General features: G+C 34.3%; 2 protein-coding genes across 4 annotated transcripts; one reads left to right on the forward strand and one right to left on the reverse strand.

Moving 5' to 3' along the window:
* The first annotated feature begins 5,414 nt into the window (after positions 1–5,414).
* On the forward strand, positions 5,415–30,439 carry ZUP1 (zinc finger containing ubiquitin peptidase 1). The gene is made up of 10 exons (XM_031964374.1): positions 5,415–5,509; positions 8,352–8,907; positions 12,213–12,320; positions 16,705–16,820; positions 18,555–18,723; positions 19,353–19,541; positions 20,733–20,898; positions 23,699–23,850; positions 24,214–24,434; positions 30,189–30,439. The coding sequence occupies exons 2-10, from the start codon at positions 8,367–8,369 to the stop codon at positions 30,234–30,236; spliced, it is 1,710 nt and encodes a 569-aa protein (XP_031820234.1). The 5' UTR covers positions 5,415–5,509; positions 8,352–8,366; the 3' UTR covers positions 30,237–30,439.
* On the reverse strand, positions 5,504–53,086 carry RSPH4A (radial spoke head component 4A). Of its 3 annotated transcripts, XM_031964372.1 has the most exons (7): positions 52,231–53,086; positions 46,780–47,011; positions 40,690–41,406; positions 38,461–38,620; positions 36,573–36,690; positions 5,841–5,896; positions 5,504–5,742 (listed from the first exon to the last, which is right to left on the reverse strand). In XM_031964372.1, the coding sequence occupies exons 1-6, from the start codon at positions 52,938–52,940 to the stop codon at positions 5,842–5,844; spliced, it is 1,992 nt and encodes a 663-aa protein (XP_031820232.1). In that variant the 5' UTR covers positions 52,941–53,086; the 3' UTR covers positions 5,504–5,742; position 5,841. The 3 variants fall into 3 exon arrangements, with proteins under 3 accessions (XP_031820232.1, XP_031820233.1, XP_003769438.1); XM_031964373.1 differs by lacking the exons at positions 5,504–5,742; positions 5,841–5,896 and adding an exon at positions 16,812–17,008; XM_003769390.4 differs by lacking the exons at positions 5,504–5,742; positions 5,841–5,896 and adding an exon at positions 31,758–35,665 and having other exon boundaries at positions 52,231–53,085.
* Positions 53,087–72,089: the final 19,003 nt, after the last annotated feature.

Here is a 72,089-nt window from a genome sequence, read left to right on the forward strand (position 1 = left end):
TCACACTGTTAATCACCTGGATCCTCTCATTTTTGTGATAGTCCTTTCTTCTGATTTTTCTACCAATCATATTGTTCTTTTTCAGTTTCCTGTGCTGGGTCTTCATTCATGCAATCCTCACTAATAGTAGTATCCCTGGGCTTTTTTATGTGATCTCACTTGGTGATCAAGTCAGCAACTATAGATTCATATCTCATCTCTGGGCACCTTTCTGAGGGAGACTGATAACTTCTTTAAGGAGTTGGTTCTTGAAGAAGACCAAATGACACCACTATATTAGTGTTATAGGTCAGAACTCTGTACTTGAAACAAGGATTCTTACAAGGTGCTAAGTCAGTGAATTAATAATACAATGGTTATCTAGTTAAGCATGGTGATTAATAGTTCTCTAGTTCAGTACATGCCCTTAGTACTTAATATAGGTTCTACAAAATTCATACCTATGATAATGTAATTATAATAGAGCATATAAACTGGGACAAAGCCAGATTCATTCATTCCATCTCACACTCCTTCTCTTCTCCACTGATACCAATACTCCAGAAGGCTTCCAAGAAAGCTGGCTAGGGCCCCAGGCAAGGAAATTAGATTGTGAAGGAGATAATAAAGGATTCAGACTTTAACACTTGGCTATTATCATGGTGATTACTGAAACCAAGGCTGGTCCCAAGACCTCTAGAAAACCAACCAGAACATTACATGTTAGAATCAAGGTTAGTGTATCAAGCTGTGGCTAATTGTAGACTAACACAAGCTCAGAATTCTCTACTACAGGTTGGATACAAATAGTCCCTATGGACACTTGGAGTGGATTCTTTGACTTTGCACATCAAGCATTTCTTCTGAACCAATTCAATTCTACTTTGCTCATATGTTAGTGTCTCTTTTTTCAAAACACAGACAGGTGATAAAAGAGTTCAGATCATTTATTGTGTCCTTCAATATAGCTTGGTTAGCTCAGGCCTATCTCTCTGCTTGGTTCCAAGACTCTTGCAGCTTTGTCCTTGGCTTCTACCTCTGCTTTCTTCAGCCTGCAGCCAGCACCAAGTTGGAAGATGCAATGAGTCTCTTTTGCCTCAAAGATAGGGCTTGTGGGCTTTCTCCCAGAGTGCTCCTCTCCCAAGAAAAACTCTCTCAAGTTCTAAGAGCTTCCCATGTGTATATGATCTCCCAAAGGTTAACTCCGCCTTCTGGAGGGAGAGAGATTCTGGGTTATCTCCCAGAGTACTCTCTTGCCCTAAGGGAGGTGTGAATTCAGATATCTCATACTAAGCCTGAAATCTCCCAAACGTGTGAACTCCATTGAGTACTTAGATACTTATGAGCTCTCTAAAGGTATGAACACAAGCATTATTTCCATCAGTTGTACTTAGTACCTTGTTTCAAATTCTGGCCCAAAATATCTCCAAGATCAAATCAATCATATTGAACCATGCCAAATTAGATAATTATTGTCTCTATCAACTCTAATGAAGTAACACTTTGTAAAGATTCCAACACTCATAGAGCATAGTACCTTCTTTAATGAGGGCACACTATGCTGGGTGGTCCTGTGCCAGTATCTCTCATATCATATCTAAAGTTCTTCAGAGAAACCTTGAGAGTGTCCTTGTATTGCTTTTCCTAACCATCTTGTAAGTGTTTGCCCTGTATGAGTTCTTCATAAAAAAGTCTTTTTGGGAAGTGTACATTTTTTTTTATTATTATAGCTTTTTATTTACAAATTATATGCATGGGTAATTTTACAGCATTGACAATTACCAAACATTTTGTTCCAATTTTTCTCCTCTTTCCCCACACCACCTTCCCCAGATGGCAGGTTTACCATTACATGTTAAATATGTTAAAGTATAAATTAAATACAATATTAGTATACATGTCCAAACAGTTATTTTGCTGTACAAAAAAATCGGACTTTGAAATAGTGTACAATTAGCCTGCGAAGGAAATAAAAAATGCAGGTGGATAAAAATAGAGGGATTGGGAATTCTATGTAATGGTTCATAGTCATCTCCCAGAGTTCTTTCCCTGGGTGTAGCTGGTTCAGTTCATTACTGCTCTATTAGAACTGATTTGGTTTATCTCATTGTTGAAGTATATAATGATCTCCTGGTCCTGCTCATTTCACTCAGCATCAGTTCATGTAAGTCTCTCCAGGTCTTTCTGAAATCATCCTGCTGGTCATTTCTTACCGAACAATAATATTCCATAATTTTCATATACCACAATTTATTCAGCCATTCTCCAATTGATGGGCATCCACTCTGTTTCCAGTTTCTGGCCACTACAAAGAGACCTGCCACAAACATTCATGCACATACAGGTCCCTTTCCCTTCTTTAAAATCTCTTTGGGCTATAAGCCCAGTAGTAACACTGTTGGATCAAAGGGTATGCACAGTTTGATAACTTTTTGAGCATAGTTCCAAATTGCTCTCCAGAATGGCTGGATGTATTCACAATTCCACCAACAATGTACCAGTGTCCCAGTTTTCCCATATCCCCTCCAACCTTCCGCATCATCTTTCCGTATCAGTATCAGTCATTCTAGCCAATCTGACAGAATGTGTAGTGGTATCTCAGAGTTGTCTTAATTTGCATTTCTCTGATTAATAATGGGCAAGTGTACATTTAGCATTCAAACAGTGTGACCAGCCCAACTAAATTGTGCTCTTTGCAATAGAGTTTGAATGCTTGGCAGTTTAGTTCAAGAAAGATCCTCAGTGTCTGGTATTTTATCCTGGCAGTAGTTTTAAGAATCTTCCTACAACAGTTGCAAAAATCATCTGTTCCCTTAATAAACCTGGCCTCTTTCTACCATTCTGACACTTGTATACTATTTACTACTCCCCTCCAGTGATACTAGTCTCTTTCTATAATAAGACAGACCTTCTTCTAAATATGTACACTTTCATTTGATGTCTAGCCTGCTTAGAATTCTCTCTTTGTTCATCTCTGCCTCAAACCTTCCTTGGCTTCTGTGATTTATCAGCTAAAGTTCCAGCTTTTCCAATGCTCCTTTTGTAGTAATGTATGTAGGTAGATAGTCCAGTGAATAGAGTATTGGGCCTGGAGTCAGGAAGATCTAAGTAAAAGGATCTGGGCCTCAGAAATTTACTAGATGTATGACTCAAAAAAACACTTGATCTCTACTTGCTTCAGTTTCCTCAACTGTAAAATGGAGATATTAATAAATAGCACCTACCGGCTAAGGAAATTGTGAGGATCAAATGAGGTAACATTTGTAAAGCACTTAGCACAATGTCTGGCACATAGTAGATGCTATATAAATTCTGATTTCCTTCCCTTAGACAAGTATTTTGGAAATACCCTGTTTCCCAGAACTAAGGCTCAGAAAACATGCTGTGCCCTGATCTTGGCATAACAACAATCCTCTGCTCTCTGGATAATCTCACCCTCTGGCAAAGTACATTGCTTTGACCAGCAATAGGTGTTTATGATTTTTAGCTCTATTTCCCAGGGACCTAAGAGCCAACATCTATCGCATGTCTTGGCAAACTCATAATCCCTGTTCCTTGTAACTGCCAAGTGAATAGAACCAGGTACTATTATTCATGATGGTTCTGTACCCAATTGTGAGACAATCAAATTAGAGATCTTTCCCACAGAACCTAGGTATCTCTTCATTGTCCACACAGAAACTCAGATTGGGAAATAGAATTTTTATGTTTATAAATTCTTCCTTTCCTCCATAAAGATAACCTCTCCTCAGGAGATGGAGTTTCCATTTTGTAGGCATCATTTTCCTCACTCTGAAACTTATTAAACTTCAGATTGTGTCCTAACTCTCCTGCCTTTAACATGCTTTGTGCTACACCAGCCACCCACAGGTTCTAGAGACCAGTTGCTGGCTGATTGACAGACATTACTCCCAAGATAGAGACAGAGATAGATTATGTCTGTTTGTGGTATGTAATATTTTATATAGCTGTATCTATATATCTACAAAATTTGTTAATTTCCTCATTTGTAAAGTAGGGAAAATAAAAGTCACTTGATAGATTCTCATGGAGGAAGTGAATCTTATTTCGAGTCTCTACAAAAACAATGGTTCACAACTTTAGAGTTGAAAACTACATTAGAAGCTATTTAATTCAATTTTACTCATTTTATGGATGAAGAAACTGACACTCAGAGAAGTTAAACAACTTCCTCAGAATAAGTGTAAGAAGTAGAATATGAACCCAGGTTTACCTGGCTCTAAGTACAGCATTTATTCTGCATCCCATGTATGCCAGTTATAACTGTTAACTTATTTTTTAGGGTTGTTGTGGTAATCAATAAGGGTAATGTATACAAATGCTACATGGTTGATACTATTATTAGAGAAATAATACCACCTACCTTGTTTGTGAGATAACATGTAAAAGTGCTTTGCAAACATTACACTGTAATGCCGGGAAACTGAGCAAGACAGAGATTAGAGACCAATTCAATAATTTATTAAATGGAGAGAAATACTGGGATCCATGTTAATCCCAGGGCTAGAGGAGACTATCATCTCAAAGAGTCTAGCCCAGAGTATTGGGACAGGGAGCCTTTTATGGAATAAGAAGAACAATGACATAATGCAGAGACCTAGGTGGGGATAACCCCATAGAAGGAGGTTATTTACTGATATTCTAATGATATTAAGGAATGTCTATAAAACCTTTATCTCAACCATTAAGAGGGGATGGTCATAACCTAAGGCAGAATTACGAAATAGGACAAATGGAGGAACTGGTCACCCCATTAAAAGGGAACTTTGGCATAACAACACCTCTGTGTTGGATTGAGTAGTTGTGTGAGCTGGATATGTTTTTTTTTTATATTTCAACGAAAAATAAACAACAGGTTTTTGTATTCTAAAAATAACTTTTCTTCATTTACTGTTAATAAAAATATGCTAACAGACCTAGGGAAACACTTTATTAACAGGAAGAGGTGGTTGCGAAAACCTTGTGGTTGCTTATTTGTGCTGGAGCGTATCTCGCCGAGTCACCCAACACAGAGTCTTAGATGGTTATTTCCCGCTCCTTACAGGCGGAAAACCAATTCATCCAGCTCTGGCTGGGAATCCATCCAATTTCAGTCATCCCCATCTTTAGTCAATTTCAGAACAAGTCCCAGAGAAGACTACAAATCCCAGCATGCAATGCGACGAAGGGGATAAATGGTTAGGGAACAGGAAATGAGGGAGAATCCAGTCTCCGTAGTGATGGAAGGAGGGTGATTTAAAAAGCGAGAAGCCAAGGCTTTCCAAAAGCGTTGTACGGTGCTATCGGCTGATTCACTCCAACTGCTCCGGACGGCCCAAGGCCGATTTGGATTCCCCGAGCCCGGCAGTCGAAGACCTCGGAGGAACGGAAGTCTGGCGGTTGAGGCTGCGTCGCCCTTTAGGACAACGCGCTTGCGCAGCGTACCGTGCCCTCCCCGCGGGAGGAGTCAGTGAGAAGAAAGAAGCTGCAGCTGCTGCTACTGTTGCTGCTGCAGTTGGTGACGGCCTAGGTACCTGTCTCCATGGGGTGAGGGTGGGGCACTTCCGGCGTGCTAGGTGGCTCCGGGGGCGGGGGCAGGGGCAGGATGGGACCGGGGGACTGGGCTCAAGTAATGTCTTTTGAGGCTTCCCTCTCCCTTTCTTGGCCTCGGCTTAGGTTTCGTTTTCCTGCAGCTGACACGGACCCGGCGTATAGCCTGCGATTTAGCCCCGAAGCTGGAGTGAGGGAGGCCTGGCTCCTTTCCTAAGAATGGGAGGAAGGGGAGGGAATAAAAAATGGTCTGCTAATTGAAGGCCCCTCCCCTTACTCCTTCCCCCATTGGGGATTTCTCCCAGGTTCACCTCAGTAGCCAGCTGTGTAACTAGCGAGTCGTCTCGAATTCCTGAGCCTCGATGACCTGATTGGTAAATGGGTATATATTTAATCGCGAGACACCGTGCTAGGTGCCGGAGATGCAAAAAAAAAAAAAAAAAAAAAGTGAGTCCTGCAGGCAAAATAAGGCCGGAGATTTTGAACCAAAAAAAAAAAAAAGGACTTTGGAAGCTAGCGGACCCCAAATTCACAGTTTGGCATGAAGGAAACCAGCGCTTAGAAACTTGTGTTTTGCTAGAGGTCAGACATGGAAGTGGCAGGTTCAGCGCTTGATCCTAGGCTCTCACCTTCCAGATACCGGGATAATCATTCAAAGAAGAAAAGTAACAATGCGGGGTGGGGAAGAGATAGCATGAAAGACCCAAAGCCGGAGGTGGCCTCTGTAGTAAATGTGACAACAGATATTGTATCACTTATATACCGTGGTCTATCTTCCACCTTTGCAAGCAAAATTTTGCCTTAGGATATCCTGATACAGGACAGTCCTTCCCCATCTCAGTTTTTCCAGGTTCATTCCAGGTGCTCAGGATTCTTGGGTCCTCTCTCTTCCTGTCTCACTCCCCAATTATTTTGTCTTTTTAAAATTTTTTAAATTTTTGTGATTTCTTAATAGAGTGTTAGTTGCTTGACGATTTATTTTTTGCTTTTATATCTCAATGTCTGGCATATAGTGTTTACTATATTGTATTGTTGAATGTATTTACTCACGTGGTCCCTATGGAACTTAATTAAGATAATTTATAAAAGGAGTTTGCAAACTTTAATACTTGAATAAATGTCCCAACCATCTTCTTTGCCTTTAAATGTAGAGAAATACAATGAACATGGTTACTCTGGTCATGGAAGACTTTTCTCTCTCTCTCTTTTTTTTTTTTATTATAATAACTTTTTATTACAGAACCCATGCCAGGGTAATTTTTTACAACATTATTCCGCGCACTCACTTCTGTTCCGATTTTTTCCCCTCTCTCCCTCCACCCCTAGATGGGAAGCAGTCCTATATATGTTGAAGATGGAAGAATTATCTCTTAAAAAAAAAAAAAATAGATAGGTACAGACAGGTACCTAAGTCTCATGAAAAATCAGGAAATTTTGGGGGCATGTTTATTTTCTCTTTCTTACTAATATTTAAGGATCCTGCTAGCAATTTAATGTTAAATGTAGAGTTCAATTACACAGTGCCCCTTCTAGATGTGTGAATTGGGACTTTTTTTTTTTTTTTTGGCCTTATTTATTGCTCTGAAGAAACTTTTCTTCACCTAAAATCACAGATCAACAGGAATTTGGGAATAAGTTGTTTTATAAATTGTTGATATCAAATCATACTAATTTTAGCTTTAATTTTGCCAAATCCATATGCTATTTTAAAAACATGTCAGTAGCAAACTTTTTAGGTTCATGACCATATCTGCTGAAACTCCCATTACCACATGATAGTGTAGAAATATTGAAGGATACATTATCTTTTATATGACTTGATCATCTTAACTAAATTTAGAGATTCCCTTTACTGGGTTGACCACAGGGTGATAGATGTTTTGGACATAACAGCACTAATTGACCATCTTTTAATTTGGAAAGAAGCTGAAATGGTATAAAACAACATATAAACACTGAAGAGATATGTAAAATTGATGAAAATAAAAACAAACAAAATAAAGTGAACAAAAGGACTGGAACATCTGAAAAAAATCAATGTATCAGAGGCTACAGAGGTAGAAAAAGTTTTCAAATCTTAACCTTTTAGATATCATTTGTATTGATTAAGCAAGAATCAATACTACTTAGACATGCATAAGATGCGCCCCCCCCAAAAAAAAAACCACATGAATAAAGTGCTCCATGAAATCAAGATGTATTAGATTCTAACAAAATATTAAAATCAGCATGTTATTTTTTGAACTAAATCTCTAAAAGGTTAACAATGTTTAATAGAAATACAAAATCAGTAAGAGAATTGTAGGCAAAATAACCTTAAAGTGAAACTCCTATTTATAAAATAGGAAGCGCAAGTCAAACATATTTAAATGTAGAAAAAAATTTTAAATGATTTTGAATTAATAACAAGAATAGAAAGATGAATATTTGCTTCTGATAGAATGATTTTTTTGTTGTTGTTTTGGTTTTTTGCAAGGCAATTGGGGTTAAGTGACTTGCCCAGGGTCATGTACCTAGTAAGTGTTAAATGTCTGAAGCTGAATTTGAACTCAGATCCTCTGGACTCCAGAGCCAGTGCTTTGTCTACAGGGCCATCTAGTTTGCTTTCCTCCCTTCCCTCTCACCACAATGATTTCAAGAAAAAAAAGGAAACCTAAACTTAACAAAGATTGGCATATGATTATTTGTTCATAATTTTTAAGTGTTCATTTTTTCTCTATGTTTGTTAAAAGTTCTAGAACCACTGGGATTTCCCATCAGTGCATCTATAAAATTAAAAGTCTATTTTCTAATTAGAGATTTTGGTGTGCTTTCTCTTCCAGGCCCTTGTAATAACTATGTTTACCTGTGATATTTGTGGAGAACTAGTAGCCTCTGAACAAGAGATGAAGACTCATCTTCTTTTGATTCATATGGAGAATGAAGTGGTCTGCCCATTTTGCAAATTATCTGGTATAAATTATGATGAAATGTGTTTCCACATTGAAACAGCTCATTTTGAACAAAATGAAAATGAAAAAGACTTGAAGAAGGTTAACCCACTACAGCATAGAACTCTTGATAGAAAAACTGAAAAAGAAAACTCTCATCATTATAGAATGGAAGTTAATGAAGATGTTTATTCTGCTTGTGCATCAAATGATCACAGTCATTCTAAGGCTGTTTCTTTAAAGTGTAAAACCTTTCATTCAGAAGATTTGACTGAACTGAGAGAGTTTCAAGAAAATAGACTGAATCAATCTGACTTAACGGAAATAAATGAATCACTGTCCAGTATCCCAGAATGTCCATTCTGTGGGAAACTAGAAGCATGTAATGAAAATTTGGAAACACATGTGAAAAAAAAGCATGCCAATCTTTTAGACACTCCAGCAGAAGGTATGGTATACATTTTGTAGTAAGAGAAAGGAGCAAATATTTCCTGCTCGAAAACTAGTTTTATTTAAAAGGTTTGGTCATTAGAATAGGAATTGGACCTGCTGTTTCACTAGCATGGGAAACTCCCTCTGCCAATGAAGTTTGATATTTACTTTGCAATTGATAGTTTGGGATATTTGCCCTCTAGGGTCCAGAGAGATTAAGGTCACTTGCTAAGGATCACATCACCCATATCTTATCAGAGGCACTATTTGAATCCAGGCTTTACTGGTCCCAAGGTTTATTCTCCACTATGCTACTCTACCTTACGTAATAACATGTGCTTACAAATAACTCAAATTTTGCTTATATATTAATTACTTTAGCTTATATATACTTTCCTATGAACAGCTCTGTGAGGGAGGTAGGATAATTATTATCCACGTTTTATAGAGGAGAAACTTCTTTGGGATAAATTGTGGCTTAGCCGGTCACACAATTCAATTAAAATCAATATATATTTAGTATCTCCTGTATTTTAGGCATTATGGTAAATTGTTTGATAAAACAAAGACAAAAGTACTTGTTTCCCCCAAAGTACTTTACTAGATCTTTTCATTCAAAGATGTCCAGTATTTTTTTCACTGTCATGAAATGTTGTTTGGAACTTGGGGGGGAAAGCTCAAAAAGGTCTGTTCAAACTGGAATAAGTTGGACAAGTCACTTTTGGTACAATATTTGGTCATCTGTCAGATGATGGGATAATATCTCTAAATTAATGTCTAATGCTAATATTCTACAGTGTGTAGTATATTGATTTTTTTTTTTTTTTTTTTTTTTTGCTTTGTCCTTCATTCTCGAAGAGGATTGTGATATCACAACTTGCAAGTGAATTGGATTTAAATGAGGAAGGGCTATGCAAAGTCCTCAGCCTCGTTCTTTGGAGTTATCTACTCCAGTAGCAAAATATAAATCAGGACTAACGGAAGTGGCCCCAGATGCAGTGGGACACCTTGCCTTTTTTAAAGCTAAGGTCATTCCCAGGTTTGTTTATTTGATTCAGTGCCCGTTCAGTGATTAAAGCTAGTTAAAAATGAGGCAAAGAATGGCCTTTTTTACTTAGTCCAAAAAATAAAAATAAAATATGTCTGCTAGGGAGGATCAAGATATAAACTTAGAAGAGCACAATAATATCAAAATGACTACATGTGAGGCCTCAAAGAAAAATATAATTTGGTCTCGGGCCCAAAAAAATTCTTAGAAAAACTTAAACAGGATTTTTTTAAAGCAGTGAAAAATCAAGTATTAGGAAATAATATTTTTACAGTTTCCAGTGTTGTATAAACATCATAAGAAACAATGGAATATAGCCACTGTAATATTATTCCCGTGGAAAATACTTACAGTAAGTTTAAAATAGTAAAACAGCAATCCTCTCATAATAGCACAGCAAAGAGATAATTTACTTACTCCCTTTTCCCCTCCTTTTTCCTTTGTTAATTTTATTGGAAAGGAATGACAAAAAAGTTATTCCTGCATAAAAGAATAACTGCTAAATGTAGTTATCTAAATAAATGTTTGGAAAAATTAAGAAAAACTTATTTGAGCTTATTTCATTTTAATAAATGACATTCCACAAACATTAACTACCTGCTTACATCTAAGTCATTGTGCTTGATGCTGGAAAAGGTACAAAATTTAGTTAATACATAGAGGGAAAAAACATGAAATGACTGGAAAGCTATGGGAGGACCCAGATTGTGAAGAGCCTTGAATACAGAGGAAAGAATTTTAATTTTACCTGGTAGGATCCCTGATGATTTTTGAACAAAGTAGTTAATTTATCAGATCTCTGTAAGAGATAATTATAACCTTGGTAGCAAGATCAGTTGGAAAAGGTATCAAACAGGTTATAAGAGCTATTAGAAGGCTATTTCAGCTATTCAGGCTGTAATGAAAATTAGAAATATAGCAAGAAGAACTGGAAGGAGGCATCAATGTGAATTATGGTGTTGTTTGAGGGTAGAATAGACAGGATTTTGTAACTAGAGATCAAGGTGCCAGGGCAGTAGATAAAATGCCACACAAAAAGGAGCAAGTTTAGGAGAAAAAATAAGCTATTTCACATATTTTTATTATATATATATATTATATATATTTTATTATATATATATTATATATATTATATAAATATAAATTTTAGCCATTATAATTATTATTCCATCATTATTATTAAATAAATCAAGAGAAGAGGGACAAGGGTGGACTCTTAGATTTACCATTATTTTAAGGAATCAGGAAGAATATAGTATTTAGCAAAAGAGAGGTAAAAGGTAAATTTTGTGAGTTTAGTGTCTGAAGCCAAGAAATTTGAGGGCACATCTAACAATGGAGGGAGTATCAAATGTCTCAAATGTCAAACCTCAAGAAGGATGAAGATTGAAAAATAGATCATTGAGGGGCAGCTAGGTAGTGCAGTGGATAGAGCACTAGCCCTGAAGTCAGGAGAACCTGAGTTCAAATCTGGCCTCAGACACTAAACATTTCCTAGCTGTGTGACCCTGGGCAAGTCACTTAACCCCAATTGCTTCAGCAAAAATTTAAAAAAAAAAATAGGACATTGATTTTGGCAACTGGGTAGTCATTGACCTTTTTAGGAAATAGTTTTAATAGAACTGCAGAGGAGGTAGAACCTATGTTTTAAGGACTAGTGAAAGGGAAGGTAGTGAAGAAGTGGAAATGTGTTTAGATAACACTATTTTAAAGCACTATTAACAATTACAAGGTCAGGGAATTATTTATGTGTAGTTGATTACACTAGCATCAATTATACAATTGAAGAACTTAGAGGGTTATTGAGATATTTGACCAAGGTTACAGCTGCATATTTTTTAATGTTTGGGGAAATGATAATTGGTATTTGTACATTTTTCAGTTATGTGGACATAGATTTAAAGTTTGGGTTTTAAATTTGGGGGGCAATAGTCATGGAGAGAAAAACTAGGACTTGTTTTTCATTGCCATTTATTTTCTATAACTTTTCTCTGACTGGCAAATTCTTTTAATGTGCTATTTATTTCCTCAAAGCACTTCTGATGCTGTATTCTCTGTGTTATTTTTAGGCCATGGAATAATCTGCATAGATACCCGGTAAATAGGTAGAAGTATGCTTATTTAAAGAGACTATCATCTGCCTAAGGAGAGAAAATAGCAATATGACTTGCATATGAAGAGCACAGACAATGAACTATTCTAGGGAATAGATCTAAAGAGAAGTTGTGGGGGAACAAAACAAAACAGAGCTAACTTGATTTATGTTTATACAGGTCAAGATCAGCCATTCTTTGAATGTCCAATATGTGGTCTTATCTGCACAAATTATCAGATCCTACATGAACATATCGATTTGCATTTAGAGGAAGGCCATTTTGAAGGTGAGTTGAAAAATGAAAGTGTTGATAATTGCTAGGAAATACTCATAATCTGGTAAATCTGTAATGCCAAAGAAACTGAGCAAGACAGAGATTAGCGACCAATTCAATAGTTTATTAAATGGAGAGAAATACTGGGACCAATGGATCCACGTTGATTCCAGGGCTAGACGAGACTATCATCTGAAAGAGTCTAGCCCAGAGTATCGGGGCAGTGAGCTTTTTATGGAATAACAAGAACAGTGACATAATGGAGGGCCCTAGGTGGGGATAACCTAATAGAGAAAAGTTACTGATATTCTAATGACATTTAAAATGGATAAACTTTTATCTTGTCAAACATTAAGAAGGAATGTCTATAAAACCTTTGTCTCAAACATTAAGAGGGAAAGGTATAACCTAAGGCAGAATAACTAAATAGGAACATTAGAGAAACTGGGTCACAACATTAAAAGGGAACTTTGGCATAACAAATCCATTATTTGATTTGAATTTCATAAGACAAAATCAATTTTAGAGAAATAACCCAAAATTAATAATGAATTGTGCCAATAAGAATAAAGATAAGAAAGATTTTTGCTGTTTCTTTCTTCCTCATTTTCCCTTTTCCAATAACTTAACAAAGTTTTGTCAATTTTACTTTCACGCTCCATTTTAAATCTGTGCCCTTTAGTCTAATTATATTGCCACCATTCAGTTACTTGACACTACTCTTTCTATCTTATATTTCTGTGCTTTTGTATAGGTTATCTCCCATGCTTAAAATGTATTTCTTCTTCATCCTCCTTCTCAAAATCCCTAGTTTTATTCAAATCTCAGCATTATATGTCAGAATCCCTTCCTGAAGTCTGTGGTTATTAATATATTTTCTCTTCTCAAAATATTATGTGTATTCCTATTTATATGTTTTGTTCCCCTTGATAATACAACCATCTCTCAACATTTGCAGATTTTACATTTGAGGTTTTGGTTATTTACAGAAATTTTTGGAGATTTGTAGCACATTGCAGAAATCGTAGATGACATGTATATGTAAAGAAAAAAATAAAAAATTTTAGTAAACCATAAATACTACATATTATTAATCTATTTTATCATTTAATACCATGGGTATACATGAATAAATTTATTATAAACAATTAGATTTTGTTAAAAGTTTCAGTGAGCTTTTATCACTTATATGACATGCATTTATCTTTGGGAATGCCTCATCTTTGTCTCCATATTTGTGAAACAGTTGTTGTCACTACAGTTTCAGTTGCAAAAACACTGCATAGCATGCAAGATACTTATCCCTTATGTAGAAACTAAAGCTTTTTCCAATGTTTTATTGTTTACATATTAAGTAAATTCAATCAGAATTATTAAAAATTTGAGCTATTCATCATTTTTCACATTCTCAGGGGTACTGTGCCTCTAACCCTCACGAATATTAAGGGACAACCATATTATCTTCTTGAAAACAGACAGTTTTTTGGTTTGTCTTTTCTACTCCAATGCCTTGCACACAGTAAACAATTAATAAATGTTGGAGATTTTTTAATAGATTGTACAAAGTATAGTTTCTACTCCTTCAGAAACTAGGGGTCTAAAATACTGGGTAGAAATGGTTGGGTTAAGAGTTCTCAGAGCCCCTTTATACTTCCAATAATTATTAAGCACCGCCAAAGAGCTTTTCTTTTTTCGGGTTATATCTATTGATATGTTAGAAATTAAAAATGAATAAAGTTTTAAAAATATTCATTTACAAAAATCCACTAATGTTAACATAAATACATTTTTCTGAAAAGAACAATTTCAAAAAAATAATAGTGAGACGAGTAGCGTGTGTGTGTGTTTGCAAATTTTTTTGATGTCTTGCTTAAAAAACTAGAGTCTTCACTAATTTTTCATTTAAGCTGTTGTGATATATTATTTTGGATGAAGAAAGTCTACCCTCACGCAGGTTAGTTGGAAAAAGGAGGAGTTGAATAGGCAAAGAATATCCTAAAGTTTAATAGTTATGAAAATAATTTTGAGCTCATAGATCCTCTGAAAGGGTTTTCAAAGAGGGTCTCTGAACCATACTTTTAAAACTGCTAAGTTGGAGTGACTGGTTTTGATTCTTTCTCTACTGGCTCTTTCTTTTCAATACTAGTACTAATTCAGAGACTCCATTGAACTTTCTTGAAAATTGAAGATTTAATTATTTCAGATAAAGAGAGAAATTACGTTCTTGGGGAAAACCTATTTTGATACCATCTTTATTGTCTTTTTGATACAATTATTGGTCTTATTGATAACAAATATTATCAGTTAAATATATATTGGATTAGGCTTGGAAAGAAGATTATCTTCTAGTATTACCTATTAGAACTACAATAAAGAAGAATATGCAAGGAAAGTGTTTCCATAGTTTTCTAGATGAGTAAATATTTATCTATTGCCCCTTAAAATAATTTTCAAAGCTTTTATTTGATTTCTTCCTTTTAAAAACAAAGTCTAAGATTGTTATTCTATTAAATAATCTCAATTTAATTAAATAAATCTGCTTCCTTATTTTTTTCTCAGGACCCACTGTAGGTAAGATGTGGGACTTCTGAAGTATTAAGAAACTGTTCCTGCTTTTGAGTTTACAATTTAGTTTGGGAATGTACACAAATAACCACAAGGTGGAACAATGGATGAGTTCCATATCAGTTGTATACATTGTAGCCATTCATATGCAAATATTGGAAAGAGCTTAGATATGGATTGACAGTCACCTAACATTTTACTAGTTTAGCTGATAATTTTACCAAGGATCTTGTTTGCTTAGTGCTTTGGTGTGTTTTTGTTATTTAGTTTTTTATTTTGTAAAACTTCACTCAGCTTAGATCTTAAAGTAGTTCTAACTGTAATGAGAAACCAAGTTTTGGTCTTGAACTTTGCATTCAATTTTGCTGTATTCTCACTCTATTATCTTGGATAGCTCTCTGGATCTGTTTCTTCATTTGTAAAGAAAGGGGTTAAACTTAGATTTTCTTGAAATTCCTTTTCTCTCCTATGAACCTTGTGAAATTTCTTGTTTTATACAGTAGAATGGAAAGTGAAATCATAGATTTTGTAATTAACTCCCTTTGGAAGTCATGATTACCTAGAGTCTTATGGCAAAGGTGCTATAAGCAATGTGGGGGCAAAGTATAGGAAAAAGATATGAAAGGAAGGTAAAGGACTTGTGACAGTGACTTGGAAAAGATAGTAAGAGCCTTGGATTTGGAGTTAAATCTGGATTCAAATCCCAATTCAGATATTTAATAATTCTTTGGTCTTATTGACTTCTGTATTCCTGTGAAATGAAAACTTCTTTAAAAAGGATATCTCAAAATAATTTGTTTAAACTACAAGATTGGGAAACAGAATTCTTTTGACTAATATTTTTATTTAGATTGGAAAAGGGAAAAGTCAAACAATAATGGAAAGAGAAACCCTACAATGTAAGTAAATTCAAGGAAATACAGATAAGGTAAGCTATTGTGGGTTAAAGAAGTGGAGAAGCCTGTTGAAATACACTAGCATCAGAGTCATGTAAGCAAAACGAATGGCAGGGACAAAGAGCAGAATTAAAGGAGGAAATTGCATTCCATGCAAGGGGAACAGTCAATAAAAATGCTGGAGTCAGGAGACAGAGAATCACATTTGCAGAAGAGCAAAGGTGACCAGCCTCAAGGTATCAAAGCATAGGGCAGGGACGGGAAGTAGTGGAGAGAGGATAGGGGATAGATGATATAAAGTATACAAAGACTAGAAAGATGGGGGTGGTAGGGCTAAATTATGAAGAATTTTGAATGTCAATCAGGGTTTTGTATTTTATCTTGGGGGTGATACTTTGCGACTAGAATTTACTAAGTAGGAGGTGTAACGCATTCAGACCTTGCTTTAGGAAAATCACTTTGATGGTTGAGTGGAGGATGGACTAGAGAACTGAGGAAAGCAAACTAAGTGGCAATTTATTTGAATAGTCTAAGAATGAGGAGATAATGGCTTGCACATCCAGAGAAGGAACTATGGAGACTGAATGAGAATTGAAGCACACTATTTTCATCTTTTTCTTTTGTATGCTTTTTCTTTTTCACGGTTTTCTCCTTTTGTTCTGATTTTTCTTTCACAACACAATTAATATAGAAATTTAAGATGACTGTAACATGTATATAAGCTATATCAGATTGCTTATTGTCTTAGGGAGGGGAGAGGTGAGGGAGGGAGAAAAAAAATCTAACTCAAAATACAAAAATGAATGTTGAAAAACATCTTTACATGTAATTGGAAAAATAAAATATCAAATTTCTTTAAAAATAATTAACTGTCAAAGATGAATTTTTGTTATGTGTTATACTAATAAATTTATTCAGCTCTTTTGAAAACATAGGAATAAATAAAGGCTCTAATGACCTGGAATTGGCTCATCAGCTCCAGAAAGAAGAAGACAGACAGGGGATGTCTGAAAGATCAAGACAAGAAAAAGAAGAATTCCAAAAATTACAGGTATGGAGAAAATGCACGTAATAGTTGAATTTGTCTTTTTTTCTTAATTTGGATAATTTTAATTTCTTCAAAATACTTTAACCTGTAGTGTTCCTTTAAGTTCACAGTCACTTTGGATGTAGAGCAATTGTAGAAAAAGATGCAAATATATTGTATGTCTTGCTCAAGATTTTAATTGGTGGCAGAATCTATAAAAAAACACAGATTTTCTGATAACTAGTTGTTGGGAGATTTTTGTCCATATATTACTAGCACTGAATACAGTGCCCATCAGTTCAACTTAAAGTCAGGAAACCCAGGTTTTAAGCCCATTTCCCACAATAGCTTTATGACCCTGGGAAACCTTAATTGTCCTGAGTTTTAGTTTTCTCATCCCAAGAAGGGAAAGAAAGGTGATCAAGCACTCCTGTTCACTTTCTTCTCCATTTAGCAGCAAATATTTTCTAAATGAATGATTTTTGTGGTCAGAGACCACATTCTCATCTCATCTCATCTCATCTTTAGTTTCTCTCTTAGTAAGATGGGATCATAGGATCACAGATTTAGAGCTTAAAGGGACCCAAAAGGTCATTCATTCAATTTAGTCTCCTCATTTTATATGAGGCCCAAATTTACAAATTGAGGCTTTTATATCTATTTTGTATCCATTTGAAACTTACCTTGAGATACAACGTATATAATGTTGGTCTGAATCTGTAGCAGTTCTTAACCTGGGTTCTATGAGCTTGTTTTTAAAAATAATTCTTTTGATAAATACATTTCAGTCAGTTTTTACTGAAAGTTAAGTGACTTGGCCAAAGTCATATAGTTATTACATGATAGAAGTAGAGTTCTGATCATACTACTTGCAATAACTAATTGACAGCAGTATTGTTGGCAAAGTATTCTTTAAATTTTCAAATGTTATATAAATTTACATTGTTAGTATTATTATTTTTACCTTTTTCCTTCAACCTATGATTTTATTACTTTAGAGAATACCTGGTGAGGAAACTTATTTTATTTTATTTTATTTTTTTTATACATGACCAAACTGTTATTTTGCTGTACAAATAGAATCAGACTCTGAAATACTGTACAATTAGCCCGCAAAGGAAATCAAAAATGCAGGTGGGCAAAAATACAGGGATTGGGAATTCAATGTAATGGTTCTTAGTCATCTCCCAGAGTTCTTTCGCTGGGTGTAGCTGGTCCAGTTCATTACTGCTCCATTGGAAATGATTTGGTTGATCTCATTGCTGAGGATGGCCAGGTCCATCAGAACTGGTCATCATCTAGTATTGTTGTTGAAGTATACAATGATCTCTTGGCCCTGCTCGGGAAACTTATTTTATAAAGTCATGTTGGCAGCTGCTCTGAAACTTAGTCTTAGAAAGTTGCTAGAGGGCACTGAGAGGTATAACTGACATATCCACAGTCACAAAGAAAATAAGGCTAAGTCAGGACTTGAGCCCAAGTTTTCAGGAGGTCCATTCCTGCCTTTTATTATACTTTGTAAATAGTACATTTCCAAATCGATTAAGCAGTACTGCATTACCATTCATGGGATCATAGATTTTGAGCTGGAAGGGACCTTAGATATAATGTAGTTTGTCCCTCTAGTTTTATAAGGCTACTCACTATAGTCCAGAGAGGCTAAATGATTTTTCAATGGTATGTCTGGTCCAACTATTTTCCATCTCCGTTGAACTAGATGGATCAAATAATTAAACCACACATTTTTATTCCCAATAGAGACAATATGGTTTAGACAATTCTGGAGGCTATAAACAGCAGCAACTGAGAAATATGGAAATTGAAGTACACAGAGGAAGGATGCAGCCAATTGAGTTTCATAAAAGAAAAGCTGATCTGCTGGAATCATTAGCTTTTGGCATAGATGATGGCAAAACAAGAACTTCTGGTGGGTATTTAGATTCTATTTCAAGGAATCGGTAGGGGGGTTGATGTTTTACCACCATGAAAATGTTACTCATAATTATCCTTATTTGATTGACTTTAAAACATTGTAGGTAGGTATGCTTAAATCAGTACTTATACTTAGACAATTGTATTAAGTAATAAGATTGTGTGAAGTATATTTGCTTTCTGAAATTATCCTGGTGGCATTTGTATAAATAATTCATTTGTATTGCTTATGTATAGCACAAAGTAGAATAACCTATTATGCTGTTGTGAAAATGGCTTTTATAATAAAGACTCTTTTAATAAAATAATTATGTGAAGAGTAATTGGATTATCCAATATTTTAAATTTCTTCACTTATACATTTGGAACCTTGAAAATGTTATTTATTTTGAAGCAGAATTCTAATTTATCTCCTCTGTATGTCACTTCTCTAACCTTATTCATTTTTTGTAGTATTCTAAAATATGAGTTAATGTCTTTTACTTGTATCTCACTTAGTATTGTGCCTTTGATAGGCATTCAACCAGTACTTGTTCTTGGTTTGATATATTATTTTTTAAAAAAAATCACTATGCTTTAGAGAGCTATTATGTAGTCTTTTCTTCTTTCTTTCTCCTATTTCAGGAATAATTGAAGCCCTCTATAGGCATTATCAGAATGAAGCAAGAGAGATGAGGCGAGTGTGGCTTTCCACAGGAGTAGACCATTTTTATTCATCTTTAGGAGATAAAGGCTGGGGTTGTGGCTACAGAAATTTCCAAATGTTACTTTCATCTCTATTGCAAAATGATTCTTATAAGGACTGCTTAAAAGGTATGTAAAATATTTGCCTTTCTGAACCCATAATCTTTTTAAGTACATATGAAGTATATGCTATTTAGGAGGCAGTTAGTGATGTAGCCTAGAAAGATCTGCACAAATATTTATAATAACTGTTCTTTGGAGTTTTTAGGTAGATTATGGAATAAAGAAGGGAAAGAAAGGTGATGAAGCACTCCTGTTCACTTTCTTCTCCATTTAGCAGCAAATATTTTCTAAATGAATGATTTTTGTGGTCAGAGACCACACAATAGAAATGAAAGATAGGTAATGGATAAACTTGATATATCCTACTTAGATTTGTTGGTGGATACTTTTGTAGTCAGCCAAGGTCTCTGATAAAAGCTAAAAAGCTGAAGACAAACATGGGTACAATAGATTCCAAGCATTTTTTTCTAGGAAGACCATAAGTTTAAGAAGCATGTAAGTGCTAACATCTTTAAATTGGTTTGTGAGAAAAAGCACACAACTTCCCAACTTCTTATTTGTATGCATAATAAGGGTCATTTGTGATATGTGTCAGTGATTTTTTCACCAAGTTTTTGTCACATCCAAGGGGTTCTAATGCAGTGGTTAGTAGAGACGTATGTTTTCTTATTGTTTATGATCAAAAATCTATGGTTTGAGTTATTTGAAAGTTATAATTGGAAGAATGCAGTGTAGGAGAAAAAGGCATTGGAGAGACTATATCTAATATATGTAACTGGATTATGCTTCTACTAGAAAATTTAAATGTTAATGTATAGAAAAGAAGTGACTTGAAGCTGTTAGAATTGGAATAGATTTTGTGTTTCTGTATTTATAATTGTATTTATCTTTTTTTTTTTTTTTTGGCTGAGACAATGGGGTTAAGTGACTTGCCTAGGGTCACACAGCAAGGAAGTGTTAAGTGTGCTATACATAAGTGTTAAGTGTAAAGACCAGATTTGAACTCAGGTCCTCCTAACTTCAGGGCTAGTGCTCTATCCACTGTACCACCTAGCTGCCCCCAATTTATAATTGTACAAAAGAACAATTATGCTTTTGAAATTTTAACTGTGGTTCTCCAGATACTTACCATTTAGTGCATCCTAAGTAAATTGTTAACTATTTTGTTTGTGATTTAAAAGCCACAAAATATATTTTAATAACTAAGCCATTCATAATGTGTTTATAATATGTAGTACATTATTGACATAATTTCAGATATGTCAATTCCTTGCATTCCAAAAATTCAGTCCATGATTGAAGATGCATGGAAAGAAGGGTTTGATCCACAGGGAGCCTCTCAACTCAACAATAGATTACAGGGAACAAGAGCCTGGATTGGAGCATGTGAAATATATTCACTACTAACGTCTCTCAGGCTAAAGTATGTATCTTTTAAAAAGAACTGTTGGTAATTGCTTATTTTTCTTTTGCTATTTCTTTGTTTTTATGTTTTACTTTTTTAGTCAATGAATTTTTAAAATGATTTTTGTCATCGAAATTACACATGAAAATAATTCTTAAGTTATAAATTGAAAAAGGTGCACACTTTTGTAACTCATAATTTAGATCATACTTTTAACATCTAACTAATATAAATGACTGTCAGATTCTATTTTTGTTAGTTTTTTCCTTAGCTCTCTATTTATACATTAAGTATATACTATGCTCATACAACTAAACTTACAAATAATTTTGGAGAAAGGAATATTTTCATTTGAATATTTTTTAGATAATTTCTCTTTCAGTGCTGTTTGTCATTGGTTTTGTACTAATATTTCAACTTGAGATTATAAATGTAAGTTTATTTTCAGTCATTCAAATGGCAACTCTTCTGGAAATATATTATTTTGAGCAATACTAAAAATTTGAATTAGTCTAAAATGACAACTATTTTCCCAGCAATTAAATTTCCAGACCCAAAAGAAAAAAACTTTGCTTTGACTTTCTCACTTCTAAACAATGTGTGGAAGATCATTCACTGAAAAAACCATTTAATGAGTACTTGATAATCAATTAATAGATTGTCAGTATTAAATTTATTTATGCCTACCCACTATTAACGATTTTAGGTATGTCTTTAGATTTTATTTTCTTTAAGGATTTGGTTATATATATTTTGTTTAAATTTATGATAATGATTTTGTGATTGATGGGTTTGCATGTAGGCACTGAATAAAGTTTTATTTTAAACTTGATAATTTGACCTCTCTATGAAGAGAGAATATTAATTCAGACATGGCTTAATTTCACAACTCTTTAATTATTATTTGAATCCTTTTTTTAGTAATTTGTCATTCAAATATTATTTTTGTTTGATATTAATAACCAAATTGAGAGAATAAAAATTGTCATTGCTTTTTGACCCTCACACTCAAAGAACTTGTAAGTTAAGCCATATTTCAAACTTTGTATATTTTATTTGTAAAGTTGTTTAGGGTTTAGATGAAATGTATTTTTTTTATATTCTTCTTACAGATTATATATGCATTATTTTAATTTATTACTATTTTGAAAAGTGTTTTATTTTAAAACATAAAAAAGAAAAAAAACATTGTCTTGTTCATAGCAGAATATAAAGAATTCAGAATATGTAACAATAAATTTCCATTTCAAGAAAACATATATAATAATAGAAGATATTGCATTCAAAACTGTCCATCTTTTCTTTGCTTCCTTGTAGGTTTTCTTTTGTTCTCTGCTGTGCACTTTTTACTTTATTCTTTTCCCCCCTTTTTTCTATTCCACTTCCCCTATGTAGGCTATATATAAGCGTGGATATATATACACATGCAGACACATATATGTACACTTACAAATATATCTTAATAATATAACTGACATATAGATTTTTCTCTTGACTGAATCTTTTTTTTAATTTAACTCGAGATCAGTAATTACTATCTCTACTTTTTTTTTCTTAATGAATTCTACTCCAGGTCATTATTATTGTTTTATGTATACCTCGTATTTCCTATCTCTGCCAATTCTTTTACTTTACTCCTGCTTGTTATTGCCTTGCTATTACTTAATTTTCCCCTATCCCACTTCAGGGATCTTTCCTTAATGCTCTCCTCCAACTCCTGCCTCCAACCACACTTCCTTTTCTTCCCTCTTTATCCCATTCCCATTAATCTGTACACTTTATCCCACTCCCATTAGTTGACACAACCTTCTATACCCTGCCTTATCCTATTTCCTCCCCCTCTTCTATGTAGATTTTGAAGTCTATGTATTATTTCCATTTAACCCATTTCAGAACTACCAGCCCTTCTCTTCCATCTGATATCTTGGGTTGGTTCTTGTTCTTGCACCTCATTCATGTAGCATAAGTACTGTTTTTGCCTTTTGCTATAGTTTTATTTTTTAAGAGTCACATCACATTCAGTTGTGCCCAATCTTTCTTTTGGACTACCCAATTACTAATGACAGTTTTAGATATGTGATTTACATTTCCACATATAAAACACAGTTTGTCCTTACTGAGTTCCTTGAAATTAGTCTTCGATGTTTGTCCTTACATGATAAATTTTCTAGTGAGTTTGCTTGAGACAAAATCCTGAAAATCTGACAATTCATTGAATGTATTACTAATTTTTTTTTTTTTTTTTTGGCTGAGGCAATTGGAGTTAACTCGCTCACCGTCACACAGCTAGGAAGTATTAAGAGTCTAAGGCCGGATTTGAAGTCAGGTTCTCTTGACTTAAAGATCAGTGCTTTATTCACTGTGCCATCTAGCTGTTCCTATTACTATTCTTAAATGAGTGTAATTGAGTCTAAGGTGAAGTAATGTAAATGTGCTAGATTTCTTTATGAAACATAGGTTCAAAAACTGCCATATATACTTTTTAGACATGTGACCATGGAAGTCACCTTTTCAGAACCTCACTTTTCTCATACGCAAAATGGGGATAAAAATAATAATAATCACACCATCAGTAACAGAGTCTTTAGAAACCTTAAAGAACTATTTAAATGTGAATTGTTATGGATAGCAAATAGCCACTTGTTCAACATAAATAACTTCTATTCTGACAAATTAAAATACTCTCATTTTATTCTTGGAAAAACACAGGTGGATAAAAGTAAATTTATGGACTTTCTATTTCTATTTACTAATTGTGACTATAAAAATTTTAATATATACTTTTCTGAGATTTTTTTTTCCACTGAATTTTTTATAGGTGTAGGATTATTGATTTTCACAAGCCTACTGGTCCTTTGGGCACACACCCTCGATTATTTGACTGGATATTGAACTACTATTCTTCAGGCAGAGAAGGAGGTCCAAAGGTAGTCTGTTCTTCCAAACCTCCCATCTATTTACAGCATCAAGGTTAGCACTGAGTTCACATTTTTTGTGTGGTATTTCTAGGATGACCTGTCATTTTCATTACAGTGCAAAATATTTGGTGACAGGACTAGTTCATAGTTCCATCTCTTTTTAGTAGGTCTTCTAGACCTCCATTGTCAAGGTGGAAAATATAAGATAATTGACTAACAGAAACAAGGAAAAGCATATTAGTAGTAAAAGAATCCCATTGTCCTTTAAAGAAAATGCTTATTGTTACTTTGTAAGTTGTATATCATATATTGTTTATTTATTGTCTAATTTTTCTAGAGCAAGTAATGTAAACTATAAAACATGTGCATAAAATATTCAATACCTTTGTTAATAGTTACTTTATTTTCATGTTAGGACACAGCCGAACTATTATTGGAATAGAAGAGAGAAAGAACAGAACCCTCTGTTTACTAATATTTGATCCAGGCTGTCCTTCTTGGGAAATGCAAAAACTATTAAAACAAGACATTGAAGGAACCAGTCTCAAACAGCTCTGGAGATTTGTGGGAAATTTAAAACATAAGCAGTACCAGATAGTAGCTGTAGAGGGTGTACTTTCTCCAGAAGAGAAAATTGTAAGTATCTTTAAAGGAAAAAGTTATCATAAGAAGAATTGCGCTTATTGGCAATTTAAAATTTCTGAGAAAAAAAAATAGAGATCTCAACATGAAGTTGTTTATATTAACTGAATAATCGGAGCGCTTTTGCTTGTATTTTCATTCAGTTGCTGGAAAAGAAATACTTTCTAATATTTACTTTTATTTTTGATTTTCATGGCACTCATTCAGAAGTTCAGAGTTTCTTGAGATTTTTAACTTTAATCTCATAACAAATACTTGGTAACTACAAATTTTTTATATATAAGGAAGTATAAATTAATAATGAGAAAGAACAAAATGATCCATCATTGATGTTTTCCAAAAGGTTATCTCTGATTTCTGGATTCAGTCACATGGAAGCTGTCAGAAGTATCTCAATATCCAGTACCTTTCTACATTTAACCCCTGAGTTGTATAAATAACCTTCACATGATAAATTATTAAAGTGATAGTTTTCATATTGGGTGATCCTAAATGGAGATTTTGTCCATTTTAAATGAATAGATGTCATCTGCATGTCATTTTGTAGGAGGAAAAAGCAAAGACCATTCTTAAGGAAAAACTTATCTTTTTTTTAGGGACATAATATAAAAATACACATACATACATTTGTGATATAAAACATGATAGTTTCATGTTTGTTCTTTGTTTGGAAAAGTAGTAGAAATTTAAAGGAGTTTCTTAAATATTTTGAAAGCATGTTTAAATTTACATTCATGATTTACCCGCCTTCCTATTTTTCTCCATTACCTAGCCAGAATTTAACACTTAGGATTTAATTAATTAGTTTTAACACTTAGAATTTTATAGGAAAAGAACTGATGCTGACAATTATGAGTACAGATAAATAGACGAATTTAATAAGAGGATGGTAGCTAGATATCTTGGCTCTTCTTCACAATATAAAGAAAGCAGAAATTAATATAAGATGTTTAGAAGTTTAGTGGTTCTTGACAATAAGCTAAAGAATTTTCTCATTTGTGAACATAAGTGACAAACCTTTCTGTTGATTTTAGTTAAATGAAATCCAAGATTAATCTAGTAATGGAATTTATAAGTTGCACAATGGTCCTAGTAGAATTCTTGAGTTATTTCCTCATATATGAGATCAGTGTTTTGGAAGCATAGCATCAAACACGGGTACTTCTCAGGTTCTGTTTTTGCTGCTGACAGTATTTTTTGAATTAGAGATTATAGTATTGACCTTGAACCATGAGACATATCTTAAGGAACATTAAAGTAGACTATTAATGACAGAAGGAAGTGTTTTGGTTGTTAGGGATAGGAATATATTCTAGACTTTTATTTCCATAGTTGAGTCAGTTGCTTGCACTATGTCTTAATTTCTTACATACATAGTCACCATACTTCCTACCATAAATAAAACATCTTTCATTAAAATGTTGAATATCAAACTTCTCAGAATTCCTGTAATCTTGAAGTTGCCCATAAGTGAATTTTTCATTTCTCATAAATAGTTATATTATACAGGGATAAGGACTCAATTTCATTAATATAAGGAATTTCAGAGTTAGAAAATTCTCTGTATCCCTGCAGCTCAGCACTTTCTCTGCCACTTACACTCTTAAAAGTTACAGAGGGCACTGAATCATGATTTACTCAGGGTCATATTGCTAGTCAGTGTCAAAAGTGAGCTTGAGCCCAGGTCCTCATGGGATTGAAGTTGGCTGTCTATGTACTACATCATGCTTGCTACTTTTCATGTATTACATAAACTCATCATTATCTGAAAATGTGACATTAAATAGCTTCTTCAGTATAAAGTAGGCAATATTTTGTTTGTTTATAAAATTAAATATACTGGAGATGTGTTTAAATGTATTCATCTATGCCCTATGCTTTGTATTTTCCAAAACCACTTGTCTTACCTTATACACATAGGTAATACTTAATCATTAATTGATCTATAGATTTCCCAAATTCTCAAAATGAAGATATTTTCTCTTAAAATATTTCTAAATCTATAAAACATATGAAAACTTTTACAAATCCAATCCTTTTTGAAGTACTCAGTGTTATTTTCTCCAGAGATTATTTCAGTATAAGGAATAGGCAATAAAGTACAGCTATTTTAGAATAATTTTAGGCTAATATTTCCAAATATCTTTTCTGCTATAGGGCACTTGAAATTAGTTATGTCATCAATGTTTTTCAACTTCTACTATATACCACATCTGGAATACACTCCATTCTTATCATCTCTATCTAATAAAATCTCTCTTTTCTTTCAAAGTCCTAATCAAGTGCTACTCTTGCCTTTTAAGACTTTTTATTCCCACTTTTCACCTTCACCCTACTCCTCCTAAGCTAAAAGCGACCTTTTCACTTCTTCGGGATTTTCACCAAACATTGTCTAACAGTGAATTCATTTTTATAACATTGTTTTCTTTGGACTGATCACAGCTTTGTATGTGTGTGGTTTTTTTTCCTTATTTGATTGTAATCTCCTCAAGAACAGTTATCCCCATTCCATACATTATATTAAACAATGTGTGTTTATGCTGGGGCAGGTGCTTAGATTTGTAGTGCTTGAGGCTAGTCTCTTGAGTGGATAAAGTGTAATGTATAATGAATCTAGAGAGGTTGGAGCCTACTGTAAATTTAAGACAATTAGCATATATTGTTAGTATGATATAGTACTTCTGTTTTCTTTGTCCATCATTTAGGTACCATTAGGCCCAATCTTGAACTTAATTTGATGTATTCCCCAAAGTGAATATCAAAAAGTCAGATAATCATTTGTGACTGAAATTATTTCCAAAGAAAAATACCCAGAACAAAAACACCTTTGGGGCAAAGACCTGAAAGGATACAAGATTTGGAATGTTCTCAGTCATAGTCTCTTTGTGCTTGTTTGTATGCTTATGAATATGTCTCAGTGTCACTTTCCTTTCTTTGTATATTCATATCCTTGACTTGTTCTATACTTTTCAAAACTGTGTTGTTTATCTCTCTCTCTTCCATAACTAATTACAATGCAGAATACAATTCAATAGTTTATTGTTTGTTGCTTATTAAATGGCATTCCAGTATTATTTTTCCATGTTATTTTTCAATTAATATTTATTTCCTCCTCCAATTCAAAAGAAAAAAGACTTTTGTAACAAATATGCAGAGTTGTAAATTAGAGAAATGCAAGTTATAATTATTGTTAAATTTAACCTCCCACATATCAGATTGGCAAAGGAACAAAAAAGGAAAATGATAAATCTTGGCAGGACTGTAAGAGAGCACACAGAATGATATGCTTATGGTGGACCTGTGAATGGATACAACCATTGCAGAATGGTAGTCACTCAACATTTGACAGGATAACATTCCTAGAAAATGGCTTGAAAGTCAAAAATTCAAATGTTGATAATTGTACCTATGGGAAATAGGGAGTTAGGTTCTTACAACCATCGAAAAACATAGTCTTTGACTAGAAATTGCTGAAAATACATACAATTCCTTATAACAAAACATCAATTCTGATAAAATGTACTTTACCTAATATAGTAGCCATGAAATAATTCATGAAATTCAATGCAAAAAATAAAATTGGTATGCAAAACATTTTTCCTCACTAGTAATTCCCTAGAATTCTGTGATCTTTTGTGCTAATATCTCAATTTAAAAAAAAAAACAAAAAAAACAACTTATTTCAGACAATATTCACTTTTCATGTGAAATCTACAGTATCATAAATACAGCAAATAAAATTCTTAAAACTAAAACAATTTTAATCTAAATATTATTTTCTTCTCTGTTATATGGTAGTATGAAGGCAATGTATAGTACACTTTCCTCCACTTTGCCGACATGATGAATTGTCAGTTCATTAACACCAACCCATAGCCAATAGTGGCTGGAGACATGCCAGCACAAAGTTAATCTAACACCTTTATTTCAACAAGTCACATCATTGATTTTGTACACCTGTGCTTTGGGGACATAATTGTGTCATAAAAATTGAGTTTTAAAAGCAAACAATGAAAATATGCAACAGATGCATAGGGAACTCTTTATAAGGTGAAGTGAACAAGACCAGTGAAGTGCCTAGTTTGGATACCAACTGCTCTAAAACTTTGTATGTGTCATATCTCTTTTTTCTCCCTCTATTGAACATAGTTACAAATTTGCAAGGTTTCCAATGCCAAAGTTAAAATGAGATTACTAATAAAGTCATAAGAATGCTTGAAGTCACAAAAGTTAAACATGCAAATGTTGAGGATTAACCATATGCAAAAAGCAACTAAACATTTCAAGCCCAGTTTATCAGTCTAGGCTTATACCTCTAGAAGATCAAAGAAATGAGAAAAAGTCTTCTTTATTTATTGCTTTTCTGGAAATCTGAAAACTAAAGGGATGCCTCTGAATTGATGAGTGGTTGAATAAGTTATGGTATATGAATGTGAGGAAAGAAATGAGGAAATAGATAATTTTAAAAACTGCATAAAAACTTAGGATGACCTGATCATCTTAAGATGAGCAGAATCAGAAGAACAATTTATACTATAACATCAGTATTAAAAAATAGACTTTTTGAAGGTTTTAATAAATGATGAAAAGTGAAATTGAAATTTCCCCAGGTTTTTCTAAAGTTATCCTTGTAATAATTTCTCAGTGGTATTCCTTTTAAAGTAAATAAGCAAAAAAATCATTTAAAAATATATTTTTTCTTATATATGACAATTTTGCTTTTTTTTTCCCCCACTCCATTTTGTTCAATTCCTTCCCCACCCAGTCTGTTTTCCTGTATTCTCTAGAGTCCTTTCATTTCTAAAATAGGGATAAGTACATCACCCTCAAAGGTATATACGAGCATTCATAGATGATACCTTGCAAGAACCAGTTTTAGGACTGATAAAACAGCCAACTCATCCTCTAGTCCTTCCCTACCTACTTCTGCAAACTTCTAAGCTTGTTAAGGGCCCTCCAGGGCATTTATAACTTAAACTGATGAATACTTATAGCAGGTACATCAAGGGCCATTGGGAAAATTCTATTTCTGTCTCTTGTGCTTATAACTTTTGCTGTGTCAGGCATCATTTGAAGAATGAATCTTCTGAACTTGATGGGGTTACCAATGAGGAAGAACTCGGCCTTCCCCCTTTCATTTTAGGTAGCGTGAAACACATAGGATAAGAAGAAAAAGATAGTTGTGATCTGGATCACAGATGTCCAGATATCATTAAATGATCTCTGCTCCACCTCTGACCTCATTCTACCTCCCTATTATATACTTCCTTATTTATTTGTCTAATGCACCACCATTGTTTGGAGTCACTTAGGTTGTCACAATTCCAGGCTCTTTATCTGCACTATTATAACAATTTTTTTTTGTCTCAGAAATCTCATGTCTTTCTAAATTCCACTCCATCCTCTGCAGAGATATTAAAGTGATTTTCTTAAAATACATCTGACTAAATCATTCCCTTACTCAAAAAATTCCAGTGGTTCTCTGTTGCTTCTAAAATCAAATATTACTTATCTTATTTTAATTTCTATATTTACAAGTTTTATCATGTTCATAATTATCAGTAAAGGGGAACATGTACAAGGAGAGACAGCTGAGGAGAAGTTTGTGGCAACTCTTAAGAATTTAAGATTTGCTATTTCTTTTAGGAGTGCAGCTTTATGAACTAGGTAGCCTCACATTTTATTTTGAATTATATATGTTCTAATAAATTTCTCCCTTTTAACTGATGTGTTTAATTCTCTCTCAAGGCTCGGATGAAAGCTTCTCAAATCTTTACTGCTGAAAGGATTCCTTGAAGAACTACAATTCCTAGATGATCTGTACCATTTCCTGAATTAAGAACTAACTCATACAAGCAGCTTGCAAATCTGTATGTTTATTATGCATTCAGCTGTTCGGAGTACTTTTACAGATTTTCTAAAATGTCTGAATTATGATGTCACTTGTTCTTCATTACTTAATAATTGGCTTAATAAATTATTTTTATTACATTGAAAGAGGTTTTGTTTTCCTGCCTCACATTAAAAAAAAATTATAAGAATGGCTTAATTATACCTACAAATTAGAAGCTACTTATTTTAAAATATAACAGTAAATATCTGAAGATATCTTTGAACTCTTATCTCCCTGACTGCAGTTCTCTGTCCACTGTTTTCTTTCAGTTGCGTCTAATCCCCATTTGGGGTTTTCTTGGCAAAGATAGGGGAGTGGTTTGCCATTTCCTTCTCTAGCTCATTTTTACAGATGAGGAAACTAAGGCAAATAGGTTTAAGTGGCTTGCCCATGCTGATACAGCTGGCAAGTGTCTTGGGCCAGATTTGAATTCATGAAGATTGAGTCTTCCCGACTCCAGACCTGGCATTCCCTAGCTATTATAATGTAGAATTCATCAAAACTATTTGGTGCTGGTAAAATAGAAAAGTAGATCAACAGATTACACTAGAAAAAAATAAAAATAAAATAATGCCAATGTCAGGAAATCTGAATCATAAATTATCTAGAAAAGAACTACTTTGATAAAAACTACTTGGAAAATTGGAAAGCAGTCTGGCAGAAATTAGCTACCAGCACTTACACTGTATTCCATATTAAATTAAAAATGAATACATGACCTAAATAGAAGCACATCACATCCCTTTTATATGTTTATGGATATGAGATGAATTCTTAAATAAAGGGTACAAGCAATTATAAAAGTTTAATGCAATAATTTTGATGACATTAAATTGAAAAGTTTTTCCTCAAACAAGACAAACACATTTTAAAAATATTTTTTCCCAATTACATGTAAAGACAATTTTGACATTCAAATCTGAAAAAGTTTGAATTCCAAATTTTCTCCTTCAGCTTCCCCCTAAGATGGTAAACAAATTGACATTGATTCCAGATGTGCAATCATGTAAAACGTTTTCATAGTAATCATGTTTTGAAAGACCAAAAGCATGAAAAAAAAAAAGTAAAAAATAGTATGCTTGGATCTGCATTTTGACTCCCAGTTCTTTCTCTGGATATAGATAGCATTTTTTATAATGAGTCCTTTATTGCTGAGAATAGTTAGATCATTCAAAGCTGATCATCATTCAATGTTGTTTTTACTGTGTACAATGTGCTCTAGGTTCTGCTCATTTCACTTTATATGGTTCATGAATATCTAGGTTTTTCTGAAATTGACTTGCTTATAATTTCTTATAGCATAATAGCATTCCATTACTATCATATACTATCATTTAGCCATTACTCACTTGATGCGCTTCCTTTGAATTTCCAATTATTTGTCACAACAGTATGAGTTGCTTTAAATATTTTTGTACAGATAATCTCTGAGAGATGTGGTAGTGTTTGTCCTTCATTCTCAAAGAGAACAAATGACGTCAGGAAAATGATGTCTTGACTTGCAAGTGGATTGGATTTAAGTGAGATGGTGTGCAGAATCACCAGCCTCACTCCTCCAGAGCCATCTGGGTCTAGTGGCAAAATATAGATCAGGATGACTAAAAATGACCCTGAATGTAGTGGGAGACCTTGGCAAAGGCAAAGCTAAGGTTAAAGAAGCCATTGAAAAGTAGTGATAACCATTAATAACAACATATTAAACAGGTTGTAGGAATAGTAAGCAAAATCTTGTGACTCACATTGGTGATCAAAGAGCTATGACTAACCATGTATCAAAAATCAGGTAGTTAAATAAAAAGAGACAGTAATTGATGGAGAGATTTGAGATATTTAATTTAGAACATTATAGTAGGTGGCAGTGGAGATACACAAAAGATATGAAAACTTTCTATGTTTCTATCTTTAAGTAACATCTAATTGGGAACATCAAAAACATGCACAAGAAATAAACACAAGGAATATACTGAAAATACATGACTCAGAAAATGGGAATGGTACAAAAGTGCTTAGAGAATACAGAATAATTTTATTTTGAGATAAGATGTAAATTGCTATCATTGAAAATGTATTTCCTAAGAATCCTGCTAATTAATATGGTTTGCATCTTCAACATCAACAATAAAAGTTTATAAAAATATTCTTGATTTTTCATACTAATTCAATTTTATTGATTTGATATTATTTTTCAAGGAATGAGGATTAATTGGAAGGTTGACATATATATATATATATATATATACTATTTTTCACACCAGGAATTCAAGCAATTAATTATGGATTTAGTTTGAATAACATTTTTATATCCTTTTCAAAAATTTTAGAACACTAAGATTTTTAGTTTTCATTGGAGTTGTTTCATTCAGGCATTTTTCAAAACATAATTTAAAATTGGTTTTTTAAAAATTGGATTTGGTTTATGATTCATGAAATTTTCATGGTTTTTCATTTACAGTTGCAAATGTTTGTCCAAAATTGACTTTTTTATGGGGTAGCTAGATGGTGCAGTGGATAGAGCATCAGCCCAGAAGTCAGGAAGACCTGAGTCCAAGTCCAGTCTTAGATACTTAACACCCACTAGTTGTGGCCCTGAACAGGTCACATAACCTCAATTGACTAAATTGACTAATCACAATAGTGTCAGAATATCTTATCTGGTTTATGCTTATGGCTCCACTTTACCTGAACATATTTTATGATCAAAATGATTGCTAAGTAATAGAATTCTTATGTTTGGTGGGAACATTTAAAATATGTTAAAGAATCATAAACCAAAGCTCAGAGTAGAAAAAGGGCAGTGAACTCAGAATCAAGACCTAGGTTTGAACCACATCTCAACAATTTCTTTCCTATTACTATTTATTCAAGATATAGAATGTGTAGCAAGCCACAATTTCATTAAGTTTATTTTCTCATATGTAAAAAGGGATAATATCTGTCCCTTCTTGCTATGACAAATGGAATTTAATATTTGAAGAAATGTTTTATAAAATGCAAAGGACTGTGAATGAAATACTATCTCTGTGCTGGTAAATTTATAAAAAAAAAATGTTAATTGCTTTCCTTTTCAAAGGTACTTTCCATATACTCTGTATGTACCCATTTATTAACATGTTATTTTCCCCATTAAGTCTCCTATATAAACTCCTTGAGGACAGGGACTATATTTGTCTTTGTATCTCAGCATTTAGCACAGTGCCTGACACATTATAAGTGCTTAATAAATGCTAATTGATTGATTGAAAAATGTGTTTACTGCACCATTGATCAGCAAATGCTTTATACTTTCAAAAAGTTGTAAAGAATGTAATTGAGCATTTTTTAAATTTAATTTTGTCAGAATAGCCTTATGCTTCTCTAATAGGTACAACTGAAACATGTCAAATTTTTGGATGAGGCCAAATTAGCTGCTTGTCACCATAGTTCTCACAAGCAGAACTTGTCATAACAATTCTGTAAATCAGAAAGCTTCTTTGGTGGCAATCTGTATGTTTGTCTTCAGATGTCTGGAATCTTTTCCAGAGTTTGTCAAACGGACTAGTATATCTATATGACTGTCAATAGCCATATAGGTATGACTACTTTACAAAACTGGAGGAAATGGCAAACCACTCCAATGTCTCTGCCAAGAAAACCCCAAATGGGGGTCACACAGAGTTGGACACAACTAAACAACCATAACAACACTTTAGTAAGAAACATATGCATCATTATTAGACTAGCAGGGTAGAAGGAAAGTAGATCAGTCCCAGTAACACTGGGAGTTCAGAAGCCTGAATTATGCTCCTAGGGATTTATACCACTCTCTTAAGTTGATAATGATTATGAGGGCAATGAGGTTCAATAAGGATGTGAAGATGACATATAGTTTACATTGGAATAGAAGATTCTGGATGAGGAACCCCTCTCCCAAAGTAGGTCAACAACTATGCAACTTGCAATCTTGAGTTGTATAGAATACTGAGATTTTTAGGTGACCTGCCCATAGTCACACAACCAGTATGTGTCATTGACAGAATCTGTACTTGGCTTTTCCTGACCTATTTTGCTTTTTCATGAAATGAGATTTTGTTTTGATTCTTAATTATATAGCAACATTTTATGATCCAGATTACATCAGGACTTAACTGTTCTTGTATCACAATCCCTTTTGGAACCTAGGATGCCTTTTCAGAATAATGCTTTTTTAAATAATTGAAAGAAATGCTACATTTTAGTTAAATGTTAATAAAAAATAATGATGAAATTAATTTTTCCTTATTAAAAATAATTATGACATTTTTTCCTTATCCAAGTTTGAAAGCTCCTGAAATATATAGGTGTGTGGATTCTAGGTTGGGAACCTATGATTTCTATATTGATTTTCCCCAAAGAATATAAAAAGTTTTCCATAAATATTCTTTCATTCTCTGTTCCTCACCTAGTAAAGGGATATTGAAGGTCATGTCTGTTTCACATGGTTAGTAATAGTATTATGTATGTTTGAGATAAAAATATCAAAACTTAAAATTTTAAAATTATTTTTTCAAAATAAAATATGGAATAAGACAATACTACTAAATTCACTACTTTCTAAAGCATGATTGAACTTAGAATAAAAAAATTTTAGAATTAGTGAGGACCAGAGGGCGGGGGAAGCACAGAGGGGCTAAGTAACTTTGAGCTAAGATTTTCCTAGTTTTCTATTCCATACTACCCTCAACTAAGTTTTAGCATTTAGGTTTTTTCCCCCTGAGGCAATTGGGGTTAAGTGACTTGCCCAGAGTCACACAGCTGGGAAGTGTTAAGTGTCTGAGGCAGGATTTGAACTCAGGTCCTCCTGACTTCAGGGCCAGCACTCTGTCCATGTGCCATCTAGCTGCCCCAGTTTTAGCATGTTTTATAGTGATATAGCGTGTCAGTGTTATTACATTAATCCTCCTATGTTAGATACCTGTCTGAAACTATTTAAGAGTTTCATATATGAAATCTCAAATTTTGTATCTTTGAGGAATTACATTTTTGAACATGATTAGTTGTTATTATCATTCACATGTATCCCCAAAGCACCCGTTTGAGTTCCCATTCTTATTAGTTGTCATCGTCATCGTCGTCATCATCATCATCATCATCATCATCATCATCATCACCATCACCTTCTTCAGTTTTCCCAGATTCTAATAAAGGTTTCTCTTGTGCAATCCGGAAAGCCTCCTCCTCAGCCACAGTGGGGTCATCCATCTCCTTGATTTCTATCCCACTGGGGTACTCTGATTGAACAAGTGGTGGAAGTGGAGGAGTATAATTGTCTGAATTGTATTTATGTCCCCAACCTATGTAAAGATTCTCAAATTTTCTGTAAACAAAAGGATGATTACCATATAAGTTTTTAGGAAGAAAAGAAAAATCTGAATGAGTTACTACAATGAACAAACATTTGAGTACAACATTGTACACTTCTCTAGTCCTAAGCAAAATTGCAATTAGAAATTACAGTAGAGATGAAATGTCCCTCAGAACCTATCCTATCAGAAGAAACTTACTTTAAGTACTAAAGCTGATGGTTATCAATATTATTATAAACAATTGTCTTTGGGAAATGAACAGAAGGACTTTTTGTAGGGCAAGGAAATTCCAGGAAAATTAGGACTAGGTATTAAAGATTTGTTATCTTTAATATCTAGTCCTAATTTTCCTGTGAATTCCTGTGAATTCACAAAATACAATTTTTCCCTTATGTTTTTATATCTTTTAAAATGTTGTCTAAAGAGCTTATTTAGCTAAATATTCTCTTAACTGAATTGAAAGAGTTAGTCTTCTCAAAGTCTTGGCTATGTGTTGGTAAAGTCATTAGGAAAGAGTAATAAAGGCATAAGTTCTAAGTGGGGAAAAGCATATTTACTCTCCTTTTGACTATAATTCTCTCCATTTATATCTTAACTGCAATTTAAATAAATTAACAGAGCCTTCCCTTACTCATTATAGATCTTTCATCTCATGCCCATGAAAAAATAAAACCTTTTAGATGTAAATTGCCTTAAGTAGTGTTTACATTTTTGTTCACTAGAAAATTTAAGTGAATAACCAAGTTATTTAACAAGAGAATGACAAAAGTAGAAAATACATTCAGATAATGATTTGACAGAGAAAGATGATTGAATTATGCTAATTTCCTAAATCTGCTTGGTTTTTCTTGTGGGTCCAGACATTTTTGGAAATATTAAGTGATAACCTATAATGATTTTATAGCTGTCAGTACTTACTTGCCATCAGAAAAGGCATAAGCTCCAAGCCAAAGGTTAGATCGAAGGAATGCAATAGCATATTGAGGAATCAAACTTGAAGATAACTGGGCTGTCCAAGGAGGTGTGTTCTGAATTTCTATAAATCAAGATAAGACAGATAATTTTTCATCTTGAGAGCCAAAACTGGATAGTAAAGAGAGAAGAAAATCCTTAGAATCAGGAAATCTTGAGCTAACATTCTGTTTCTGACATCTATTTGCTATGTGAATTAGAGGCTGATTATTTGTGCTCTTGGGTTGTGCAGGTATCCATCTAAGACCATAAGTCACAGACAACTTGCTAATGCCATTGTTGGAGGAAGTTTCTTTATAATTCTCTATAAAAAATCCATAGTCCTGGCTGTCCCCAAATAATGTTTTTAACTCTTTGGGACATGTAGGATATGCATTATGATTAGATATAAACATCTCATTTTCTGTGAATCTGCTCAAGTACATAGGGCAAAAAGATAAGAAAGAAGCAGGAGAGCAATTGCTTAATATATAAGAGTCAGAGCTTCTGACTCTTATCAAAGAAAGCAAGGGCCATTGACTTCATATTTACATTAAGTAGTAAGTAAACAAAAACAGAGGAAGAAGCAATATAAAAATGATGAGAAAGGTGTTAGAAATCTAAAAGTCAGCATTATGAATTAACCAACAAGCACTTGTTAAGTACCTACTATGTGCCAGGTATTCTACTACGAGTCTGAGGATGTAAAGACAATAATTAAATAGTTCCTGTGTTTAGATAGCTTTCATTATATCATGGGAGATAAACATATACACATATAGGTATATATAAATATAAGATTTGGAGGTGGGATTGAGGTACAGTAGGATTAGGAAGGGTGGTGATATTAACAGTCAAGAAGGGTTCAGGAAAGGTTTCATGTAGGAAGTGTTATTTGAATTATTATTTGAGGAAAAGTTTGAATTCTAAGAGGAAGAGGTGAAGGAGTGCAATTATAGACATGAAGGACAGAATTACAAAGGTACAGAGATGGAAAATGAGATAATGTACAAATGGAATAGCAAGAAGGCCAGTTTGGCTGGACCATAGCAAATATGAAAAAGGAATAGCATATAACAATCCTTGAAAAGTAGCTTGGAGCCTGGTTATGAAGAGTTTTAGATAGCAACAGGAGAAGTTTATAATTGACCTTGGAGATAATAGGGGACCAGGGGAATTTGTTGAGCAGAAAATTGGCAATAGTATAGATGATAGACTATATATATGAGAAAGATTAGAGGCAGGAAAACCAATTAGGAGGAGAGATTATAAGGGTCTAAACTAATATAATAATATACATATATTACTATTTTATATAAATACATATGTATGAATGTATTTGTATTCTGTACTTTATTGAGTTGACAACCTATGTCACATATACCAAAGGTGCCACATGAGCCAGTTCTCATCTATATGAAACAATTATAAGAACCATATCTATTCAAATTTTTTCATGATCCTAATCAGTCATTAATCAACAAAGCTTTGCTGCATTCCCATCTCCCAATGCAGCTCAGGTACCTCAGAAAAAAAATAAGTAAAATTTCATATAGTGTTTTACAGTTACCTTAAAATACTTTACCTCTATTATTTTGTTTAAGTTATGCAACTACCCTATGAGGTAGGTGGTACAATTACTATCCATTTTTTCAAGTGAAGAAACTTAGTCCCAAAGAAGTTTAATAAATTTCTTACCTAACCCCAAACTGAGTGCTCTATTCTACCTCAGCAATAAGAAAAAAGACGTCAGAATTCCTTGTACATAACTTTTCAAAATGTCCCTCATGTAAGTATATTCTAAATATTTTATAGTGTCTTTTTGTAATTATGAACCCATGGGTATATAAAATACCTAAATCTTCAGATATTGGAGTCAAAAGAGGTGGCCCCAGTTCTTGTTCACTGTTATCTGGTTCCTCTCCTTTTTCTTCTACTTCTTCATCTTCATCTTCCTCCTCTTCTTCTTCCCCTACTTCATTTTTTTGTATAGGGTTAAACCAATTACATCGGCCCTAAGTAATAAAGGTTAGAAGGCTTATAAGGATCTTCAATATATGATAGCAGCTCTGTGATAAAAATAATATACAATAATTTATCATGATAAATTCTAAAGTATATAAAATAGTTTCCTAATAATAACTCTGTATGGAAAATAGTGCAAGAATTATTAATTCCCATTTTTCAGATAAGGAAACTAGAGACTCAAAGAACTGTAACTAGTATATTCATCATATAACTAGTAGGAGCCAAAGCTAGAGTTCAAAGTCAGGTTCTTTAACAGGAAGCCTAGTATTATTTCTCCTGCACCACAAACTAACTTCTGTTAAAACAGACCTAATTAAATTATGATAATTCTAGTAAAAAAAATACTTCAAAGAGGAATTGTATTCAATTATACAGATAACTCAAACAAAAGTAGGTTATATTTACTTTCTATTATTGTTTTACAATGATTTTCAAAAAGTCAAAGAATGTGTCTTTCTATGTGTATATTATCCCAAATATCTTAGTGCAGTTTTAAGTTATTAGTGCTTTCTATGTGTATATGTATGTATTATATATATGTTACATATTTACATATATGTGACTTTTGGGATATCCTATATTTTTAACCATTGAATCATCAGTGAACCACATGAAGAGATCATTAGAAATAATATAAGAATAAATTAATAAATATCAAGACAATAATATTTGTAATGTGCCATAGATACATTCTGGACTTTCTGGCTATGTGACAATAGATAAAGTGCTTAAAATCTTAGCACCCCAGCAAACGCTACCAAAAAAATGTGTTGTAGAATAAGCACTAATTTTTTTTAATAAGTGTAATTTCTTCATGGGGAATTCTCTACCCTGACAAAATGAAAAAGAGGAGAGAGAAAGGGAAATAGGAGGAGAGAGAAGAAAAAAAGAAAATAGAATAAATGAGTAGATGTGAGAAAAGATGAAATGAGATGGGATGAGATGGGATGGAATGGGATGGCATGGGACGAGATAAGATGAGATAAAGATAGCTATGTAAAAGTTGTAGTTTCTCACTTCTCTTTTATGTAATTCATTATCTTTTTCATGTTTTTTCTTATGAGGGTTATTCTAAAATTATTATAGTATGTTTACAATATACAATTACAATAATATGTGGCAATAATTATATGTTCTCTAACACAGTCTTTGAACACACTGTACTACCACCATGAAAGAGGAGTGTGATTTGAAGAAAAGGAGCACTATCCTAAAAAATATGTTTACATAAATTTAAAATATGAAAAAATAAGTAATTTCACAAAGTCACCTAAATCCTATTTTATTTGAAGTAAGTCATATAACACTACTAGCAAGCAATACATTTGAGGCAGCTAGGTAGCACAATGGATGGTCCCTGGAGTTGAGAAGAACTGAATTCAAATCTGGCCTCAGATTTCTAGCTCACACAGCTAGAGTAAATAATTTCTGTCTATCTTAGTTTCCTTAACTGTAAAATGAGAATAATAATAATAGTATCTCTCTCAGGAAGGGAAAATTAAATAAGATAATATTTCAAAGCACTTAGCACAGTGCCTAGAACACAGTAATCATTAATAAATGCTTATTTCCCTCTTTCTGACCCAGTTTGAAAGTCTCTAATTAATATCATATATTTGGCATTCTTATATTTTTAGGTTTTTTTGTGTGTGTCTATCTCTTTTGCTAAACTACAACATCTTATGGAAAAGGACTATTGGGGGGAGCTAAATGGCACAGTGGATAGAGCCCTGAAATCAGGAGGACCTAAATTCAAATCTGGTCTCAGACACTTAACACTTTCTGGCTGTGTGACACTGGGCAAGTCACTTAACTCCAATTGCCTCAGGAAAGATAGGAAGGAAGGAAGGAAGGAAGGAAAGAAGGAAGGAAGGAAGGAAGGAAGGAAGGAAGGAAGGAAGGAAGGAAGGAAGGAAGGAAGGAAGGAAGGAAGGAAGGAAGGAAGGAAGGAAAGAAGACAAAAGAAAAAAGGAAAAGGACTATTGTCTTCCACACCATAAAAATTAAATGATGATTGATGGTAGATTAAGAATTGTAGAATATGTAGGAAGCATACCTGAGGTAGAATATGTTGTACATGATGAACCCAGTTGGACAAGGATTCTACTAGCTCAGTGACTTGAATGCCTTCAAAATCAGGATTCTTCTCATAATTATCCCGTCCACCTTCTACTTCTTCCTCCTCCTCACCTTCTCCAAAATGATAGAAACCTAGAGGGCTAATGTGAGTTCCTGCTGAAATTCGAGCAATTTGTGCCCGCAAGTAATTACTCTCATTCCCTGGAAAAGGGGGATAACTTATAATAGGAGCATCTAATCTCCCTGTGAAAAATTTCTTGATTTTCCTTGCAATAACAATTTGTGCAGGTGTCACTGATGGTAACCTGACCCAAGGCCTTCCTGGCTCATTGCACACAAAGTAGGTATATTTGTTGGCACCTGTTCTGTTTTCTTCTTTTGGTATCACTTGTGGGCCCTTGTAAGAAGACTTGGGCAATTCAGTTTCCTCTTCATCAGTCTCACTTTCTTCGATGTTATCTTCCTCTTCTATCTCCTCTTCATCTTCCCCTTCACGGAATTCCACTTCAGCCACAATGTAATTCCTGTCTATACCCAAGATTTTCCCCCAGAAGCGGCATGTCTGTAATGGTTGTGTGTCAGTGAGATGTTTGAGGGCAAGAATAATGCGATAGGTTTCATCTGTACTCAAACCAACTCCGACTTGTTCAAAGTAGAAAGCTGATTCCATTATATTTGGAAGAGGGGTTTCTGCCTTAAGAGAGAAATACATTAGTTAGAATATCAGACACAAGCAGGAATGTTTCAAGGCTCAAATGGTATAAGGAATGTAAAGCATTTTACAAATCTTAAAGTATTATGTAAATGCCAGTTGTTATTATTTCTAGGTACCAGTTCTCCAGTCTGGTAATAATGTCATTCCTTAAGCCTTTTACTGTATTCCTGATGAATCCAGGCAATAGAGCAATAAAAGTGTATGTTGATAGATGTTTAACAACAAGACTGGGAAGGAAAGGGGGGAGCAGGGAATGTCTCCACACACTTTTCAATTTAATCTGTAGACACTTTCAAAAAAACTATAAATCAAGCCCTGATTTATAGCAATTGTCAGTTTCTAAGGTTTAATGTTCACACTGAAAATTTTACAATCATTTCTCACAAGCCAATAGAATTAGCTTTTACATGCCATTGAATATAAGAAAATCTATTTGCTTTCCTTTCTTCATCTGTATTTCCTTGGATGCTTACTAATTTCAATCACAATATCTTTGTTCATGTTATTACTAAACCCCAGTGCTATAGTCAATCTCTTAGCTAGTTTATCATCTCATTTCTTTTAAGACCCAGCTTAATATGGTTTTATGGGAATGATTCCCTGACTCAATAACACCTTTATCACTTTCCTAGCTTATATCCTCTTTTATTACTTATATAGGGAGCTTTTTTTTCTTATCTCATACTTTAATATTTCAAGGACCTCTGATTTCATTTCTTATAAATATTCCCTTACAGAGATACAGATCACAAACTTTCTGTACTTAAATAAGTCTTTGTGAATGACTGGCAGAAAAATTCATCAACTTGTGAGCAAGTTGATAAGTTTTTCTAAATTTATAGATTGGTTTTCAGATGACAGACCTAAATTTGTCACCTTCCATTTTGTTTGGACTGTAGTGAATCACTTTAAGTTGGGGGTTCTGAGCTGCAGTAGGGCTAAAGCTGATCAGGTGTCTGAAAAAAGCCTGTGCCAAGATGTTTAGAATAGGCAAACTGGCTCAGATTGGAAAAATGATACATTAAAGCTTCCATAGCGACCAGCTTTTAGATTAGGTCAGCAGTTATGACTCCTGCATTTCTAGCCTAGATGAAATAGCCTTGGGTAATGGCATCAGATTTATAAGCTATATGTAAATGAAATGAATACCCAAAATATTGGATGAAATTGCTAAGAATTCCTGTAATTTCTAAGTGAACCAAATCAGAGATTACACCTTTATTCCCTCCACCACATTTATTCCAATTCTGTATCATGCTGAACAATCACAAGATTCAATGACCCTTATGCAATGATTCTAATAAATTAAAGGTTATTCCCACAGGTCTCAAGAATACCAGTATTGTCTCAAAAATGCCTACACCCATAAGTCTGCCATAGGAACTGTTTACTTAAGACCTAAGGAAGATGTTTGCATTGTAGTCCAGCCCCTTTGTGGTTTTTAAGAATATAACCCCTAGTCCTGCCCCAGAAAGTCAAGACTTTCTATTCAGAGGGATGGTTTCAGTTGGCAAACCAATTTTCTCACTTTGAAATCAATTAAATGGCAATATGATTTGAGACTCTCCTGTCAGCCTGCTGTGTTTGGCCTTTTACAGATTAGAGGCTGGTCCAGTGCAAACTAAATTTCAAATTATTTTGTCAGTATCAAGTAGGTATAGAGAGGAAACAAAGGAAGTAATAATAGTTATTTAGATTTGAAGGCTGCCTGCGAATAAATCCCAATAGCATAGTTTAATGGAAAGAACATTAGAAGTTGAAGCTCCAGAATCTTCTCCTAAGACTTAGAGCAAGAAGCAATAGACTGATTCAACTTCTGGTGTTGCCATATGAATTTAATTCCATCTGTATAATGAGGATAATAATGCCTATTTATTGCAATTAAAATCGAATAAGATACAATATGTGAAAGTACTTTATAATTTCCTATGTAAATAAATTCAAAATATTGTTATATGAGAGGCAGCATAGCATAATGAATAGGAGACCAATCTTGCAATTAAGAAAACTTGGATTCGAGCCCTTTCTCTGACAAATATTACCTATGTGATCCTGGGCAAATTGTTTAACTGCACAGTTTTCTCAAACTACAAATCATAGACAAGATATAGGGGAGTTAATAGGGTTTTACAGTACCAATGGAATCACAAATTCCTCTTCTTTTTTCCCACTAAAATATACATTATATGCAAATACGCTAACTAAAACTTCACTATTGAAAATTATATATCAGATTAGTTTATCTTAAACCTCCAAAAGAACCTTCTAATATATGCTGTCTCACTTATAAAACAGGTCTTTGTATTGATCCCTTCAAGATACTTTATAGCAAAAATGAAGAAAATTACAAATACTTAAACATGATCCTTCAAAAAAAATCTAAGTGGACATTTCATATAAGAATATCAAAGTGTTTATTCAGAAATTAAGCCTACTACTGTAGATTGTTATTAAAGAAGGATATGAAGAGATGAATTATTTGACTTAGGGGTTTTTAACCTTTTTTGTGGATGATGAACTGTCTGTCTGGTGAAGTCTATGAACCAATTACTTATCGGAATCATGTTTTTAAATAACTGAAGAAAATTATAAATTGTGATGAGAATTTAGAGAAAATGAATGTATATTTTTTCCTCATTCAAATTTATGGACCCCTGAAATCTATCCATAGGCATCTTGCATTGTGTAGACTTCCTATGTCCTGTTTAAAAATCCCTAATCTAAATAAAGATTCAAATTAGAGACAGGACCAGGAACATAAATGACCTGTTTATTCTTCTGCTACAGCATCTGCTTAAATGAGCAAATGTATAAACAAAGAGATAGGCTTAAGATAGTATCTAAGAGTAGTGTTATTGAAGGTTACTATTAAAGCAGCTGGGAAACAGAATAATAAACCCATACTACAGAGGAAGCTAGGCAACAGTATAATAGATCCTATTTGTAAATGTACACATCAGAAATTTCTGAGTTATTTAAAATATGTATTTAATAATTACAGTACACTATCCTTACCCCTGATACTAGCTTACTCTGATGGGAAAAATCATTCACAGATTCTTATAGCATGTGCAAGAAAGATCTCATTTTTCCACTATCTTGTCAGCCCTTCCTGAATCATCTTACATTCTCATCTCTTAACAACTTGTGTTTAAAAAAAAAGTTAAGATAAGAAGGCCAGTCTAAGTAAAGATTCAAAGGATAGCCCAAGTAAAGGCAGGCATTTAAAGATAGATTTTCAATTGTTCAACAATAGTTCATACAATAAGCCTAATTAAGCATAAATAAAATAACATCATTTTTATAACATTTTTGCAGTTTATGAAGTACTTTCATAATATCTCATTCCTTTATTTGATCTCTTTAATAACCCTATAAGTAAGTAATATAAGTATTATGTCTGTATTCCAAATATGGAAACTAAGATCCACTGCCTTTTTGTATCCCTAGAATTTCTACTTAGCACCATAATAGGTACTTAATGATTGGTTGATTGTTAACCTTTGACAATGGACCAATGATAGCACTATATGAAAGTCAAGTTAGTGTATTGGACTATGGTTGATCAGATCAATATGAGTTTGGAATGCTCTGCCACAAGTCAGACACTAATAGTCCCTATGAACATTTGGGGCAGATTCTCTAACGTTGTGCATCTCGAATTTCTTCTGATCTAATTCAACTCTGCTTTGCTCATAGAGCACAGTTCCTTCTCTGATGAGAGCACACTATCCTGGGTGATTCTCTGCCAGTGTCTCCAATATCAAGCAATCAATTCTAAAGTTCTTAAGAGAAACCTTAAGAGTGTCCTTGGATCACTTTTTCTGACCACCTTATAAGCATTTGTCCTGTGCGAATTCTCCATAAAATATATATATTTTTTTTTTTTGGCAAGCAGATATCTGACATCCAAACAATGTGGTCAGCCCAACAGAGAGTTGTGTTCTCTGTAATGAGTTGGATGTTTGTGTAGTTCAAGTTCAGTTTAGTTCAGGAAAAGATCTCGGTGTCTGGTATCTTATGCTGCCAGGTGAACTTCAGAATCTTCCTAAGACAATGCAAATGGAAGCAATTCATGGTAGTGATACACTTACGGTCAAGGTTTCACAAGCATATAACAACGAGGTCAACGTAACAGCTCTGTAGACCTTCAGTTTGGTAGCCAGTCTAATATCTTTCCTCCCTCAGATTTTCTTTCAGAGCCTTCCAAACACTGAGTTAACTCTGGCAATGCATGCGTTAAGCTCATTATCATATGGACATTCCTGGAAAGTGTACTGTCAAGGTAAGTAAACTTATCACAGCATTCATCATTTGTTGTAGATGATGGTTCCACACCTGGATGATGTAGTGCTGGCTAATAAGAGTACCTGTGTTTTTTTTTTTTTTTTGGTGTTGTTAGGACAAAATTAGCACAAATAGTAGACAATGAATCCATACTTTGTTGCATCTCAACTTCAAAGGCTGCATTATGTGCGCAGTGATTAATAAATGTGTAAGACTTACTGAATGAGAAGAGAACCAGCTACACCCAGTGAAAGAACTATGGAATGGAACTATGGAAATGAGAGTGAACCACAACATTGCATTTCCATTCCCTCTGCTTTTATCCGCTTGTATTTTTGATTTCCTTCTCAGGTGATTTTTACTTTATTTCTAAGTCCTATTTTTCTTGTACTGCAAAACTCTTGTGTATGGATATGTATACATATATTATGTTTAACATATACTTTAACATATTTAACATGTATCAATCTACCTGCCATCTAGGGGAGGGGGGAGGGGGAAGGAGAGGAAAAGTTGGAACAGAAGGTTTTGCAAGGTTTAATGCTGAAACATTACTCATGCATATACCTTGTAAATAAATAGCTATAATTAAAAAAAAAAGACTTATTGAGTGACGTGTACAAGATTATACAGCTAGCAGATAGTAGAACCTAGGCTCAAATCCATCACATTTGGGTTTCTTTCATAATACTATTCTACCTCTTTCTAAATGTTTCTAGGTAACATAGTGAATAGAGTGCTATTGAATCTGAATTCAAATCCATCCTCAGATACATGGGCAAGTCATTTAATGCTTTTTGCCTCAGTTTCCTCATCTATAATATGAAGTAGAAAAAGAAATGGCAAAGCATTCCAGTATCTTTCCCAAGAAACTTCTAAATGGGGTCATAAAAGATTGAAGGAGACTGAAATAGTTAAAAACAAGCAAAGGAATGATTGGAGTTAGGTGAGGTAAATTGGAAAATACTACTTGAAGAATACTTGCCAAAGACAAAAGGTAAAAATGGTTTGTAGAGAATTGCGAAATAAAAAAGTGAGAATTTTAAATCAATAAAAAAGACTTACTATTTCATCTTCCTGTTCTTGATCACCTTCTAAATTCCCATGGAGAAAAAGTAACTTTTGCTTCTCTGCTAATTCATATGCCAAAGGTACTTCGTGTTCATCTTGGAGTGTATCCAGTTTCTTATTAAAATGAGACTTCTTCACATCTTGACTAATATTTTCAATGATATCAACAACATTTTCAGGACGTTGATCTAAAACTTTAGTCAGTACTTTAGAAAGATGATCATATCTACCCAAAGAGAGAAAACCCCAGAAAACAACATTAGACTTCCTAAGAGTAGCAAATAAAACTGAGAATGGTGAAAACATTCAGGCACTCAAGAAGCTTAAAAACTTTTAGACTTACTGAGACATTAATTACCTATACATTGAAGACCACTTCTGTCTTCTCAGAAAGTCTGTAGCATTTTTAGAGGGAAAAGGCACCTTGACAGAGGGGTTACAGGATTCTGTCCTGGACCTTCTTCACTTTTCCTTCTATACTACTTCGAATGGTTTTTTCATCAGCTCCCATGAATTTAACTACCACCTCATTATTGATAATTCTCAAATCTATTTATCCAGTCTCAGTGTCTCTGCTAACCTCTAATCTCCCATCTCCAATTGTCATACATCTCAAGCTGGATGTCCAGCTGACATTTTAAACTCAACAACTTGAAAACTTAATTCATTATCTTTCCCTTTAATTCCTCCCTATCCCTCTTATCTTACCTATTACTGTAAAGCAGGGATGAGGAATTTTTTTTTTTTTTTGCCAAGAGCCATTTGAATATTTATAATATCATTTGCCATCGGTTGTGCAAAATTATCAGTTTACAGAATACCAACAGTGGGAAGACTGTTGTACTTAGCTTTTAGCTCATCACTGTTTGCGACTGCCTTAGCAAATAATTTCATAGGCCTTCTACAGCCCACAAGCCAGACATTCCTGACCTCTGCTGTAGAGGACACCATCCTTTGAGTTGCTCAGGCTTATAATTTAGAAGTCATCTTTGCTCACCCACACAAATTCAATCTGTTGCCAGAGTTTATTGATTTCACCTTTACAGTATTTCTCACATGCCCTCTTCTCTCCTCATATTGCCAGCACTCAAATTCAAGTCCTTATCATATCACATCTGGATTATTGCAATAGTTTATTGTTGTCTGCTTGCCCCAAGTCTTTCTCCACTCCAATTTATCTTCTAGTCAGCAACCAAAGTGATTTTCCTAAAGTGTAGATCTGACCACATCATTTCCTTACTCAATAAACTTCAGTGGGCTCCCTATTGCTTCTAGGATCAACTTTAAAAATGCTGTTTGACATTCAAAACACTTTATAACTTAGCACCCTCCTACTTTTCCAAACTTCTTATACTTTACTCCCTACCACATACTCTAATCCAGTGATAGTGTTCTCCTTTCGATTCCACTAACAAGACCCTCTCTCAGCTTCAGACATTTTCTCTCTCATCCATGCCTGGAACATTCTCACTCATCCATTCTTTCTACTGATTTCCCTGGCTTCTTCTAAAGTTGCAAATAAAATACCATCTTTTATTGGAAGCCTCATCCAATCTACTGAACTCTAGTACTTTCCCTCTGTTAATTATTTCCTATTTATTTTACATATAGCTTGTATATATTTGTTTGCATATTGTCTTTCTTCCCCTCTTCCCTCATCTTACATTGTAAGCTCCTTAGAGTAAGGAACTGTCTTTTGCATCTTTTATATCCCCAACATTTAACACAAAGCCTGGCCCATATCAGGCACTTGACAAATATTTATTGATTCATTGATTTGACTTAGCTACATGAGTATTCCAGTTGCCTCAGTAGGGCTTCCTAAAATGAAAAGAACCCCTAGAGCTATTATAATTTAGGAACAATATCCAAGTAAGATAATCCAACTCTAATACCCTGTTCATCAAGCAAACATATCAATTTGTTTTTTCAAGAATACTTTAAAGACAATTTACTAGCTAAAACAAATATCCTAATATCTCAATAATTATAATTTTCATGTATTAATCAATTTCTTGAGAGTTTGGTTAGTAAAAATCAGTTCCCCAAGGACTGATTACTTCAAAGTTGACTAACAAAATTGACTACCTCTTCTTGCAGATGTGAAAATTTAACTTTAGACTTGGGATTATCTGAAAAAGGTGTCACTCAATAAGGTTCAGAACTATCAGTCTTCTCTTTGACACCAAATCATTGTTACTATCTATACAATCCAAGCACTTTTGCTCTAGCCAAAAGAGTCTATTCTCTGTCACTACTATTTAACTTGATGATGTTCTGCACCTTTAAATCTTCAATTGCTATTTGCAAATAATACCTATGTAATATTACCTTCAAAGACAGGACTTAAGATTCATTTCTTTCCAGAGTGTTTCCCTGATTTACATATCTTGGTCCTACCAATAAAGGACCAGATGAGTGTATATTTACCAATATTTTGAATTTCTTGCTCACTTGTCCTATTGTTCACATCTTGACAACTTTCAACTTTGGGTTACCTCTACACTTCCCTATTACCTGGCTGCTATTGATCACTAAAGAAGTCATACAACCATACTAAGTCCACTAAAATTTTACGTAATTTAATCTCAAATTGGCCTTGATGGCTATACATCAATCTTTTAATCCCTTTCTGAATGGCGATTGCACTTCTCCACGGAAGCTGTTCTAATTTTTTTCTTCTTTCCTCAATTTTCTCATATAATTTCATCTTCTTCCATCTGATCAGAGCACTTACTTATTTAATCACTCCTTTATTTCCTTTCTTGGGTCCTTCTCCATGGTCAGCTCCTTAACCAAAGGTGATTGGTAAGATTCTGTCCTAGATCCTCTTTTCTTTCTACATTTTGTTTCTTGGTAACCTCATTAATTCCCATAGGTTTAATAATCACAGGATTCCCAAATATACATATCCAATCTTCCTTTCTCTCCAGAGCTCCAGTCCCATATTATTAACTTGTCTGCTAGACATCTTTATCTGATTATTTCATGATCATCTCAAACCATTCCAATTTGAATTCATCTTTCTCCTAAAATCCACATTTCCTCCAAACTCCTATTTTTTTTTTAGATTTATAACCTGAGTCTTATTTATGTTTTTATACCTCTCCATGCTCCATGCTCATTCATTTGTCTGGTCTCAGCTCTTCTACCTCCATAATATCTTTGCTATTTCTCCCCTTTTTTCCAATCACAGCCAGTATCCTAGTTCAGGTTCTTATCAACTATTGCTTTGATTATAGCAGTAGCCTCTTATGTGATCTCCGTATTTCTAGTTGTCCCTCTTCTCTGATCCATCTTCCACATTGTAACTAAAGTGATATTCTTAATGCATAGCTCTGATCCTATTACTCTTCTACTCAAAAATGACTATATTGCTTTAAAATATGAATTGTACTTAAAGCCTTGCACAGTTTAGCTCCCACCTACCTTTCCATTGTTATTACCTATTACTCCCTCACACATTCTATATAGCCAAACTACTCTCCTATCAGTTCCTTGTATGTAATACTTCATTTCTTTCCTTAATGTTTTTGTACATTGGGCCCTTCCATTGCTGGCATCCTCTTGCTTTTCATCTTAGCCCCTCAAAGCCCTTAGCTTGTTTTTAGACTCAGCTCAGGTGTCAATTCTTACATGAGAGTTTTCCTGTTGCCTTGAGTTGTTATTGATTGCTTCTTCCTGAAATTACATATTTTAAAAATATACTTTGCATTTACAAATGTTTACATATTCTATATCTTCTCTTTATCATTCAAAGCCCTTCATAACATAGGTCCTTCCCCCTGCCCCCCCCCCTTTTTTTCCACTTTATACTTCCATTAGTAATACTGGCCTCCTGGATGTCCTCAAACAAAATACTCCATCTCTCATTTTCAGGCATTTTTACTGTTTCCCGTGTCTGGAAAGCTCTCTCTCTTCTCTGCGTCCTGATGTCCCTAGTTTCTTTTAAGTCTAAAATCTCATCTTTTACTGGAAGCCTTTCCCTATCCCTCAATACTAATGGCCTTTCTTCTGCTAATTATTTCCAATTTATCCTCTTTATAGTTTTATAATTTGTCTTTCTCAGTAGATTTCCTCAAGGGCAATGACTGTCTTATGCCTTTCTTTGAATCTCCAATGCTAAAAAAAGCCTGTCATATAATAAGTGCTTAATAAATATTTACTGACTGATTGACACACACACATGCATATATATGTATGTACATGTGCATACATATTGAGAGACCATATATATATATTTCATAAGACATATGTATGTATGTGTATATTGCATATGTATTTTTCATATGAATTCTTCTCAAATAAACTGTCAGATTTTGTAAGGCAGAGATTTTTTAAAAGTTTGTACAAATATACTCTCTTAGTATATTTTTACACAAAGTCTTAATGACTACATTGCTTATTAATGAAGTATCTTCCTATTTATACTGGTTGCTATTGTTTTATGCTTAGGAATATTGATATTAATACGTATCAAGAATAAAGAGTACATTATTCTCATACATGGGGGACACCAATAGTAAGGTGAATTTTTGTTAATCTATAATTATTTAAGTACCTATTAAGTGCTAGACACTGTACTAAGCACTGGAAATCAAAGATAAAAATGAAATGGACTCTAATCTCAAGGAGTTTATATTCTATTGATTTTCATGTTACATAAACATATCCATATTATATACACATTGTTAGCATTAAGTAGTATTCACATTTTGGGGAGTAATTTTTGCATGTAAAAATTGACATGATTTTTATTCATTTATATCAAGATATTTATTTTGAGGATATTTTTAAATTCACTTTTAATGTGAATAATGTCCTTTCTGCATCATTGATCACTCTCCAATTCTGACTTTTTTTGTTGCCTGGAATAGACAGGAGTTTTTTAGGAGGACTAAGTTGTGTTAGAAGACTAGATTAGGAGAACTAGTTGTGTTTTTTTTTAAATTTCTTATCAAAATCTATGAAAAAGGAAAACTATTGATTATTTAAAGCTAGAAGTTAAGTCAGAGAGTTACTTTTCAATAATTTAGTAGAAGTGATATTTCAACTATTTCACACAATTTTTAGTATTGTGAAAATACAGAATATTCTTTTAATATAAACAAAATAAGCTATTTTATTACTACTACTGTCTTTGATATCTAAGTACCAAATTCAACTCACTACATAAAAAACCAACCAGGCATTCAACAAATTGTTTGTTGATTGATAGGAATAATTGAGAATGATTAATTTTTGGAAAGAAATGTTATTATTATGTAATAAGCTACTAACCAGATCACCATTCAAAATATCCTGGACTTCCATAGTCCTTCATCTTCAAGTCACTTTACTAACTTGTCTTTTCTGGAAACACACACCCCATACATAGCACACCCAACTACTTAGTTATATTCTTGTTTCCTCAGTTAATTTTGTTTCTATTTATCTAAGACTCACAGATTTAGGCCTGACGTGTTACTTTTCTTCAGTAGATATGCCTTAGCATTCTGGACAGCAATCTCTAGCGTACTAGGTGCAGTAAGTTCAGATGCACCTTTTTGATTCAGTCCAAATTCTGGCTTATTGATATCAAATTTACTGTTGGATTCATCATCATGAAAAATGTCTGAAGCTGTTTTTTCTGGTGGATCGATGTCCTGATTCAGGTCCTGCAGCAGATACTGGGGTTGTTGGGAAAGATAGGAGGATTCCTCTGATCCAATTAAGTGAGGTGTTGTTGCCCTTTCATAAGGAACTTGTTCTAAATGTCTAGGTTGAAGTTCCCCAGCCTCGGAAATTTCATCAAAGTTCAGTTCGGGCGTGGTAGGTGGAGCAAGGCCCTGTGGATCCAGTCTTACCTGAGGAGGACCTTCGGTACCTGGTTTTAAAGGGGGAGGGCTAAGTGCAGCGTTTGGTTCAGCTGAGGTAGCTCCGGAGTCTCTCTTTCCCGACCCAGGGCTCTGAGGCCGGATATTATTCCTGGACTGGGGTTCGGATGCCGGCCCTTTTTCCTCCTTAAGGGGGTCAGTTACCTCGAGTTCGGAGTCCGGGGACCGTGGTGGAGCAAGTTCCTCAGGCTCTCCGCCTTCCCTGGATCCCTTCTCTTTTTTTTTCTGTTTATTTTCTTCATGGGATTCCTCGAGCTTGGGGAAGGCAGAGACTTCCATGGTTTTTTGCAAGAGATGACAGATTTGTGGGTACTGGCCTTGAATGGAGTGGTACTCGTGAGGAAGGATACCAGGGGCGCCGGCAGACCCGCTTCAGGGACTCGGGAGGCTTGCGGATCCGTTTCCATAGCAACCCTTAGGAGAAGGGGCGGGGCGTCTCTAGGGTAAACACCACGCAACTTGACTCAGCCTGGAAAACGGATGGGGGCAGGGAGGGACCTGGGGAACTGGAGTGTTAATTTGATCTTGGTCCTGCTCATCTCACTAAGTCCACTAATTCTATATCTTAAATAATGAATAGGTCCCGCCCAGAAGATGACTGGGCTTTGTCCTTTGGGGGACATTATTGATGCATCCATATCGACTATGTGGGGAGATGGATTAAGTTAGTGGAGGACATACCTGCACTTGTAAAGACTCGAAAGTAGAGAGTTGACTAGCTTCAGCTGTACTATCACCACCCTGCTTAGGCTAAACTGTGAGCAGACTTCAGAGTTCTTTACTGCCAGTGTAGGCCACAGCTACTTGGTTGTAGATGGAAAAGGGATGCGGGGAAGGGTGTGGAAAAATTAACAACAGGATAAATAAATTATAGCTATTTAATTGCAAACTAATCTAACCAGAGTTTAACTCTCAAAATCTCTGCGTTTCTGGTGAGAGTTAAAGGGCAGTTTCCTAATTTGACAATTGAAATCTCAGTAAGCTATTTCATGCTTTGCCATTCCTCATTCATCTAATATTCACTTATTAAGCTATTATGTGAAGAAAGCATTGTATTGGGGAAGAGAAAAAGCAGAGAGAAGTAGATGAAAAGTTCAAGAGACCCCATTTCAGCCCCATCAGATTTCCTTCTCCTTTCTGCTTACAAACTTGTTAACCCCATTTTCAAAAAAACTCTCACTTGATCCACCATCTACACTAGCTATCATCCTTTATATTCCTCCCTTCTAGTAGAGAACTCCAACAACTTGAGAAGGCCATTTGAAATTGGTGCTTCTACTTTCTTTCCTCTTTCTTAATTCTCAGCAATCTGACTTCCACTACATTATTCATCTGAAATTATTTTCTCCAATGTTGCCGACGATGTATTTGCTAAATCTAATAGTTTTTTTCTTAGTCTTCATCATTATTGATACCAGCAGCCTCATATACAATGATATTCTAGTTCCTCTAGGTTTTCATGAAACTGCTCTTTCCTGATTCTCTTCCTACTTGCTTGATTTCTCCTCTTCAGTTTCCTTTACTGGGTCTTCAACCAAGTCACTTCATTAACTGGAATTTCCAAGGCTTTGAACTGGATTTTTTCTTCTTTTTAATCCATACCATTTTTCTTAGTTGTCTCAAAAACTCCCATGATGTGATTATCATCTCTCAAATCTATTTATCCAATCCTAACCTCTCTCACATCTCCAAATGCCTATTAGATATCTCAAATTGATTTCCTATAGACATCTCAAATTCAACATATCCTACATGGAACTCATCTTTCCCCCCAAGCATTCTCCTCTTAATAATTTTCCTATTACAATAGAAGTCATCCCTCTCCTCATCATCACCCAGACTAACAACCAAGAGGTCACCTTCAAATCCTCACTCACATCCCCCCACCCCTATCTAATCTCTTGCCAAGTCCTGTAATTTTTACATTTGAAATGTCTCTAATATATTACCACCTTCTTGTCTCTTGCATTGTCCCTACCCTAATATAGACTTTCATTACCTCATTCCTATATTATTGCACTAGGTTTCTGACTGATCTCCCTCCCTCAAATTTCTCCTCACTCAGGTCCATCCTCCATTCAGCTGTCAAATTGATCCCTTATAGACTGCAGATCTGATCATGATATCCCCCAGTTCTTTCAATAGATTCCAGTGTTATCCTACTACCTTCAGGATCAGATATAAAATCTCCTGGTGTTCAAAAGTTCTTCATAACCTGCCCTCCTCTCATCTTTCTAGTCTTACAGCTTATTTCACTCGCTACCACCTCCTGTGACTGTACAGTCACAAAGATTTCCTTTTTGTTCATCATATACTAATTCCATCTCCTAACTCAGATATTTTTGCTGGTTTTCCCCCATGTCTGGGATTCTCTTATCTCATCTCCATTTTCTGACCTTCTTGGGTTCCTTCAAGTCCCAGATAAAATCATGTTTTACAAAAGCCTTTTCTGATCCTCCTTAATTCCAAAACTTTCTTTCTACTAATTATAATTTATTCTGTATTTATCTTGTTTATATATATAGTAGTTTGCATGTTGTTTCCTCCATTAGAACCTTCCTTTTTTTTTAATGGTATCAATTTTAAATTAATTTTATTCTCCAGGACTAGAATTGCATTTCTTCTTGTTTATAGTACTAATAAGGAGCAATATTCACTTCTTTCTCTTTCTGTACTCATTCAAGTATTCAGAATGCCCATATTTAAACAATAGCTTAAATGTTACTTTTAAACTGCTACTGCCTTAGCTATAAATTTAAATCCTTCAGTTTTTGGAAAGCTCTGTGAAATGCTATTTCTTTTGATGTATTTAGTTGACCTCTTCAATGGTGGGTCCAGAAAAAGCATCTCCAGATGGGGCTGCTCCACCTTCATGAACCCACCAGGCATACCTACTAGCATGTCCCCTGCATTCTGATACAGTTTAATAATAATAACAGAGTTGCAAATGTTCAATTCTTTCTGCTGATGCTGAAATTCTTTCTTCTCAGTAGTCTGAGAAGAAAGTTCCTTTAGCAGTTCCTTCTTATCCAGGCAATTATTTCATTATATTTGTCGTGTCAGGAATCATTGGATTCTCTGAGACCTAAGATTGTTGTTGGACTTCAAAACCCTCAGAAATCATTGGATTCTCTGAGACATGATAAGACTGTTATTGGACTTGAAAACCCTCAGGAATCATTGGACTCTGAGACATGATAAGATTGTTGTAGGACTTCAAAACCCTCAGGAATCATTGGATTTTCTGAGACATGATAAGACTGTTATAGGACTTCAAAAACTTGCGGGGATCATTGGATTCCCTGACATGTGAAGCAATGGGCAATACATTGGTTTTGCCAAGAGCCTTTTCTACAGGGTCCATTATAGGACAGAAAAGGTCAGAAATCATCTCTTCAGAAAAAAAAAAAAAAGCATGGATGATAAAGGCATAGATATTGATACCTTCATTGAGAAAGTCACTCTCAATACTGGACTGAGTACTGGGAGGAGAAGGTGTGCTCTGCATGTTCATAAGTGGTGCTCAGATGTTGGATAGTCTTCTTGTTCTCATTAATGTCCTTCTTATGTTTTCACTTGAACTCAATAAAGAAATGGCTGACCATGAGGTTATCAAAGTCCTTCCCACGGGAGGATTCTGGGAAGACGGTGTGGTAGGTTGGTAAATTTCAAGCTCTCTAGATTTCCCCCATAAATAGATCAAATTTGTGTCTCAGGGAGAATATAGACTGGTGAAAAATCAAGAAGACGTGGGGCAGAACAAGGGTACTTCTGATACAACCTGAGAAGATCTGAAGAAAGACCCTCGAGGCTGGGGATTAAGCAGAGTGAAGTGCAAACACCTCCCAAATAGCTCCAAAGAAACACGTTATGGGGAGCCCTGGGGCTAGTTGTTGGAGCCACAGCAGAAGTCACAGAAACTTTCACCTCCTGGACTGTCAGTGAAGTCAGGCTCTGAGTCCCAGAAGCTTGAGGGAATGTTGGCTGATTAGGAACAAACTCTATGGCAAACTGTTCTTTGGGAAGTGGCCCTGGGTGAGAATGAACCAGCACCTAAGAGTGCAAAGGCAGTGGGGCAGGGAAGGCTGCAGGGATTTGGTGGAGAGTGGAGCTCTTGATTTGGAGTCCTGGTCAGAGGGGAGAGCTGAAGTTAGAGACACCACCTCCCCCTTCCCCCCACTCCAGGATTAGAAGTGCTTACATTTATTAAAAAAAAAAAAAAAAAAAAGAACTGGCAAAGAAGAAAGAACAACATAGAAACATACTATAGGAATGGGGAAGATGGGGGTTCATCTTTAGAGGACACTGAAGTAAAAAAAAACTTCTACCCCAAAGAGTAATAATATGAAATGGCTCCCTGCCCAGAGAGAATTTATAGAAGAACTTAAAAAAGAATTTAAAAGTCAAATGAGAGACATCAAGGAGAAACTAAAAAAAAAATCCAAGAAAAGTAAGATTATGAAAAAAATATTAGAATATAAGAATAACTGGATTGCCTGAAAATTGTGACTTAAAAAAATGACCTTGACACAATAATGCAAGAAATAATCCAAGAAAATTGTCCTGGAGTGATAGAATATAGAACATGAGGGGAAAGTAGAAATAGAAAAAACAAACAAACAAAGAAACAAAAAACAAAACACCAATCACCACCTCAATGAGATTCTTTCTGGAAAACACAGGAACATTATTGCCAAATTTTGATTAAAGAGAAAATTTTGCAAGAAACAAGAAAAAACAATTTAAATATGCTGGAGCTACAATTAGAATTGTACAGGATTTAGCAGCCACAATAAAAGACCACAGATCCTGAAATATCTATTCACAATCAAAAGAACTAAGCCTGTGGCCAAAAATATCACATCCATCAAAATTATCTAAATATTGAATGAGAAAAAAAAATAGACATTCAATTAACTTGCAGATTTTCTGGACTTTCTATCAAGCAAACCTGAACTTAAGAGAAATTTTAATATGTAACCAACAAAAGAATTTCAAGAAACTCAAATGAAAAATTTTAAATGGTTTTATTTTTTATAAAAATGAAATCATATATTTAAGACTGACATCAACAATATGGCAACTCAGAAGAAAGATTGGAGCAGAGTTAAGATTGAAATAGTACTGGACACTATTTTCCAGGAAATTATCAAAGAGAACTGCCCAGAAGTCATAGAAACAGAGGGTAAAATAGACATTGAAAGGATTCATCAATCACCCACTGAAAGGGATCCTAAAATCAAACACCAAGAAAAAGTGGGCCAAATGCCAGAACCCCAAAAAAGGAAAAATACTCCAAGGGCTAGAAAACCAATTCCAAAATAAAGAGGAGCCACAAAAGGATCACCCAAGATCTAGCAGCATCCAATTAAAAAGATCAAGGGCCGGAAAGTATTCCAAAAGGCTAAGGAATAGGTACAACCAAAAATAACTTACCCAGCCAGAATGGAATCTTTTTCCAAAGAAGATGTATTAACGTGAATTTCACCATTTTGGTGAAAAAAAAACAAACAAAAAGTTTGATCTAAAATTCTAAGAAAAACCAAAAAGGTAAAAAAAAAACTTGGGAACTATTTTCTGCTGTAAAGATGTATAAAAAACATGTATACCTTGTTCTAAATTAGGAAAGGACATTGTATCAGAAAAGGATAAAGGGGAGTATATTCTCACAAAGAGGCAAAGGAAACCTATTATTCTGGAGAGAAAGAATGGAGGGGGAAATAAAGTGGGTATTTTATGCCATAAGAATTGATTTAAGAGAAAAAAATTTGCATATTCAATATTTTGAATTCCCTCCCATCCCTTGAAAAGGAGAAGGGAAAAGGAAAAGGAAGGAAAAGAAGCAGAAGGAATAAGAAACTGAGAGGAAAGGAGAAATAGAGGGAGGAACCCGGTGGGGAGGAGGGATACCAAAAAAGAGGGCTGGAAGCAAGGGATCCGTTTACAGAAGGGGGGAAGGGGAAAGAAGGAGAAAGCATAAATAGGGGTTAACAAAGGGTAAACAGAATGGGTAATTTAACCTAAATGTGAATGGGGTAAACTCCAAAAGGGGAAGGATTAGCAGAATGGAAAAAGCCAGAACCTCAAATGTTGTTTTAAGGAAACCACCGAAAGGGGATACAGCAGAAAAAGGAAAGGGATGGAGCAAACTACCACGCCAGGTAACGAGGTAGCAACCCTGATCCAGATCAAAAAAACAAAAAATTGATCAAAAAAGAGATAAAGGGAAGGGCACTATATCTTGCTAAAGGGCAGATAAAAATGAAGAATATCAATATTAAACATATATGCACCAATGGTGTAGCATCTAAATTTTAAAAGAAATTAAGAGGCTGCAAGAAGAAATAGATAGCAAACCATAATAGGGGAGATCCTCAACCTTGTATCTCAGAATTAGAAAACAAATCACAAAAAATAAGAAAGAAGTCGAGGTAAAAGAATAAGAAAAGTTACATAGACCCTCTGGAGAAAACGAAATGGAGACAGAAAGGAGAACTTTTTTCAGCAGTTTGGAACCTATACAAAAATAGACCATAATTAGGACAAAAAACCCCAAACCCAAATGCAGGAACAGAAATAGGAATGATCCTTTTAGACTAATGCAATAAAAATTACACCCAACAAAAAGCCAGGAGAAAAGACCAAAAAATAATTAAAACTAAATAATCCTCATTTAAAGAAGATTGGGTGAAACAGCAAATCATAGACATAAATTTAATAATTACCCAAGAAAATGACAATAATGAGACATCAATCAAAATGTGTGGGACAGCCAAAGGGTAATGGGGAAATTTCAATCTCTTAGAGGCTTACTTAAAAGAGAAAAGAGAATCAACGAATTGGGCTTACAATAAAAATGCTAGAAAAGGAACAAATTAAAAAACCCCATAAACACTAAACTTAAATTTAAAAAATAAAAGGAGAGATCAATAAATTGAAAGTAAAAAACATTGAATTAATTAAAAAAAGAGTTGGTTCTTGAAAACCAACAAAATAGACAAACCCTTATAAATCGAAAAAAAGAAAGAGGAAAATAAATTTGTTAGTCTTAAAATAAAAAGGGAGAACCACCACCAATGAAGAGGAAATTGAAAAAATTAGGAATTACTTTCCCAACTTTATGGCAAAAATTAAACTTAAATGAAAAAGGAATACCTTCAAAAATATAGTGAATTAACAGAGGAAGAAGTAAAATCCCAAAACAGTCCCATCTTAAAAAAGAAATAGAAAACAACTAACTCCCTAAAAAAAAATCTAGGACCAGATGGGAATCTACCAAACATTTAAAGAAAATTAACCCAATGTATAAAAACCATTTGAAAAATAGGCTAAAGGGAGTTCCCCCTTTAAACACAGACATGGTACTATACCCAAACCAGGTAGGCTGAAAACAGAGAAAGAAAATTATAGACCAATCTCTAATGAATATCATGCTAAAATCTTAAACAAAAAAGCAAAAGATTAAGAAAACCCAAAAATAATACACATGATCAAGTAGGATTTATCCAGGAATGGGGACTTTAATATTAGGGAAAAATTAGCATAAGATTAATCAATCAAAAAACAAAACCATTGATCTCAATTCAAAAAAGATTTGAAAAACCAACACCATTCCTAATAAAAACACTTTAGAGTATAGGAATAAATGGACTTTTTTCTTAAAAAGTCAAGAAATATTTAAAACCATCAAAGCATATAAAAGGGGAAAAAACAACTTTCCGTAAGATTGGGAAAAGGGATGAATTACTTTGTATTAGAAACACTAGCCTCAGCAATAAGAGTAAGAAAGAGATTAAAGGAACTAGGCAGGAGGAAACCAAACACCTTGAAGATGATATGATGGTATACTTAGAGAACCCCTTAAGATTCTAAAAAGCTATTAGAAAATCCATAATTTAGCAAAGTTTTTATAAAAAAACCCCATAAACCTCAGCATTTTTATACCACCAACAAAACCAACAGCAAGAGACACAAAGAGAAATCCATCGAAAACTGTTGACAGCATAAAAAATATTTAAATCTATCTACCAAAGGGAAAGTGGAATTATATGAGCAAATTTATAAAAAAACTTCCACAGAAATAAAGTCAATTTAAACAATTGGAAAAATTCCGCTGGATAGGTCGAGCAAATATAATAAAGATGACAATACCCCTAAAAATCATTTATTTAGGCCATACCAATAGACTTCCAAGAAAAATTTTTAATGATCTAGAAAAAATAACAACAAAATTCATATGGAATAATAAAAGGTCAAAATCTCAAAAGAAAATGAAAAAAAATCAAATGAAGGTGGCCTAGCATGGATCTAAAACATAATAAAGCAGCAGTCACCAAAACTATTTGGACTAAGAAAAGATTAGTTGGATCAGTGGAACAGGTTAGGTTCACAAAACAGAATAGTCAACATAGCAATCTAGTGTTTGACAAACCCAAAGATCCTCACTTTGGGAAAGAATTATTATTTGACAAAACTGCTGGGATAATGGGAAAAGTATGGCAGAAATTGGATGGACCCACCTTAAAGTATACCAAGATAAGATCAAAATGGGTCCAATTTAGAATGAATGAGATTATAAACAAATTGGAGGAAATAGGATAGTTTATCTCTCAGACTTGTGGAAGAGGAAGAAATTTTTGACTAAAGCAACTAGAGACCAATTGATCACAAAATAGAAAATTTTGATTTACTAAAATTAAAAGCTTGACAAACAAAACTAATGTCAAGATTAGAAGGGAAGCAACAACGGGAAAAACATCTTCACAGTTAAAGGTTCTGATAAAGGCCTATTTCCAAAATATATAGAGAGCTGACCTAATTTATAAGAAACCAACCATTCTCCAATTGATAAATGGTCAAAGGATATGAACAGATAATTTTCAGAATGAAATTAAGTCATTACCACTCATAGAAAGAGTGTTCCAAATCAATTAATCAGAGAAAGCAAATTGAAACTCTGAGATACCATAACACCTGCGATTGGCTAAGATGACAGGAAAAAAAGAGAGTGTTGGAGGGGATTGGGAAAACTGGGACATGACATTGTTGGTGGAGGGAACAAACCAACCATTCGAGAGCAACGGAATTATGCCGTTATCAAACTTGTACCCTTTGGACCAGCAGGTTTCTACGGGCTTATACCCCAAAGAGATACAAAGAAGGGGGGACCAGTATGTGCCAAAATGTTTGTAGCCCTGTTTGTAGTGGCTAGAAGCTGGAAACTGAGCGATGCCCATCAATTGAGAATGGTTAAATTGTGGTATATGAATGTTATGGAATATTGTTCTTAAGAAACCCCACAAGATAATACAGAGAAGCTTGGAGAGAATTATATGAACGATGCTAAGGAAAAAGCAGAACCAAGAGATCATTATAAGCCAGCAACGAACTGTATGAAGATGTAATCTGATGGAAGTGGACTTTAAAAAGAGACCCAATTAGTTTCAGTTGATCAATGATGGAAGAAGGACACCCAAAGAAAAACACTGGGAAATGAATGTAAACTGTTTGCATTTTTTTTTTCTTCCCGGTTATTTCTACCTTCTGAATCCACCTCCTGTGCAACAAGAAAAACTGTTTGGATTCACACACATTGATCTAGGATATACTAGGGACATATAAAAATAGGACGTTGCCATCTAGGGAGGGGGGGTGGAGGGTGGGAGGGAAAAATCAGAACAGAAGTGAGTGCAAGGGATAATGTTGTAAAAAAAATTACCCTGGCATGGATTCTGTCAATAAAAAGTTACTATAATAAAAAAAAATTAAAATTAAAAAAAAAGATGAAATAGTAATTATATCATACAAATGAAGTGCAGAAGAATGGACACAGAGACATTAAAAGGGAGAGGAAGGCTTATAGTTGTGAAAACATACATCGGGAATGGATTAAATAGACAGTACTACATATATACCATGAAGGGTATAGCACCCTCTAAAATCTACAAAGCAATAAGGGGAGAGGATGGGCAGACAGGGAAGCAAAAGGTGAAGGAAGAAGACAAGGAAGAGATCCATGGATCGGGAGAGGTTAAGTAATAGCAAGGCAAGTTAAGAGCAGAATTAAAGCAAAGAGTCAAAAGGTATAGGAAAGAGATGTGTGAATGTATAGGTGTGAGGATATATGTGTGTATGTATATATTTACATATGTATACATAAATATATCCTTTTTTAATTATAGCCTGCTCTTGGGTGTATGTGTGGGGAGGTGGGGAAATGAAAGGGAAAAAAAGAAAAAGTAAACTGCAGAGAATAAAAGAACAATTTTCAAGGAAATAAGAGAAAAGATGGACACTGATGAATATAATTTCTTCTACACACACATGCTTTCTTGATCTGGTAATTTCTTGTTATATATTTTGAATCTTTCCTGATGTTCTCTGTGCACTGATAATATTCTCTTTTGTTTTATTTTGTTTTTTTTTTCCTTTTCTGTTTTCTTTTTTCTTATTGTTTTTTTAATTAAAAAAAAAAACACAACAAAGTCCTCCCCACCCAGGTACATATCCCAATCTGACTTGACTTCAAAGATGCTATCTTCAATGATAAGAATGGAGACATTAAAAAGTGCAAACTCCAAGGTCAAAGATCAATACATTTCCTAAGAGATCAATCTTTTTTTGTCCAAGCCATCAGCAATAGCAACAGCAATTGGTTCACTAATGATCCTGAATAAACTGAAAATTGTAATGATTTCAATATCTTTAATGGCCTAACAGTAGTAATCATAGAAGAATTAATTATAGCATTTATGACAGTGTTCCCAAGATAAAGCTTTGACAACTTGTTTCAATTTGGTCAAGGCCATAAGAAGATATTTCTCCTGGATAGAAACTTTTGGTTTACTTTTTGTACTCCAAATATAATGTTGCAACAATGTTTTTGTTCCACTGATAAAAACTTAAAAATAAAACCACAATGCTAAATTCTGATCCATATTTCATTTAGCTTTATTTTGCTTGGTGAAATAGTAACAAATTTGCTCCTATTTGGGCCCAAATTCAGCCCCTTTCAGTTTCTGGTCAAAATTGCCTTCTGGGCATCATCTAGGTGGAACAATGAATAAGAGCACTGGACCTGGAGCCAAATTCAAGACAATTAAAATTCAGTCTTAAACACTAGCTGTGTGATCCCAGGCAAGTCATTTAACCTTTGCACAGTTACTCAAAAATAAAATTAAGATAATAAGCATTAAGCACCTACTATGTGCCAAATAATAATAGCACATACTTGCCAAGGTGGTTGTAATGATTTAAGTGAATGAATATAATGTTTATTTTGCAAAAGTACTTAGCACAGTTCTTGGTACAGACTAGGTGCTTAATAAATACTTTTCTTCCTAGGATTTTTTTTAAGTAATCTTTTTAAAATTATTTTTTTCTTAGTTTTTGCTTTTGTTTTTGTGCTACTGGTGGATATTCCTCTGGACTTCACTTCCTACTAAACATCAGAACATGGGAGACATCCTATAGCATAAAGAATATTAAATTTGGAGCTAGAGGGTCTAAGTGTGAATTCTGGCTCTAGTACTTAGTATATGTTACTCTGAACAAGCCAAAATCTTTTGGGGCCTCATATTCTCATTTATAAAATGAAAAGGTAGATTTCTGTTGTCTCTTCTAGGTCTATATCATTGAGAATGTGATCTTGAACTCAATCTTTTCAAGAACTCACTTTAAAAATAGTTTTCTTAAATCTTTTTTACTCTAACTTATTTCATTTGCTTTCCTGGGTCTAACTATAAAGTTCACTACTTATTGTCATGGCCAAGTGGATACAATTTCAGAAAGGTAGGATGTGGGTAGAGCCTAGGGATTTTTGTTACATCTGACAGATTAGTTGAGGCAGAGAAAACATCCTGGGGCTTGCCAGGGCCTTTTCCATAAAGAAAAGTACCTTTTCCACTGAGAGGGCTTTGGAGCATCTACCTCGGAAATAAAATAGGTTAGGGGGAGGACTGAAATATATCTTCTTGTGAAACTCCTACTTTGAAAATCACTTATACTTGGTTTATAACGAAAAGTTTTGGTAAGAGTCCTAGAGCTGAAACAATAGCAAGATTATTAGGGGAGTTATAAACAAAGATGATCTAAAGAACTGCAATAAAGGGGAAAAGAGTAAAACCTTTTTGTGAATGGCAGTTTGTTGAGAAGTAATAGCAAAAAAGAGCTTATGAACTATTTAGTGTTTTGGCTAAAGTAGATTCCATGCTAGTGGAGAACTACTCAATGTCAATAAAAAGGTTTCAGAATTGTACTTTGGCTGGTCAAATCTTCCAGCAATTCTGGTTGAAAATGTAGATAGTAGTAACAACAGCTTTTTTGTAGCCTGGGTCCAAATCCCTTTAATTATATTCCTTTCAGGAAATTATAGTTGTTATTGTAGCATTCCCCTACTACATTTTATTTGGAAGCATTGCTCATGAAAACCCATTTTCCACTGGTTTTCTCTCTTCCCCCAGACTCCAACCATACCAGATAGTCAGAAATAAAAACATGATATAAATTCATCACTTTTTTGTTATATTTTCTATGAGATAGATGGCATTTGATGTCATGGAGACAAACTGCACAAGTGTTAACATTAATCTGATTTCATCATGCTTATTAGTTTGATTGTTCCTCTTTTGCCTTCTCCCATTTCTCCTTTCACTTTTATATCTATTAAGTTTGCTTGTAATACCCAAGGGAGAAGTTTCTTTTTCTTTTTTGCAGACACAATCTGGACTCAGCAGATGATGAACTTAATATTTTATGATGGACATCATAAAGTTCTATGATTTTTTTTTTCTAATCAGCCATCACCTTGAGTCTAAGGTACTCATCTTCCATAATTGACCAATATTCTTTAGGAGAGCTCAATTGCTGGTAAATTCTGGCATGGATTCTGAATTGTTGGTGTTTGTTTGAACTTTTAAAACTCACAGTTTTACCATCTTGTCTATTTCATCTTATGTAGAGTGCTGAAACTCTGAAAAGGTGTGCTTGAATCTAAGCAGAGTACTTAAGACTAAGTGCCTACTCAATGTGAAATAATGGTTCTATAAACATAAACTTAGATGATATGGTGATGTGATAACTCTCCTCAAGATTGGCAACTGCTGAATGTATTATGGTGAGGTAATTGTAGGGAAGGATTGGAGGGCTATGGGACTCTCTCCCACAGCTCATTCAGCAGGGAAAACTTCAGGTTCCAGACTTGAGTCCAGGATCTAGCTTTGACAAGTCATGTGGCAGTTTGCCTGCCTCCTTCACTTCTCCTCCTAAAGACCAAGGATTTTGATTAATCCTGACTCCGACTGATCCTGAGGCCCTGTAGAGAGCTAGCTAGGACATTACAGTCTTTAATACCCCTTCACCAAAAAAAGAGGAATGAACAAAGAAGCAAATAACAAAGATTCCAACATATTCATACAAGAGAATAAAGTTTTACAAAACAAAGGGGGAAATTACAAGTTTACTGAAGTTGTAGTAAATAATCTTGGTTTTCCATCAAAATATACAAATAATAACCCTTATTAGTTTTTCTTCCCCTTTTTTGGCTGACTTCCATTTATCCTGATCTTGTCCAGGACCTATTAACAATCTCAAAATTTCTGATAGAAGAAGAATCTTGATAAAGTCTTGATAAGGAAATAGCTGGATCTAAATTTTGACACTGCTGGCATTTGCCAGTAATTTGAGATGTTCTGCTAAGAATACCACAAAGAACATATAGCCCAATCTAGTGCTTGAGCTTTTCCCCCATTAAGACACAAAGGAAATGCAAGTATAGACATACTGAGAAAGCTATCAAAGTAATTAGACTCCCCCAAAGCACTTAGCTTTCTCATCTATATCATTTGCACAATTTTCTCCAGTTAAAAGTATATAGAAACCAGTTTAAGGAGCACTAGCCAAAAGGTTAGACTTTTTATATATTTGCCATCTGCTGCCCATGGCAAGCTTTAATGTTCAAAGAGAAGGATACTCTAAATAAAGTCATTTGTAGAAATTGCTGCTTTTCTGTTCTCAGTAACTAACCTCCAGACTGTGGTAACAAGACCCAGCTCTGCCTTGGCTTTATGAGAAAGTTCTAGGTTTCTAGTCTGACAATTTAGTTTGATAAAGATGTTAACCTGATTCCCAACCCCAAACTCTGCATATGGAGGCAGTCAAACTTAGGTAAGCAATCTCATTTCCATGTACCTGCATCAGATGAAGAAAATATCATTGGTCTTATAATTTCAATTTGCCAATTCTTTGCTGTTCTTTGAGTCCAAGACTCTAGCTGGGAAGTAGCCTAGCCCACAAGTTCACCTGGGATATAAACAGCTCAAGAGAACATAAATATAACTACAAGAGGAAAATGATACAACATAGCTGACATTATTTTAATGCATTCCACACACATTAATTCATAATATAAATGAAACTGAGACTTTAAAAAGGTTGTCATATACCTGTGGACACATAACTGGTATATATTTGAGGAAGGGTTAGGGTTAATGCAGGACTTATCTGAACCCCAAATCCAAGTTTCTTTACACTAATTCATGATATTCTATAAGGTTTCCAGTAACTCCCAATTCCCAGAGTCATATAGTCCTTCCAAGAGGAGTTCTCACTTTGATCTCTCTCTCTCTCTCTCTCTCCTTTGAAAATAACAAACTTTGTTAGTAATATTATTAGATCATCCTGGATGCCCTAAATGAGATTCTCTTTGTTTAAGTCTTAAGTCTTTAGTCAACTGCTTCAAGTGAAAGAGACTGCTATTATCACAGCAGTAACTTTTCTTTGCCCTTTGGTTCCTTGGCTGAAAGACTTTTCCTTACTACTCAATTATTTTTCTGTTGCCAAAATATAAATTTAATATCTAGTGTAGCATGTTTTGCAAACTGAATTCTTCCCAGTTGCTCAAAAGTTTTTCTGTGGGAAAAGAATTGGAATTATAGGCAAAGTCTGGATAGTGAGATCCTATAGTCCTGGAGACTTAAGTTGCCTTGACCACATCTGTTCTCTATAGGTATTTCTCAATACCACTGTATTCCCAAGTATGTGTTTACTCTTCCCATGGACACCATGTATATTGTTGAGAGAATATACATTAATTTTATGAAGAAAAGTTTTTTTTTTAATAGCTACTTTTCTTTGCCTATCATGTTTAATAGTAAAATTTATTAAAAAAAAAAAACATTCCCACCCCCAGAGAGTTGAGTATGTTATATGTATCCCATTTTTAGACTCAGATTTTCTGACTTGAATGTTGGGCCTCTACTATGTAGGGTTGTTAGGCAGTCAGTTAAATCTAAGTAAATACATTTCTCAGGTTAATTGTTTTGTACTGTAATATTGTTAATGGAAAGGACAGTTGTAGAGGCCTTGTGAGTTATGGTTTAGGAGTCCATACCAATACAGATAGAAACTAATAGCTAGTAGCTGCCAAGACCTTATCTAAGAATCTAGTTTCAAATTACCATCATCTTCTCAGAAATTCTGCCTAACAGCCTAAGCTAGAGGACATAATGGTCACTAACTGTACTTAATAATAAATAATGCCTCACACTTCACCTCTTATTTTTCTAATCCTCTTTATGTGGAGTAGGGATTCTTTCTACTATTTCTTCAAGAGAATATAATAAAACTCAATTCTGAATATTTTTTTTTGAATTTTGAAAATACAATTGAATAATACTATTGCACTGGATTATATTTCTATTTACTTTCCCTCAGGAATAATAAGGCAAACATTTACCTATCAGAGTTGAAGGACCTGAGGAAGGGCATGCTAGTAAATATTTAAAAACCAGCTCTCCAAAAGTATATATGACATACTTCTAAGTTTAATCTTCATTATTAACATTTTCTCCATCTTAAGTCTGGACAATCAATGAAAAAATAAATCAAATCCTGATTTATAGCATTTGCTGATTTCTGAAGTGTAAATTCTGATTTAACAATTAGCTTACATGAAACTGGTATGGACAGGCTCCAATACATTCAAGTAGAGTCCAGGTTTTTAGCAAGGAGAAGGTAGACATTATGATGATCAGGTTGGGGAGTGAATAATTCCTGAATATTAAATTAAGATCTTAAAATAAAAATTTGACCAAAAAGGTCATATTAATATTTGTTAATACCATGATGGACTTTACTTAGAAAATCCCAAGAAAGTTTTTTTTTTTTTTTTTTTTTTTTTTATGAAAGATATTTTTTTTGGGAGAGTAGGTGAAAGGGATATAAGGTAAAATCTAGTCAGTGTAAAAATACAATAAATCAAATATTTATTTGCAAAAGTAAATATAATGTAGATGAGGAAGAGATTTTAGGGAGAAAAATGCTAAGTTGGAGAGGATAAATGGAAGAAAGAAGTATTCATCTTTTGATCACATGAACTTTAATATTTGTATAGGCCTTAAATGTGTTCCTCTCTACTACTGTATTCTATATGTGTGTCCAGTATTCCACTATTCCAGCAGTTGTGGGAAAGTACTCTGAAGTGTGAGGGCAGTATTTTATTTCTATTGTTCATGTTCTGCCTAAATTTATGTGGCTTAAACTTATCCAAGTTTCAGTTTCTTTGCATATAAAATAAGGGATCTCTGAGAATCTTTAAGAATCATGCTTATTTTACTAGTCAGGAAATTGGCTCAGGAACCTAAAGAGATCTGTCAAATATCACATAGAAAGTATATACGTCAGAGCAGGGATTTAAATTCAGTCTATCTAAAAACAAATTTTCATCTTACGGAATTAAATAGTATAAAATGAATGAGTGAGAAATCTGTGTCTCAATTTTCATAGCTTTTTTAGACTTTTATATATCTAGGTCACACAACCTTAACAAATTACTATAGGCTGGGGGAAGCAAACAAGCATTAATTTAAGTCTATTATGTGCCATATACTATGCTTAAGCATTTCACAAATGTCTCATTTGATATTTCCATTTTACAGTTGAAGAAAATAAGGGAGACAGAGGTAAAGTAACTTGAGCTGGATCACATAGCTAGTGAGTATATCAAGTAGAATTTGACCTCTGGTTTTCCTGACCAGTCCCCACTATATTACCTAGTTGCCCTCTATTATGACTAGGTCCCAATTGATGAGAATAGTAAATTCTATGAAGGAGCCACATTTACCTGAGTTCATATGCATCGGAATTCTCATATTACAGTTCCAACTACTCCAAATTATAATTATGTAAAACATGGTAATTCGTTTCAACACAGTGGAAATATGTAGTATGAATTCAATTTGCACTGATTGAGACCTAGCAGTATGTCAGAGAGAGGACTAACAGCAAATAGTCATAAATTAACAACAAGGAAACGAATTCATGAGAAGATGACTTGGGGAAAGAAATGCCCACGGTTCCTATATTTAACTCTTACCATCTTTTGGTTTCCATTTTATTCCACTAAGTTTTTTCCTGGACTCTTGAAACTAATTTAGTTTTGCTTATAGTATCAGTTACAGCCTCTAGGGGGTACTGCTTCCCTCTTGCTATCTTAGCAAAAGTAAAGAATCTGATAAAATCATGTTTGAAAGTTTTAAAGGACATTATTGAACCAAGCATTTCTTTAGACCATTGTAGGTTGGTTGCCTGGGGGAGCACTGAGAAGTAAAAGACTTGCCTGTGATCCCAGTATGTGAAACAGAACATGAACTCACCTCTCCCAAATTATAACACTGACTCTCCTCTATGTCATGTTGCTTTTATTGTTGTTCCAGTCATGTCTGACTCTTTGTGAACCCGAGGTTTTGTTAACAAAGGTACTGGAATGATTTTACAAATGAGGAAGCTAGGCAAATAAAGGCTGAGTGACTTGCCCAGGTTCACACAGCTAGAGTCTGAAATCAGATTGGAATTTAGGAATTCTGAGTTTGTCTGATTCTAGGCCTATTACTCTGTTTTATAGCACTCCCTAGCTCCTACTGCCTTTATTCCATCAAGGTTAAAAATTACTTAGTGATCTTCAACTACTTAGTCAAGAAGCAATTATTAAGCACCAATATATGCCTGGGACTGTTCTAAGTGCTCGCTTAAGCAAAGAGGACTTGAAAATTATACTTTTCTAGCATTTGCTCACTAGTTTCAAAATAAGCTGTGGGAGTTTGATTTACTACAGAAAGACTAAAGACTCATTATTTACAGGAATCTTGTTTTAAACAATTTTTGAGGGGTAACTAGATGCTTTTAAGAGGATTTAAGGTGGGAGAAACTTTAAAATTGATAGGATGAGATCTCACTTTAAAATAGTTTGGGAAAAGCGAAGATAGAATTGTATCTTGGTGAGAAAGCAATTTAAAACTTAGTTGCCAGGCTTTCATTAAAGTTGAAATTTTCTTTCATGGAGAATAAAATATTAACACACCATAGTGAATCACGTCATAGCTTTTATAGACATAAAGAATTACTTAGACCTGAAACCTGAGAAGTTAGAGGACTTACAGTCCTATAGCCAGTCGAGAAGCACTTATTAAGTGTTTACCATATGCAAAATATTGGGGATACAAGAAAAGACCAAAAAAATAAAATAGCATGTTCTTGAGCTCACAAAGGACTTAAACCTTAATCTTTCTATCTTTAAGACTGACACTCTAACATCCCATAGTGGCTCTCAGCTATGACTCTAAGAAGCTGTAGCATGCAGAGTAGTGCATACCATAATAGTCTTGATAGATGGGCTAAATCAAGTTGAAGGTAACAGATAGGTCTGAAATCTATCAGAGGTTTAAGGGGATGTCTACTCTAATCATGTGAAGACTTCTTCCAGTGGAATGGATGGATAAGGACAATTTATTCCAACAGCCATGAGGGAGGCTGACACAGGTATCAGTAGAGCGCTTATAGAATAATAAAACATTGAAGATACTAAAGTCATCCACTGTATCCTGGGTCATCGACAGTAACTATGACTTTTGTATTGCCACGGGACTTCAATGGATCCAGAGAAGAGAATGAGGTTAGTGACTGTACAAGTCTGCCTCACTTAACTTCAATTCCTGAGCGAGTCAAGGCATATCCTCCCCCTCCCCCCCATGTTATTCTTCTCTTCAAAAGCAAAGGATAAACAACAATTGCCTCTCAAGTGCATTTTGTCACTTCAGAATGTAAACAGAACAAGATACCTACCCTGCCTGGTTGACAACAAGTATACTGATTATCTGGAGTAAAGAAAGGCCTTTGACTTTTCAAGTGACACCAGGTAAATATTTTTAGAACAGAAACCATTATGGTGAAAACACCTGAACCCTAACCAAAGGCCACATTTTTAATGAGAAATTCCAGTACAAGAGTATTGTAATAGTTTGAGGTGAGATCTAATGGTAGTTGCCCACAAAAATGACAGAGATTAGTATTATTTTAGCTGTTTTCAGATTTTCTAATCCATTTTTATTGTCTTAGTATTCCCAGGAAAATGAAGAAAAATAGCTTGGCAAAGAA

This window comes from Sarcophilus harrisii, chromosome 4 (genome assembly GCF_902635505.1).
Source record: "Sarcophilus harrisii chromosome 4, mSarHar1.11, whole genome shotgun sequence".
Classification (NCBI taxonomy): Eukaryota; Metazoa; Chordata; class Mammalia; order Dasyuromorphia; family Dasyuridae; genus Sarcophilus; species Sarcophilus harrisii.

Bases quoted from the DNA above. Each gene is read 5' to 3' on its own strand.
- ZUP1 (XM_031964374.1), top strand. From the start codon at position 8,367: ATGTTTACCTGTGATATTTGTGGAGAACTAGTAGCCTCTGAACAAGAG. The intron at 8,908-12,212 runs GTATGGTATACA...ATGTTTATACAG, and splicing joins TTTAGACACTCCAGCAGAAG to GTCAAGATCAGCCATTCTTT. The intron at 16,821-18,554 runs GTATGGAGAAAA...TATTCCCAATAG, and splicing joins AAGAATTCCAAAAATTACAG to AGACAATATGGTTTAGACAA.
- RSPH4A (XM_003769390.4), bottom strand. From the start codon at position 52,940: ATGGAAGTCTCTGCCTTCCCCAAGCTCGAGGAATCCCATGAAGAAAAT. The intron at 38,621-40,689 runs GTATGCTTCCTA...TTTATTACTTAG, and splicing joins TACAACATATTCTACCTCAG to GGCCGATGTAATTGGTTTAA. The intron at 36,691-38,460 runs GTATTTTATATA...CTTGATTTATAG, and splicing joins TCCAATATCTGAAGATTTAG to AAATTCAGAACACACCTCCT.